The 52127-nt window shown below is 36.9% G+C and overlaps 1 protein-coding gene across 1 annotated transcript; it reads right to left on the bottom strand.

The window, feature by feature from the left end:
- Window positions 1–3156: 3156 nt before the first annotated feature.
- Window positions 3157–51886, bottom strand: LOC113964699 (probable ATP-dependent RNA helicase DDX10). The gene is made up of 13 exons (XM_027677263.1): window positions 51667–51886; window positions 45227–45287; window positions 44849–44979; window positions 43018–43176; window positions 42448–42568; window positions 41121–41310; window positions 38913–39039; window positions 37516–37678; window positions 35976–36060; window positions 22769–22870; window positions 17442–17529; window positions 11589–11677; window positions 3157–3679 (listed from the first exon to the last, which is right to left on the bottom strand). The coding sequence occupies exons 1-13, from the start codon at window positions 51847–51849 to the stop codon at window positions 3172–3174; spliced, it is 2007 nt and encodes a 668-aa protein (XP_027533064.1). The 5' UTR covers window positions 51850–51886; the 3' UTR covers window positions 3157–3171.
- Window positions 51887–52127: the final 241 nt, after the last annotated feature.

The raw sequence follows: 52127 nt of genomic DNA on the forward strand, positions 1-52127 counted from the left end.
CATTATACTTCTAAATAAGTCCCATGAGTTATATCACCAGCTAAAAATCCTGACATATCTAAGTAAAATTCATAAATTGAGCAGCCAATGAGTACCTCTTAAAAAATGAAGCTCAGAAGCTCATAACAAAATTGCAACATCTGCCAAGGTCTTTCACCTTATCCAAGGCTTCTCCTTTTATACAGCAATGCAGAGAACAGACTTTTCTTTTTTATCTGTTGTCACAAAATGATGGAGACAGAGTACACATGCGGCCAAGGGCCACAAAAAAGAAAGGGAAACAGTGGAATTGAGCCGAAAGTCACACTGTTAGAAGGGTTAACACTGGATGTGTCCCACTTCACATCATGATCTACCTTTCACTGTTAGGTTGGGTACCACGTACATACAACAACAACAACAAAATGTTCTATGAAAATCCCACAAATCCCCTTCTACTCCATCATCAGTTTAAATAACCCCTGCTCCTTCTGACTAGTTCCTTTCCCTTGTTACAAAGATGGATAAGCCAACTCCACCTTGTAATCAAAGGTCCGGGCACTACAACACCACAGAGAATACTCGGAGCCAGCCTAACACCTCCTCTTGCTCCTTCTTCCATTGGAGGGACTAGGGTAGACACAAGAATGAGAAACCAATGGCATCTTTAACAACAGCTACTCAAAACTTAAAACTGAACATAATGTTTCCATTTACAAAACATATCCTGAAGCTCAGTGATCACAGCAAGTCGGACTATTTTGCTGTCAAAAGAAGCCTAACACAAGAATAGTGAAACTGCAAAATCAATCACACATATTAAAAGTATAAAGGCAAATTGAATTCAATCTTTGTGGGCATACTCATAATCCTCCAGTTAGATGACCACATACCAATGTTTGCACAGGACTCCTACCTTACTTAATATGTAGAATAAATTTTTCAAAAAACCCCTCTAACCAATGTAGCAGAATATACACTGTATATTCATACTTAAAAGCTTCTATCCAGAAAATATACAAATGGGAAAAAAAAAAAGTGTTGCATATTACCAATTTGGTTTCAAGATCCACAAAATAAGGTGTTGAGATATACATGTGAAATAAAAAATGCTAAATGCCTGAGTTTTTCTATGTAATTTCTACTATGTGCATTTGTATAACAAAACATTAAAAGTTAATATGGTTAGTGATAGAAACCTATATTCTCTTATTCCTACTAAAAATAGAATCCTTACATTTAAAGCATTCCACAATTTATCAACAATTTTCACAGTAACTATGGTAATAAACCCCACACTACTGTATGCATTGATCAAGACTATTTCCTACAGTTATGCAGAGCATGCTCTGCATTTCTACTTTCTAAAAATTACATATTTCACTACCACAAGCATTTCTGCAAGAGATGATTTAAATATAATTTAAGTTCTTAATGATACAGATCTTGAAACTTTTCATTTTTTTGGTCAGAGCTGCTTAGAAGAGTAAGTAAATATTTCATTATTATGCCCCCAAGTACAGGATGCTTCAGGTGATACAAGGTCTTCCACACTTGCACACCAAGTCAAACCACTAAGACTCACTGCAGTTTATAAACACTGAATCACAAAAAATAATGTCTGACTTGCCTGAAATAAACTAACCTATAAATGTTTAATGCTTGAAAACTGTTAAAAGGTTATCCAGTGAGCCTACAAATTACTTTCTAAATCACTTGTATTTTTCATAAAATTTCTTTTGTTTATTCCTTTACTTCAAAGTTTCACCTTCTACCATTTCCTGAACAAAACTCTGCAACATACAAAAACAGCATGAAATTGTCTGTATATTTCAGCATGCAAAATTGTAGATGCAATAACAAAGCTGTGGGAACACCATTCTTTAAATAAGGCAGAAATCTTTTACTTCACTTTGTTTTTAAAATAGCAATTTCTTTTCTACATGAAACTGAAATTTATTAATAAATATAAGCTACTGCCAGGCAGTGATTGTGCCTGGGCAGAACCACTCAGGCTTAGAATAACAGGAACAGAAAGTTCATTCCAGGACCATCCCTGTTTCCATAGTTCTCAGACAAGATGGCAACCTGCAGCAGTCTCCTCACAGTAGAGAAGAGAGTGCAAGCAGTGGTCAGATTACTGCGCAACTGCTCATCTTTCACAAAGACAGTTGATAAAACTAGTTCATACACTTCGCTACATACTAAAGGAAAGATGCTGCTTATAAATGCAGCTAGTGGGCTGATTAGCATTAAGGTCATGACAAGTGCCTTGTGCTGTTAAGTAACAGCACACCAAAAAAAAAACTTAAAATACCAGTTGGAAAAATAAATACTTTGCTTAACAGGAGGCTCCCCTTGCATGCATATAAGTTCAGAAAAACATCTTGCTGAATCAGATGACTATTTCACTTGTATCTTTTTACTACAGAAATACAGCTGTGAGATAGCAAAGGATACACCAAAAGAAAAAAAATCACAATATGCAAATACCAAATCTGCTCTACAGAAATAATAATATTAAAAAAAAAAAACACACAAAACCACCCTTGCTCTAACACTGTATTTAAAGACTAAATGAAAGCAACATTTCTCAGAACATCAAGGACAGAAATATCCGAACTATAAAGCTACTCTCCAGGGAAATGAACAATTTACATGAATACTTTCAATAAGCCTTTATAACCATGCTTTGCACTCTCTCTGATACTGGCTCAATTCTTAATTGCAAAAGTCCTTTTGAAAGTAAAAATGTTTGAAAGTTACCTTTTTTTAAAGATCATTTTGTTATGATTTCTATCGAGAAGTGGCTCATTATGTATTGCAATTCTGTTCCCAGTGCTATAAACTGCAGTTCAGCATCAAAATTATGACTGAAAGTGGCAGCTACTTAGAGGTACAAGCAAATTAGTAAGTGATAAGAATTATAACTGCCAAAATTTCCCAGGTATTCAACTTCTATTATTCATAAACTAAAGCAAGTACAAGGATATTCAGTATAGCAAATAAAATTACTTTATGCTAACTAACTGCATAAAATGATAAAAGCTTAAGTAACACCACTTATCTTTTTGGGAGTATTCATGACCCCTGATACACATACACAACACATCTGACTTCAAGTGAGTATTCTACTAAGGGCAGAATTTTCACTTTCTCCTCCTTCCTTGGAGCATGTCCTATATAAAATCATTATGATCCATGAGCCTTACTGTAAAGTGCACTTACCGGTGCTGGATTATCTTTATTTTCCACACCAAAAACATCCCGTTGTTTCACTGTCAGCAAATCAAGACCTTTAGTATCATCATCATCGTCATCATCATCATCTTCAAAGAACTGCACGGAGCCTGAGTTTGGTACCCCGCTTGGTACAGGTCCTTCTTTTTCTGCCTCTTCCTCCTCAGATAGTTCTTTCAATTCATCCTCAGACTCACCACTCTCCTCAGCACCTTCACTGGAAGAACATTCCTCTATTTCTTTCCTTCTCTCATTTTCCTTTGTTTTGTTAACAGATGTTTTTCCATTGAAATTAGTTCCACGTTTCTCCACTCCTTCCTCATTTCTTGAGGAGAGGGTATTTTCATTTTGCTCTGTCTCATCTGAGTAATCTGTCACATTGGCTGCCTCATTTGCACATAGCTGTTTCCGAACTCTTTGAAGAAACCTCACACGAGGTGCCATTGCAAGACCAAGTGACCTAAAGCATGGAATTAAACAAATAAATTAATTTAAAAGGTAGATACACAAAATTTGACTAAATTAGAATCCGTCATTGATGGCTCAAGTAATTAAATTTCAATTACGATAATTCATTTTGATCAACACATTCACAAAAATCCAGCTTGAAAAATGCAAGTGAATATTGGGAGAGGAAGGAATATGAAGTAACTGAGAACTATCAAGAGCAGTTAAAAATCTCCCAGGAAGAAAAGCAAACTAAGAAGCTGCAAATTGTAGATATGACCCAATTATCTATGATTCACAGTAAAATGTGGTGGAAGAAACACCAATGTAATTTGGTATTGAAGATACACGGATAGCATACCAAGGACTGAGCTAGCACTGATCTGTCAATGTGCTTCACTGCTGGAAGTGCACCCAGAACATTATCCCCACCATCTCACAGTGACTGAGAGATTAGAAGAACAAACACAGTATGGGTAAAAGACTAACTGCAGAAAAAGTTGAGGGAGAGACATTTCTCACTTAAAGGCAATTTCACCTGCTTGCACCACTCTACTGCAAGGTCTTACCTTCATGGCATGTGTAACGAGTAGTGCCAACAAAACTATTCTTTTATCCAGTTGGTTATGACAATTCAAAGTTACACAAATATTCATTAGATGAAGGGACAAAAATTGGGCGAAAAACAGAAATCCTGTCTATCAGCCATACTGGAGAGTATTGCATGGGAACAGATTCCCTGTCTCCAACAGCCCATTTGACTTCAGTAAACTTTGTAATTGCCCACTATTATTACACCTGACTCTGTCAAATCTAAATTGAGAAAAAGCAATACTTAAAGTCTCTTTCAGAATTCATGAGCTGTCATATTAGGTGAATAAAAAAATGTGAGGGGACACCGGTACTGTTCAAGGAACACACAGAGACCACAGCTACATTTAAAAACACATGATACAGAACAGATAGCATTAGTATTACCTGGGGCTTGTACATACACTTAACAAAGGAATAAAGGATTTAACCAGCTACATTGGCTACATATATACAGATACACACATATAAAAGACTAGCCTCTTTCTATTCAGAATATGCACAGCTATACACCACCTCTCCTCACAATGCTGCTTGCTTCAAGTAGATAGCATTATTTCTTCTTTTTACCATACAGCTCTGAATAAAGAAACCTGAGTTATAGCATAGGAGAAAAATCAAATCTATACTCCCTAGCAGAGGAGTCATTATAATCAGTCCATGAAGCATCAAAAAGGTACTGCAGAGCAGTAAGAGTGGACTGTAGGCCCTGGAGAGCCTTGAACTGTTAATGATGGCCAATGGGACAGAGTAGTCAAACAAAGAGGCTTAAGTAACAAACAAAAAAAAATCCCAAATGCAACCACGGTTGTGGTTAAACAGTGCACTTTTGGTACCAGCCACAGGTTAAAACACTGAAAAGTGGGCATGCACACAAAAAGCAACCCACACTGTTAGGATAAGGAACAAGTCTTTCAACAAATAAAGTTTATTTTTAATGTAAAAATTTTGGTTTAGTATTTCTGATACCTCAGCACTCTTATTCCACATGCAATTAACAGCAGTAACACAGAAAACAGAGTTTTATAAAAAAAAAAATCAAAGGAAGTTTTTATGCAGTGTATTTTGCACATTTACTAACAGTGCACTGCTGAGAGCTTTGGGAACTGAAATTGGAGAAACAATCTTCAACTTGTTTTAGTGTTTGACAGCAAACACTACCTACCTTTGCAATGAAAGGATGTGTTAAAGTTTGGTCTATTGACTAAGTGTAATGGAAATAACCAAACAAAGCAGATGTAATGCCTCACTGCAGCAGCTGGAGCCGTTCAAACACGGAATTGGGCCTTAACACCAGGCACAGTAAAACACACATCAAGAGATCGCTGCATTCAATCTCTTCAGCAAGGGGATCAAAGTTGCAAGAGGCAAATCCTTTGCAAGAGAAATGCTTTTTTGCTCTTCCAGATTTCACAATCAGTGTTCGCTTCTCTTTCTCCTGCAGAGAGGCACAATGTACACAGAGCTGAAAACTCCAATTCTCACAGAGCTTTTCTTCTACGCCTCCAGAGCTGCATCAAAGATCAGGGTTTGACAAGGTGAAGAAACTATTCTCTCCACAGCAAAAGTTACAAAACAGACAGGAAGAGCAGCCCATGATGTGGATGAGACTTCACCACAGTTTTTTTTTCATTCAAATATGAAATTCCATTTGCCATACTGCTGTACTGCACTGATGTCTTACTTAATAACTAAATAAAATTAATTATCAGTTAGTGTTGGCAAATTTTTCTACGCTGCTTAGCAACCCTACCAAAAAAGACCAGTGCAATCAGAATTCAAATTACTTCTGAACCAAAAGAATACAGACCTCAAAGATAAGGGAGACAGAAGGCGTTAAGGTCAATTTTTTTTGGTACAAAAGTAATAGTAGATAAGCTCAAAGTGCGTGCAATAATCCCCAAATACTTTTAATTACATAGCTTCTCAAAGAAATGTCAGCATTTTGGCTCATTACTGCCTCTTTTTCACAGTATTTTCCAAGTGGAGAAAAACCTGGGACAAACACGTTCTACTACTGCTAAAAGCTTCCTCAGAAGCTTTTTGTAAGATTTGATGGTTTCTTTAGAAATTATTTCTTAATCATTTGCCAAATCTAAAGCTCATTCATACTAAAAAAACTCAATACATGAACCAGCTTTTCTTTTCATAAACTAGAAAGGGCAATATTAGTTTACAATAATTCATTAGATGCCACTCAGACCACAATACTACTTTAACTGAAGTTACAGCTATTTTTTGATTTTAGCGCTAGCGTTTCACACACCCATCTGGAATAAGAAGGGTGCATGGTTTTCTGATAAATATAGACAAAAACTGGGTAGGTTGTTTAGTGAGATTTCATAAATCCTAACAGACAACACTAAAAACATGCTAACACAACAATGTAGTCCTCAGACTATGGCAGCTTTTAAATGGCAACACAAATTCAGCTGACAAACCAAGTGACAATTCTGTTTTACATTGTGGTGTGAAATGCAATGACTTCTTGAGAGCAAGCTCTTCCAGAAAGACATTTTAAATCAGCTTCTAAAAGCAATACTGAAACCAATGGATTATTTTGCTACTATAAACCACATTTCAACTCATCAACTGAAACTGAGGTGGCCAGACATCAGCATTCTCTAACATTAATTAGGGAATGAATAGATGCAGCTAAACAAATGGCATACAATGCTCAAGTACCTCTGTTAAGTACCCAAGTAAGTAAGTAAGTTCACAGGGATTTCAGGAAATATGTTAAAAGAGTAAAATTGCAAAGAAATAAGCCTGTATGGCTTTAAGGAGAATACTACTTTTGTTTCCATTGAATAAGGAGGATCAAACATTAATAAACATTTTTTTTAATTAATTTAAATAAATAGTGTAACAGACTTAAAATACTTCCTTTTCTATGGTTTTTCAATTGTGCTTATCAAAGACCTTGAGTGTGTTTACATTAACATGGTAAGTTCACTATGTCTCTATTTGGATGAGAAAAAAGCTGGCCATCTCTCTCAACTCCCTAAAGATTGAATCTTAAGACACTCAAAGCAAAATCTGTCCTTGCACAAAACAAATTAAACCAGAAATGTAAGACCAGTCCAATCTTTAAAGATTTAAGTGTCACAAATGTTCCTAATCTGCACCTAGAAGATTGATAGTCCTTTTTGAAATATGACCCAGCTGTAAAGAATCTGAGGTCACTTCTGCTGAACTGCTGCACAACAGTTTTAGACAAGTTAGTGATTCACTCTAATATTAAGCTACTACATTTACTAAATATAAGACATATTCCATTAGTGAACTTCTTCAGAATTATTTGAATACAAAAAAACACAGCCTAGTGATTACTTTTACTGTAGAACAGGTTCAGACAAAGATTTAAAATAGCTTGAAAAAGGTTAAATACTCCCAGAAGCTATTTCAACAGAAGAAATATGTATTACTTGCCTTGCAATATATGCTACATCTACATTTAACATTTAAAATGTTTTCAGAAGACAAGATGAGCAACCATTTGAAAACAGGAGAAATCGCATCAACTGAAGTGACACAAATGTGAACTAACAGGCTTTCCAGATGGTCTGATTAATAACCAAAATGAACAGAGAAATTGCCTTTGCTGTGCTGTTTACTTACCAGCCAGCTTTATTCCTCTACATTAAGGAGCTCTAATGTCTATTCAAGAGCTTATGGGTCAGGCCCAAACAGAAGTTGAACAAAGAGGATGTTATGGTTTCAATCTAATCACTTAAAAGACAAAGATGTAGTCTTCCTGAGAGAAGCAAAAGGAACCTCAACACTGCAGTTGCAAGCCCTGGTGTTTTCAGTACCTGAGCCACCCTGACACCTGCTCAAAGGGCAAAACAGCACAGCACAAGTAACAAGGCTTTCTAGAGTGTATTAAAAATCCTTTCTCCAAGTTAGCTGGCTTAGTCAACTCTGAGAGGCACTCTACTGGAACTGCTACTCATGCATATGCAAATACATTTACTTCTAAGGTGAGTGAAGGTTAATAGCAAGTTTGGCTGCAGAATGAAAAAAGGTAGCTCAAGATCCTAGAAGAAATTAGGAAGATGACTAAGAGAATAATGACCCTGGACATTGAAAGAGAAGACTGCAGCTTGTTCAGAGAGCTGTATAGCAGAAGCTTACAGAAGTAGTTACAAAAGCTCAGGAAGGGACAGCTAGATCTCCAGGTGGTTGAGGGGGAGTGGAGTGAGAAATGCCCAAACTCTACAAATGACTGCAGGGAATGCTGCGGTCCGTATGAGTAATACTGTATGAGGCTGAGATTAACCAGGTAACAGCATAAGAAGTAAAGATGGATCGTGTATTCTGATATCATCCATTTCAGTGCAGCTTTGTAAAACTGATATGCAAGCAACACTTGCAAAACTATCTGGGTACCAAGTTGGGTATATCAGGCATTTTTCCCAGTAACTTGGCTTCAACCTGCTTTATTTATTCTCTATGTACCAATACAGGGATAAACAGAGAAAAATATGCTGCATTCCTCCTGGAAGACATGATGAAATTCACAGAGGAAATTACCTTCCTTGGCAATCCCCTTAGAGCTGTGACTAACCCGTCCATCCAGCACACTGTTAAGATTTGCCCATGGAGAATGGTGTGTATATATGTTAGCACTTAATAAAACAAAGTGCCTGAGAAGTAAAATATTTCACAACACTGCCTCCTCTTTACCTTGTCTCTTATCCAGGAGGCCAGACTAAGTAATTACTCCTCTTCGCCCTGCTGTTTGTTTACATTTTCTTATGTTTTCAAAGGTGTCCTTTGAAGTAAAAAAGACAAATTTCTCCTTTATGAGTTTTTAGAGTTTCTCCTTCACCAAACTTAAAGGCTGCTTATGTTAACACGAGGCCTGTGCAAGTCTTCCTGCAAATTATTCTTGATAGCAATTTCTAATGAGAGGATACTGGAGAGAATAATAATGTAGCATAGCTTAAAGGTGCTCGATCACTAGTACACATATGTCTGTATATGTCTATATGCACATACAGACATGCACGCACATTTTATTTTTTATACAAATTGGTTTTTTTATGTATATATATATGTAAAACATATAAAAGTGAAAAAGACTATTGCTTTTCTGCAGACTCAATCAACAGAGATTAAGAGAATCTTAGTGCACAGACAAGCCAGGTAAGAGAGCAATGGGGAAAGTGGAAAACAGCCTGAAATGCAAACCTGACAGGGGTATTAAGCAGCCTATTTTCTCTGCAGGATTTTTAGTGGAGTAACACCTATCAAGCTAGCAGTAAATCTAGACAGAAAGGATGAAATACTTTTTGGAAAATCCAAAAGGAATGTAAAAGGAAGAAAGGATTATCATTCCAGGTTTTGCCATAAGTTTGTTTTGCAGAATGTAAACCAAGATTGCTTCTAAATGCAAATTCAAACATACCAGACTTTGAGGGACTTTCATATAAATTAAGCTGACTAATCTATGTATCAGTGGATGTGCACTGAATTGAAAGCCAGGGAACTGCAGGGTGTATTTAGGCTGACTAACAGTCTGGAGAGAAGGGAAGAAAAGTGCCAAGAAACTAAAACAGAATCTCAGAATTACCTCCCAGATTTATCTTCTGACCTTTTGATTACACTTCCATATATTTCATAACCTTGACTAAACCTCTCCTACTCTCTCCAAACAGCTAATTGGTTTCCTGCATTTTAATATAGGAATGACTTATTAGTAGCTTTGCAAAGCTGGGACTAGAAATCATTTTGTTGAAGGACCAAATCCTGGCACAGAGACCCCAGAAGAACAGAACTGTAGACTACTCTGTCTACATCAGTATCAGATACTAGATGCCATGCCATGCTGAAATCCAAAAGGAATGCGCTGGGATTCTGAAAATTCAGCATTACTACCATCTGCCAGATGGTTTCTTACACTGGTTAAATTTGTGTGGTCATCCCCCTCAGCCCTAATCTTCTACCACTATCCCTTACATTCAGCACAGTAAGACCTATAGGAAGATTTTAAAGATGCTGACAAATGACACGGGTGAAGAAGGGGCAGGCAATGCATAGTGAAATCTTTCAAGTTTATGCTAGTTCTTTTTCAAAATTTCTCAGCCCGTAAAGTTAAAAATCATCTTTTATAATAGGCTTATGTATCTTAAAAAACATAATCATGTTAATGGTAGCATAGCACAGGAAGACCAGGTGTTCCTCAGTCTAGCAATTTGTCACATTTTAGTTCATTATGCCATGTACTGACAAGTTTGAAAACTTTAGCCTTCTCTGTATGAAATTCCACAGACATCAAATTAATTTACCATGTACCTTTGAACACCTTACTGCTCCCTTATGACTACCCTATGTCCCATGAGATTTCAAAAACTTCGCATCTTAAAACAATTTCAGGTGGCTGTCATCTGGAAGGTCAACCTGTCAAGACTAATTTCCCTCCCATACAAAATGTGGAATGATTCGCATATATGCACAAAAATAGACACAGCAAAATAGATGCTATTCAGTCTAGTGCAGATGTTTAATCTTTACTAAACACACTGAATCTTCTGAAAAGTAATTTATGGCCAAGGAGCAATGTCTCAATCACAACCAAAATGAGACTGCAATATATCTTCGGATACTCCAATTTCTTTTTAAATAATACACTTCACAGGTTGGCATTTAGCTATGAGGTTGAAGGGCAAATCTCAGGGGAAAAAACCAAAACATGGTTCTCTATCCTTGTACTTCAAAAGTACTCCTGCCTCCTTTTCACCCCTCCCTCCTGTGGGTGGTTGGAGAGGAGAATTGGAGGCACAAAACGTAAAGATCACGGGTTGAGGTAAAACCAATTTACTGGAAACAGCAATGAGACAAGAAAACGAACAGAAACAGCAACAACATTAATAACAGAAGTGTACAAAAGAGAGAGAAACTGACATGCAGAAATGCTCACTGCAGAGCCAGCAATAAGTTACAAAACTGGACAGCTCCCCGCACGTACACCCAGAATGAATCCCTTCTCCATGCAACAGAGTCCCTTCACCCCACCCCCAGCAATGACCTGAGGTGGTACCAGAAAACCTCCCTGTCCTGGCCATGTCCTCTCCAGGCTACTACAAAAAATTAACCCTGTCCTGGCCAGAAACAGGACCATTATTTCTCTCTATAGCGATACATTGTTTTTACACATAAAATCTATTTAGAATGTCCTTTGAAAGGACAGCATAAATGTGAAAAAAATATATCACAAGACTGTTCAATTCTGTGTGCTAACACAGTCAAAACAGGTATTTAAAGCTATCATATACTGCAAAACGTTTCACTACACACTTTTCATATTCCAAGTTGGCCATACTTACAGGGCATATTCTGCTAGAGGCAATTTGAAAACATCGAATACTTCCTTGTTCTTCATTAAATAAACTGAACGCAAGTAGGACACAAAACACTGAAAGAAAAATAAAATTATTCAACAAAAAAAGAAACCAGTCAATTACCAATACAAGAAAGAAACATTATACTGTTGCTCTAAACACAAAATGGAATTTCACTATTAGGTGGTCTAACATCGATTTCAGACCAAAATTCTTTTACACAATATCCACCAGCCAAAATTTATCACTACTCCAGAAGTGATGCAACTTCAAAAACTCAAATTTCATTATATGCACATTAATTGGCTGAATTTCCCAAAAGTATGTCATGTTATCTATCCTTAGAAAGAAAATACAACAAATTAGTCAGAAGGAAATATCACTGATTCAATTTTATTTTTTCCCTCAGTTTTTCTGGGAGAAAGAATAGACTGTGTCGCTATCAGTCTGAAGTGTCCTGACTTAATCTTAGAAAGAAAGAAACTGATTCAACTCAATATAACTGCCTTTCACTGTGGCCTAAGATGATTCATATTACCTTGCATTTACCATCAGCTCATCACATGCACACAGTCAATTAATGCAACTCAGCTGACCAACATAAATTCACTATACAACATCTACTAAGACCAGTCCAAGGTTGAAGTTTCAATTAATCCCAGACTTTCACCAAGAAAACTGGAACCACTGCATACCAGAATAACTTAATCTTGTATTGCATTTCCCCCTCCATCCTTCCCAAAAGGAAAGATTCTTATTCTTCTCATGTTTCTTTTACATAGTCTATTTCTACCTATCATCAGCAGCATAAATACTGGAATATTTTAAGTATCAGAAAAGGTTCCTGGATTTCTCTTGTTCATAACCTAATTTCTAACACATGACAAAACTCCTACCATGATGCTTAAAGCATCAAACACTCATAATAACAACAAGTTAAACTCAGAAGGTTGTATTAAAGCATACTATAATCACATCCTTGTTCTGCTATGTACAGGCACCTGTTAGAGAAAATTAATGTATTAATAATTCATGCAGAATTAAAAAAAAAAAATCTATTTCTTATTCCTCTCAGATAGTGGAGGAAAGACCCAACAGTCAGCAGCATTGATTTCCTATGGGGACTCTCTAAATGGTTCTAAGAGAAAAAAAAACACTTCCAAAGGTGAAAATATGAGTCAGTAAATTAAGCAATGTAATAAATTCATTATTTTCTCCTCAGTAAACTGAAATAAAAACTATTAATTTTAAGATATGCAGAGCTAAGATGTACTTTTCAAGCTGCCCAATACTTCAATACAGAACTAAATTTTCATTTGCTTATTTTTCCAAGTGCTAAGTTTTCTGGGTAAAGTTTCCTTCCTGATTATGTCTTTCAATTAATTTTAGCTATGGAAAGTGTGAGCTCAGTCCATTACACTGCTACCAAGACTGAAGTGCGGAATAAAGCACTTTGCTCACATTAAATTATTAATAATTTTTACAAAGATAACTAGAATGTTTAGAAAAAGGGTTCCAATTTGACAGATCTCATTTTTCTTTTGTTGTCTAGCAAGTGACAAAAATCAGTGAAAGTCTTTTTTCTCTGCAGTGACAGATGGAAAAGAGCAGATTAAACAAGAAATATCCTTCCTGTGAATCTGAGATTTGCAGATCTGAAGACCTACATGAGTCACTTCTTGCCACTGCTTTCATGAGGGTTGAAATCTCATCGTCTGTTGGATAACCCATAAAGCCATCCTGCTTACTTTACTAATATATATTTGGTATACATGGTCTAGAAATTAACCAGTGATAAAGGGCAGAAAGAACACAACTTTTGCACATGTATCAAGTTCTATAACTGAGAATGAACTACCAAACAAATGCATAGAAGAGTTGTTCTACTTTACAAGAAGAGAAATTAAGTGATTTTCTTTGATTTTTTTTGTTTGATTTCAGTATGTTCACTTCAACCTCTGTCTAAAATACTGTCATCTCACTTGGATTTTATTCAGTTCTCCTAAGACTTGGTCAGTCTATGCACACACATTGGAGCTGAAGGAGAAAAAGTTTAGTCAGTCTGAACTAGTTTCCTGCTCTTTTATCAATTGCTGTTGTCCCCTGCTATATTTGCTCTTTTGATATCACTTTCAAGGCTTTTTTTAAACAACTGAACATTGCAAAAAGGTTACATGCATTACCTTATAGTATTATGGAAAATGTTACAGTTGGGCATCAGGAACATACTACAGCTTTATTAGAATAGGAGCTACAGGTCCCCAAAACCACCAAAGATTATTGTACAAGTACTAGAAATACGTAAGCAAAAAGTACAATGCTCTATGAATTTACCACATTTAAATTTTGATTTATTGATCTATTTCTTGGATAAGTATTAAAATGTATACAATTCAACTGATGTGCTGTTTTGACAAAATTCAAAAGTAACAAAGTGTGACTGGAATCTCAGGCTGTAAGACCCTGCATGTCCTCTGGGTGTGACGAAGAATTTAATGGACAGATATCTCTTCAGTGCCACAATAACATTCAAACTAGCAAGAAAAACAGATTCTCTTTTTAAACTGTTTTTCAAAACGGACTGAACTGATATATTAAATACTAAAATTACAAGAAATGCCAAAAGGCAGCATCAGTCCATGAGAATAACTGCAAAGGTTTCAAAAAAGCCCTAATATGATTCATGCTGCCTTCCCAAGCAAGAGCAGAAGAACCATGTCCTACCACATGAAACATGATGTCTGTTGAAGCAATTAGTAATCAAGAATTTTGGTTTTTCCTCTTTTTAAAAAAAAAAAAAAAGTAAAAGCACCTTGAAGTAAATCAGTAAGCTTAGAGGACACAACGACTTAGACCACACAGTAGACTACATCCTATCTGAACTTCTGTGCATAACTGTGCTCTTTCACTGCTATCAGATCCATTCCAGTAGGACATTTATTTCTTACATTACAAATGTTAAGAATTTGGCAGCTTGCAACAGACAGGTTAGAAAGCAGAAGACCCATGCCTCTGAGAAATCCAGCATTCCAGATAAGGATCCAAGGTCAGGATTTCATTTGCATTAATTTTATTGGGTTTTTCACATTCATATGTCAGACTACTGGGGCACATTTTCACAGTATGTCTGAACATTCATACTTAAACTTTATTAAGGAGGGACACTTCTGTGATAAACCACTTGTCCATACTTCAAGCTTTAAAAAAAAACAAACCTGAATGCATATACAGTTTCTTTGCAAGAATGACACTACTCTGCTATCCATAAATTAAAACAGCAACAAAAATGACTTGAAAGGGTAATTATATGGCAATTAAAATTTTTTTAATTAATTTTTTATCTGTAATACTAACAGTCAAATACTAACTTTAAAAAGTCAAAGTCAGAAACAGAGGTTTGTTATTGTTTTCATTCCAAGTAAGATGATGCTAGCTTCCTCCTACTCTCATCCTCCCCCATGCAGCTGCTCTGTCACTTCCAATACAAACTGGTGTAACTGCAACTTCCCGTGGCAGTTGAACATAATCATGATAAGTCACCAGTATCTCTGGTTTATGCAGTGCTCAGATGAGGCTTACACCAACATTCCACATTGCTATACGTAATTCTTTGTGCACTACAAAAACCTGGGATACCTAAACAATAAAAACAGTTTTTAAAAGCAGTCCCTTGAACATTGAACATTTTATTCACAGAGCTCCCAAGTGACTTCCTCAGGCACTTTGATTTAAAACTCCTTGTTTAGGAAAGTAAGAATGACATTCCTCTGTCCCACTAAGTCTCCCTACTGCAGGTGTCCAAGCTAGGTCACATCACACAGGCTACCTCTGCAGTGCAAAGAAACCATCATTCATCCATCCCAAAGGGTTTTTAAGGCATCTATGTCAGGAGGCATCATAGAAGTGCTTATTCCTCTCTACCAGCTATAAATGAATGCTCAGGCAGACTAACCTACAGAGGACATCTAAAGCTAGGCGAAATGAATCTCAAGAGTTTTAAATATTTCGACTTGACTCATTTTACATCCCAGTTCAACAGAAAAGTTGAAATACTTACTTTCTCTTTAAGCATTCAAGATCCACTTTTCATTTTACCCTACCACTCAGCTTTACCAGAATACCTTCAGGTGTCATCAGTCTCCGCACTAGCTGATACAAATAAAAAGTTACTAACACTAATCCAGAATCTCTGCAATCTTTTATTTCTCAGGCTTTGGCATTTCTATATTTCTCACCACTTGGCCTTTGATAGTGCTCTTTCAATTTGACCTACATATATAAAAAAAAGTCACGAAAGGTTTTCCTATTATTCTTCCAATCATGTTTCCCCAAATCTCAATTTGAACTGGTTTTGTATCGTTTGGAAAAGACTTGGTACAACTACAGAATTCATAGGGTCAACATATACACATTTCAAAAAAAGGAACCAACAAACCAACCAATCTCAGAAAACCAACATGTTGCAGTGCTTCAATAAAACAAGTAGGAAGCTCTTTCCCAAAAAGTTTGTGGCTTAAAAATGTTATAAAACCAGGGACAGATCAGCAAACACATTTAGCAAGAGGTAGCACAATGTCCAGAAATGTTTCACAGGCCATCTTCTGGGGAAAATGTCTTTTACAACAAGCTCCTTCTAGTCCAGAAGCCTACTTAGTTATTTGAAGTTTTCCTACCTTGCCAAAACCTGATAAAAATCTTGGTGACATTCACATATTGTCCATGGAGTCTCCCAACATTAATTAGCAGAGCAAAGAAATCCCATTCACAGCCCCATTCACACACTTCTCCATCTTACCTGGAAGAGCTATTCTAAGCTATTTTGCTTGTTTAAATCCTAAACAAAGTTAAAATGCTTTATTCGATGCATTGGAATTTACCACTGAGAAAGAACAAATTGTCAAACATATTCAGGAGATATGACAGTAAAAACTGACCAAGAAGGTGGGCATGTGAGGCCTATATGGATTTGTGCTTTTAACATTGGAGTCAAGTAATGAGATCTCCTACTTTTCAGTAACCTCTTATTATTATTATTATTTTGAAATGTTCTATACCAGCTTCCTGAGAGAAGTCCTCTCGGAGTAGCTGTAAGTTGAGAGGAACCTCTGAAGAGTATCTAGTCCAAACCCCTGCTCAAACCAAGGTTAGCTACAGGAAGCTGCTCAAGAAGGAATCCAGCTTTTGATACCCAACATTTGGAGACTGCACAGTCTTGCTGTGCAACCTGTTCTAGTGTTCTACCACTCTCACAACAAATGGTTTTCCCCTGGGTTTAAATGGAGCTTTTTGTAAACAAATTTGTGCCCATTGCTTTCTCTCCTGTCACTGGGCATCACTCAAAAGACACTGGTTCCATCTAATATATGCTTCTCTCCTAACACAGGAGATACTGTGAGGAGTGCTCAATCACCTCTGGTGGTTCTTCATTGGTCTTGTCTCTGGTATGTCCATGTCTTTCTTGTACTGGAACAAAACAGCTGAGAAGCAGTGACTACTAAATCAGAAATTACTTTCATATCCAAGGCTCTCAAATAAGTATGTACTCAAAAATGCCTTAACTTTGGCACAACAGCAATATGTCATGTGGCTCTTCACATGTTACCATCATGAGCCCACACTGACCCCATCTCAACTCACACAGTCTATACAGGCATACTTTCCACCAATTCCTTAATACATGATTATTGTTTCTACTGACATTGTGTTATAAAGCTTAACAATCAGAATAATGCAGCAGTTCCAAACACTGCTTCTAAGGCACATATGAGGTGGTCAGTCATTCAAACGGTTCAATTCAACTAGCTTGCTCCAAGAACTAGAGTGCAGTAGATGACTTACCCTTTGAGCTTTGTCTTTTAACTCCTGATCTTGAGCTAAGAAAGCTTGCATCCTCTTTTGGATGTCTGTAAGTTTTTCAGGATTAATTCTAATTTTTTTTAAAAAAAGAAAGAATAAAAAGTTAGCTTTAATTATTAGAACATGCCAAAATAAGCACCTATCAAGTTCTCAGGAGTATCTTCATAATTTTTGCATTGCTTTAAAATGCAGGAAGTTATTACCGCTCTTAAACAGCAGAGAATGGAACCATATTAAAGATGAAGCATACACTCATCAAACAGATAATACAGAAAAGACAAATGGCAACTCGGACTTTTTATTCAGACACAGTTTCACTGAAGGTGGTCAATCTTCCAAAGCAAAGCAGAAATCAGCAAAGAACTTGCTGATTTTATAAAAACACTGAAAAAATACAGAAGCAGCATAATGAACTATAGTACTACTTTAAACCTACATCAAAATCTTCATAAGGAAATCGTCAGCATTTTCAAAAGCTTAAGTAAGATCTACTGTGCTGGGAATACTTAAATTTAAGCATTCTTAGAAAGAACAGCCAGGTGAGCAATAATAAAGAACATTGAGATTAAACAGATTTAGGAGCTTCTCAAGATTTTAATCAAGTAAATAAAGAACAGTGACTGTACTACAGAAAATGCCATTAAACCAAGTAAAAAGATATGCAGGTCTTCTTCCAGATTCTACATTTTTACACTTATTGCAGTGATACCTTCATTATTGCAGTTTTATTTGCCCAGATCTTTTCTCATCTACTTCTGGTTTTGATCTGCTAGTGCCATGCAAGTGTATCATATGACCTACCAAACATGGCAGGAGGTTACCCCTCTACCTCAAATACAGGTCAAAGATGCACAACTACCACATTTCTTAATCTGACTCTGGCTGCTGTGTGCCATGTCATGCCATGCTGTATACCAAAACATAACCTCTGCTGAAAGAAGTCACAGGGGGGAAAAAAAAAAAACCCAAACCAAAATCATACCTCTTCACATAGCAGTAGGTTGGTCTAAAAAATATGACTGATGAAAATAATATGCAAGGAACATTTTATAGTCTTTTTATAACATGATTATGGTCGTCTATTATTCTTACTAAATAGGAAAAGCATAGATATCAAACTTGATTCCCTCATGATTTTAATTTCTTAACTCTGTTCAGATACATCCAAGGGAAAACTGCAGTGTACACAAGCTCTATTTAGCTTCAGTTCTAAAGAAAGATCAAAAAAATAAGTTCCAGTTTCCAGCCAGCCTGTAATTGCCTCTAAAAATGTAAAGACATAAGAAAAGAAGAGGCATGAAAAACTGAGTGGGGGACAAACTGACCAACAAATCTTTGAAATATAATGATACAAAAAGTAAAGAAGGGATAATATTAGTAACAAAATAAAAATTATTGTGAACATCAGTAGTAAGACAGTCCAGAGAGGTGCTGGATTGCTGCTAAGTTACGGGAAAGCTATTAAGATATGACCTCAAGGCCCTTAAATTAGCCAGTGTCTTTTTTCCCTTGTCTTCACTCAAAGTGGCAGCAGCAATCAGACAGCTAACAACAACTGTAGCACAGTTCAAGCTCACACCAGAATCACAAATCACAGGATAACAGGTACTCAGAGAAATCAGCTGGGTCACAAGAAATTTGCTCCATAGCAACTAGAGAAAGTAAAAGCACTTGGACTCATAGTTGTATGTATTCTTAAGAATTCATCGGAGACAGATTAAAAAAAGTCCTATGAGACAGGTCAGGTAAATATAGTGCTCATATTCAAAGAGGGGGAAAAAAGAGAAGAAGTTAAACGATTACCTTTTCCTTGATACCAAAAAAAAACCCCAATTTGTTATGATAATCCCTCAGGAAGCAGTTCTTGTCTTACTGCCCAACAAAATTGGATGTGACAAAGTAACCTCCAGGTATCACCAAAAATAATTTCAGTTTACAGCTTGCACGTAAATCTTTGAAATTACAGATTCCTTAAAAAAGGTGTATACTATTTAATACTTTCAGAGTATCTTTTTGCCACATTTGAATGCTCTAAAATACAGTATTTATTACTGCATATTCTTCATTTTCTCTTTCTCTTTTTGAATAACAAAAAACTTACATATTGTTAAAAGCAGTAACTGTAAATTGGCAGCTCATGCTGGCTAGAAAGGATTGGTGTACTAACAACCTCTACAGGGAGCTTATATTTAAAACTGAAAATTAAGAGGTTAACCCCCAATCTTTTGTATAGGTATTCAGGAAAATGAAGTTCTTCCTATTTCTCTCTTCAAATTATGCAACTGTTTTAAAAGCTCTCTCCAAATGAAATAAAGAAACACTCAGAGTTGTTTGCAAATCAAAAAATATAAAACAAGGAAAGTAACACAGTTCTTGCAACCACTACACCAGACAAGAGCTTAACAAGAACAGCAAAACAAACACTTCAATTGACAAGGATGTTTTAGAAACAAGCTTTTCAGAAAAAAGCTTCTAGAGTGAATTTCAGAAACTTGAAGAGTTAAACTCTATTGGCAGTAAGCAATGCTCTTTATCTTCTAACTCCCAAATCAGAATTCTTGAGAATCTATAATTAAATGAATAAGCACAAACAACATCAGAAGACCTCAACAGAAGACCTGGACCGTGATCCAAGGATTGATGTAACTTCTTCAACAATTTATAAACTGATAAAACACACCAGGGTTATATTAACTGCAAAACTGGCTAGAAGTGAAGGACCTGAAAAAATCTGTAGTTAAAAACTTCAGAATTAAATTGGTTTGCAATCCACAAGTAATTACACATATATTTTTTAAGGATTTTAGTTAGCCTCTTCCAAGTATGATGCTAAACCTTTTAAATCTTAACCACACTAGGCAGACAATTCCACGTAAAAGCATTTCCCTTCATTATGATGTTACAAATACTATAAAGGTTTGCTTTGCAGATTGAAAAACTGCATCTTGGAGGGGGCTGTTAAAATATATTATCAATCAAAAGCCCTGACTTTTCTAATAACTATGTTCCAATTAAGAATGTTGCTTAAAGGTATTTATTATATATATGCCCTTGTGGCTTGGTACAAGAATGAATTTTTGGGGTGGTGTTAAAAAAAAGCAGTGTTTTCCACTGAAGTCACATCAGATTAGCAAGAATATGTTAAGAGATGCAGCCACAAATGTCTCTCCAGAAAGACATCTAACTTGAATTATAAATAGAATACGCATTTAAAGGAGGGGGAAATTAAATATTTGCCCTATTAAAATTGGATTATTATCCTGGTACAAAAATACCTATTTCTATTTACATGGATAAATACAGGCTAAAGAGGTTTTTTTAGCTTTTCCTATGATAAGCTATTCAAACAATTAACAGCATTACTTAAGAAGTTAAAAGCTTAGCTGACAAAGAAAAGGGAAATATTTATTCTATGCATAAGATCAGACATTAATTTACTGAATATAAAAATAAGATAAATTATTTGAATAACTATCATTTTAACAAGGAAAAAGATGAAGTTTGGAAAAAGAGACAATTTGCTGCAGTGGTTATACAATAGATCCTTTTAAAGCACTATGATGCTTAAGGGAAAAGAAAATATCAGACTTCAATTCAGTTTCTTTACTGATATTTTCCACATTCAGTTGGTGGGGTTTGGTTTGGTTTTGTTGGTGCTGTACGGTAGGTATTTTTTTAAACACCAATGTAAACGAAAGCTTTAAGTACACTTAGACTTTTGGTAGTTGTTTAACTGCTTAAATAGTCCTTATTTTGCTGGTTTAGCAAAAGTTGTCTTATTTTTGAAGTTCATGCATGTTCTACATGGATTCAATACATGTGTTTGACCAGAAAAGGTGGATTTTCTTCACTGGCTGCTGTGTACTCAGTTTGTTACATAGAAACAGTATTCACAAGGGCAGTTTAGAAGTGCCTCTGAAATGGGACATCCTATACATCAAAACTGCTTTAAAAAAATAAAACTAAACCTTAAATCTGGCAAGTGTTATATGCATTGTTTCTATTCTCTGCAGAAATGTTTTTAGCAGATCTGAAGATTTAAGAAATGAGGTGTAATAACCACCTAAAATTTCACCCTAATTTGAATTCTTCTCAAATACAATTGTTCTACGGACACTTTCTTAATTATCTTCTTTGCTTAGATAGCTGTATCTTCACATTAAAACCACAGCTTTTCGAAGTAAAACAGTCATAGTTTTGCTCATACCCATTTGTACAGAAACTTACCTTTCTACCTCATCATCCTTCTCTGATTTCTTCTATCTCTATGATTTTTGGCACGGTGTGACCTGAACTAGGTAAGTATTCAAAATGGAGTCAAGCTCATACATCACTTTCTGGTTTGTTTTCAACTCTTCTTCCATGTTTTCTTCACATTATCTCTTCTCTTTCAATTTAACATTAGACTGACAGGCTAAAGAACTCCTTCAAACCTTACAGCTGCTAAATAAGAAACTACCATTGATTCTTTTAGTGGTTGTCTTTTTTTCTAATATTTTTAGTTAGGGATTTTGTCTTTCATACATGTCTATTTCTCTGCATTTAATATAAAATGGAAATATGCTTTTTTATTTTTACATGGTATCGTTATATGCATCTGCAACTCCTTCAAAGTCAGTTCTATTTGTATAGAGAGCATAGATCACTAGTTTTTCATTGGAATGCTCTCTCTAGTATGTAAAATGACCATTTCGCCACATATTTTATTTCCTGTCCTTCGACCAGCTGATTTAGAAAGGTCATGACAAATTGGAGAAATAGTCTAGAATTAAACAAAAGACAGATAGAGATACAAAAATGATAGCAAGTATAAAAAACATAGAGGGACAGATTAAAGACATAATTGTTTAATCTGGAAAAGAAAAGAAGAGAGAGAGAGCATGATAATATTCAATTACATAAAAAGTAGCTGCAAAGAGTAAGAGAATTCATCATTTTCCATATATTCTTGGCACAGGACAAAAGAAATACTTCACTTAATATACTTAAAAAGCTTATCAGACACCAGAAGAAAAACTGTTAGTGGTAGGAACTGTTGAGTATAAACAAGACCTCTTTGGGAAATTGTGAATATATTAATTGGCATCTGATAAGAATAATTTGTGCAGCTCATCCTGCCTTTGGGAACAGCAATGGAACAGGAAACCTCTCAGGGTCTTTTCCTCCTACGGCACTACCAAAACTAACTGATTTCCCCGGTTTGTCCAGCTCCAGGCAATTCAAGCACTTTATCAAAATTGTCATAGACTCATCACACATTATTCTTGTAGAAAGAAGGCTGAATAACAGACAGGCCATTAGTCACTTACTTGATTTCACTGATAGGTACTTTCCTCTGTGCCAGCTGTTCCACCATGCCTTTTTCTTCTGAGGGCAGCAATACTAACAAAGCTTCACCACCTTCTTTGTATCTAATCAGAAGAGGGGGAGGGGGGGGAAAAGAGAACTCAAGCAAACATGCAAAAATTACATTTTTTTTCTTGATGTTTTCAATAACCAGTGAGAATTTACATTTGCTTTCTTACAAGCAGTCCAAAGAACAGACAAAAATCCTCACTTAACAAAAGGAAAAGAAGATGCAAATCAGTTAAGTGACTTGCCACTATCTCTACTTGAGCTGATTTCAAAACTACTCCTAGAGTCCTAAACATGTGGGGCTATGACATGGATTCAAACCAGTCATCTTCCCTCAATTTGAAATATTAGTGGCAACCAAATGGCACTTGATCAAAGCTTACTGTACTAGAAGATCCAGCTACTTGCACTTTACTAACAGGCAAGGCTTAACATTGGTAAAAATTGATTCTCCTTTTCATATACTGCAAGTCAAAGAAGGGAAAAGAACAACTCCTTGCATGTTCAATAAAAGCTACTCTTCTAACAGGTCACAGAGGCAGCACTGAAAGAAAAGCATACAAACAGGAGCTCTTTCATTTACAGAAGCAGTTTCCAGGTGCAAAAGAAAAGATACAATCAGACTGATCAGATAAGAACATATCTAGAATTCATTCTTCAGTGCACTTAACAGCTGTATCAAATGTAAATGAGCTGGTAATTACTCAAGATACATGGTTGGCAAAGACATAAAAATTCTGCTACTTTATTCTCAAAGCATCTTCTTGTTCACTTTCTTCTTGTGTAAGAAAATTTCAGTTCCTTCTTTTGGCAAATTTAGTGACTTAAGGACGCTCATGTAGAAAAAAATACCCAATAGCATTAGTAAACAAACAACACAACAGTTATAAGTTCTGCTGAAGAAGCAGTAATGATGAGCTTGCATGCATTATCACAGCCTATATCTAACACATACACTGTTTCTTCATTTATATTTACATATTTATGTTTCTTCATTTATTATAAGGGTACAGATTGATAGGACAACATTACATAAAGTCCTTCACTAAGAAAAAAAAATCCAACTAAATTTCAGAAATATGCCAAAATTGGACAGAATCTGACGGATGGGAGCAATATGTAGGACAAAGCAAAACAAGATTGGTAAGTTACCACGTAGAGCAGCTTTAAACTCCCTTTTCTAAAGAGGCCTGAGAGCACAGAAGGATGTTCTCAGGCCCACCAAACAAGAATCATACCATTAACTGACAAAAATCATTTCAGGTTGAATATAGGGAGCCCGCATTTCTCCAAGCATAAACAGTTGGCAAAAAGAGTACCGCAGAATTGTTTGAAAACTATAAACACTATCTGTCACAGCACAGTAAGCAATGCAAGCAGCAACAAAATCTGCAGTTAAAACAGTCTGACAGCTTTTATTACAGCTTTCTGCTTTCATTTGATGAATTTGAAAAATCACAACAAAATGCTCTTGGATGCCTGGGATTCTTTTCCCCCAGTGTTCTCTCTGTACATGATGGGTTTGGAAACTGACTTTTAAAGATAATTTACAAATGTTTAGTAGATGTTTTCATCATGGAATTTTAACCCTTACATTCTAGATTTTGAAATTTTACAAGGAAATAAAACTGATACCAGAGGACAGTCTCTGTCACATACCAACATCATGTAAATTTGCTGGTTATACATGTATTGGTAAGAGTACTTTGGTACCATACAAAAACTGTACTGACTTGATCCATTTCATCAGTAGACCTAAAATGTTCCTAATGCAGAAATATCAGCGCATAAAATCTTTCTAAAAAAAGGGTTCTAAAGCAACACATATGCTTGGTTTAAGGCAATTCATTACCTTTTTCAACAGCACAAGAGGATGTAAGTCACTGCTGACCAAATAACCTGTGAATGTTTATGCCCTTTATACAATAATATGTTGGTTGGTTGGGAATGACTTGCTTACACAGACCAAGTACACCTTTTAAGAAAGCTCTATATATTTCAACCCAATCAAATTTCACATGATATATCCACAAGGTGGGTGCCTGTCAGACACAGTCACTACCGGAATAAGCAATGAAATCCTGGAAAGCCACTGAACCTTAGACAACTCTGCATTTCATTGTAAAAACTGATGATCATAATACTAAGAGAGCTAATTATTCATCTAAAGAACCTTAGCTCTCAAAGCACCGTTAGAAAGAAGGATGAAAATATTCTCTTTTATCTACCAGACAGGAACACAGAGATAATACTGCTGCCATACCAGTCTCACTGCTTTAGAGTACAGAATAACACACAGTTCTGCTCTTCTCCTCAAAGCAGATGATATGAAAGGAAAGGATTCCAACAAAAGCTTTGTGAATGATCTGATATCTGGAAAGAATGTCTGTTTAGTCTCTCAACAATCTTCACCATTTGTCAAGAAGAAAAGTCTTGACTGTACTATATAAACCTCTGCGAAGGATGATTTATTCAGATTCCTTGAAGTTAGCCAAACACATGAAGTGATTTGTGTAGTTTTGTTGCTTGTGGCATTTCTTATCCCGGAGTTTCTGACTTGGCATTCTTTAATTGTTTCATTTTCATATCTCTTTGATTCAGTGTGAAACACACTGTGAAGGGCCTGTGTCATACAAATCACAGAAGAAATACTTATCGAGGGTCAGAGTGCGCAGATATCCTCTCTACAAGCCACAAACCTGAACTCTGGAATGATACATACAGGAAATATCATTCTACATTTGTTTTGCTTTTATAGCTTTCCTGCAGTATCCACAAGGGCATCTGAAAACAGGATGCAGGATCACATACACCTTCATTCTGAACTTTAAAAGGTGGCCTTATGTTATTAGTGCTAAACTCACTATATGCTAAGTCAGTTATCTTTTCAGAAAGTACAAATCCTAAAGGCACATCTCATAGATAATTCACAAAAAGAAAACAAGCATTATATCTGGTATATATGGACAACAACTATTTCAATGTTTACATTAAAACTTGCAAAGCCTTTACATAGAGAAAATAGTACGGTAGCTAAGTAAAGACACGATCACATGGAAACAGATAAAAACATGACAGGTTTTCAAACACCTACTAAGAAAGAAAAAAAAAAAAACAACAAAAAACCAAACCAACATAGAAAAATTTCTCAGAGCTATGCCTTCAGAAATTCCAAGGGACTGAAAGACATCTGGTAACTATTGATGCTGTGAAATCCTTTTCCTTAGATATTTTGGAAACATTCTCCTTCAAATGCCAATAGTTTAAATGTATTTGAAGGAATAGTCTTTGCCCATTTTTATCCTAAGTGTGTGATTTAAAACAGTTTAATAATAACACTGTTCTTCAGAGCTAAAAATGAAAATTAATACATTACAGAATTAGCAAAGCTAAAAGCAAAACAAACTTAAGTATCATCTGGGAAGGTTTGTATCTGTTCATTATCCCCAATGGACATTTAGGTAAAGAAAGCAAAATGCAGCCTATAAAAAAGCAGTTGTAGTTCGGCAGAGTATTATCTTATTTCTCAAAAAAGAAAATAACAAACTTGTAATGTGCTAATCAGAAAATTATGGTGTTAAAGATAATCTTGAAAAGGGAGGCTCTGGTGGAAAATTTAAGTTTTCGAAAATGCTCTCTCAGTGTCTCTCATACTCAAAGCTTCTATTTTGGCAAGTTTAGGAAAGCACAAGCTACTAAAAACTGGCATAAACAATGACAAAAACTTAGATTTGCTCAAAATTTCTTTTCATCACAATGTCTAAATCATAGAAGAAAAGAACATTCTTCAATATCCTACAGGAATAAAATTCTCCACTAAAGCAAACAAAAGAACATTTCCATAATTATTTTCAGCAGAGAGATAAAACCTTTAAACTTTTATAGATAATAAAGCAGCAAAAAATTAATCTCAGCTACTGTAATTCTTCAGCAGGACTACTCCTTCTGCAGATGAGTAGACATTAGGAGAAGTTCCCTCCATTCTTGCCAACTGCATCCTTCAAGCTAAAATTATCACCATCATGACCAAAACCAAACATCTGTCCTAAAATGCTAATTCACTCTGGTGATTTATTATTCACTAAGTATGCACTTTGACTCTGTTGAAGAAAAACAAATTAAAAACTTTAAAGTAATCAAACTTTCTTGGACTGTTTAGTAATTGATAATATTACTTATCTTGTCATCTCCTCAAGGTGACCAAGAAACAAGAGCAGGGACTCATCTTTGCACTATGATTTTAACAGTCTCAAGGATACAAGACACAATTCATTCCAGTTCTATGGAAAATTGCATCTTACTTGAAGAAAGTCTTTGGGGGCAAAAAAATTCACATACTTCTAGTTCATATCTGTCTTATTTTCTATCATCTTCTGGCTTCAACACTTACGAAAAAGGCAAGTAACTTTTCTGCAACTCAATCTTTACTTACAAGTGAGGAAGCTTAGCACTATAAAGTAAAGGGTAGGAATGTTATATTTACACTGACTGCAGATGAGAAAAAGAAAGATGCTTACAATCAAGGGCAAGCACCAAAGGCAGGACAAGAAGGAAGTGGGATAAACTATTTAGGACAATGTAGTACTAGCTAATTAGAAGTAGAGAAAAACAGTTTAAAAATGTTAAGAACACCATTTCCATAGCAAAGAAACAGAAAGTGTTGCCAAATAGTTTCATTTCACATCAAAAAAATCAAATAAAGCACTAAAATCAAGAGGACAGTTTACTCACCATGACAGAATCTATCTTAAACTTCTGCTAAAAACTAGTGAGCCAACAGCTGGTATCAAGCATGAAGAAGTATCATGGCAACAATCCAGTGAAGACAGGATGAGAAAAAAAATGTTTTTCATACAGGCCGAATAGACACTCAATTGTTGCCTAATCTAACCTATCTTAATCCACCCTTGATCAGATCTAGTCAACAGCTGCATATACCCCTGCAATACTATTAAAGCAAACAATATTACCATTATCCCAAAGGAAACAGATAAAATAGATAAATAATAGATAAAAATGTACTGTGGTTATTAATCAATCTCCCCTTGCCAGGCAGCTACAGTTGAGCTTGTTCTAGCTACACTCAGAGTAATTCTACATCCTTGCCATGACCATTGTAACGTATAGATCAGACAAATGCACCACATTTTAGCTGTCAGTGACATACGAGTTGCAGTGATACCAGAATAAAATAGGAATGGGAACCAACTGATTGATGGTCATCGGGCACCAGTGTTCTGCTCTAACGCAGACATCCAGTAAGAAAAAAGGCATGGAGGGGGAACCATAAGGATAACCTGCACGGGTATACAGACCTTACAGGAAATGTTATACAGGTTGTCTTGAACAGATGTGTTACAACATGTTTCCCTAGCATCTGTATTTCACAAGACATAAATTGATGCCAAATTTCAACAGTTAAAGGCAATATTTCTGCTTTGTTTGGCAACAAAAAATAATCTATTTTAAAAACTGGCAAAGGAGAAAAGTGAGATGATGAGATAATCATAAAATTTGGCGGAGGAGGGTTGCAGAGATAAAGATACTTACATAACAGTTTCCTGAATTGGAATACTTCCCATTACAAGAAACGCAATATAAATGAAGTGATAATGTTTCTGAAGATATTTACCACACACAAACATGCAGGAAACCTTAAGTATAAAATTTTTTATACTTTGGAGGTCACACATCTACCACCATACTCAAAAAAAAAAGTATTTTTGGGGTTTTTTTAATCTGTAACTTAAATGGGACTTTACCAAATTGACTTGATTAAAGATCTAATTTTAGCCCAACTGGGCCAGTATGGATAGCATCAACATATGCTGTCATCTCATTTGTCAAAAGACATAGAAGGAAGTAAGGCATCCCTGCAAAACTTGTAAGCTCAAATCAAAGCTCATTCCTAAAAAGTCTTGCATTCCAAGCAAACGAGCTACCTTCAGATACTTTAGCATTGCAGAAACTCTCCACAGTAGATCCATTCAGAGAGAGGAAACTGGGCACAAAGGAAGCCAGATCAACTTCTCAACTGTCTCTTTCTCACCCAGATCAAAACTGGAGATTTACCAAAGCAAGCAAGAGACTGCTATCCTTAAAACATTAAGGTTAGTAAGTCGAGCATTTGGAATAGCATGAAAAACAATGTGCATTGTAATACACTCTAATTATGTATTTTCTCTCTTCTTCCGATGGACCCTTTGTTCATCATATATGGTTGCCAAGCAATTAATACAAAACTATTTAATAGTTACGTCGACTGTAAAGCCAAGTTATTCATCATAAAACACGATCATTTGTCCACTATACACCATTCATACTCTTCTCCAAACAGAAATATTCTGGACCACTTGATTTTGCAACAATAATGTTCTTTCAGACTCTGAATATCATTTTAGTTTCCATAAAGAATCCAGAAGAAGACAATTCCATCATGTGGAAAAATTGACGAGCAAAATACAAAAAAAGCAGCACAGACTCTGGCTTCTAGGGCAAAGATTTACCTTTGCAAAGATGAAAAAACATGGCAGTGAATTGTTAGCTAATAACCTAGCAATCATATCTAATGTATGATGGATTAGAAAAAAAAGTTTGAGTCAAGTCCTATTATTTCTAGCATGTAATTTATATTTAATTTTTAAATTAATTTCATTTTTTTAAAAAATAGTGAAGGAAACATTTCATTGATGCAGGCATTTGTATTGTACTCTCTTAATGTAAAGGAACAATATGAGACATCTATAAAAATATATCCAAAACATATCAAAATGGACAGTTTTATTCTGAATAGATCTATTTCAATCTGATACACATACAAATAAATTTGTTCACCCACACACTCTCCTTCAACAAAGAGAAACTAATATCCATATGTACCCCTAAGGTCTTCCACAGAAACACAATAATTCAAATTTTGTTTTAAAATTCAACTATTAAATCTGACTAGGTAAGCTACCATTTCTAAATATATTTCTTTAAAAAACCACATTTTAGGTCTCCCATAGCAGGCTCAATTCAGACAAAACTTTGTTTCCAATTATATTACCTTCTGGGTCTTCTGACATGAGTAGGACTGGTGAAATCTAAGCTTCAAACCAAGAAAACATTATTTTTCCAAGCCAAGGAGCAAGAAAAGTTTTATCTACCGTTTATCATACCTTCTACACTGCCATGTTTCTTTCATATTATGAGAAATAAAGGAATCTGGTTTTATTATAAGTAAATTGATTTAAGTGGGAAGCAGGGGGTGTTGGGATTTTTTCTTCTCTTTCATTTAATTTCAGGAATTTTAGGCGCCTCGTGAAGATTTTAAGGTGAAAGGCCCCGTCAGGGCTTGACACCACAGGAATGTCGCGGTTGAGGTAGGATAAAATATATAAAAAATGGAAAATATACTCTGGCCACATGGCAAGTCTTTGTGTGCAGGACCCCCCTGTGCATGTACGGGGGGGTATGTCACCAATCAATCAGGAGGGAGGGTGACACCCCCTCCCGAATTCAAAAAATTACCTTTTAAGGTAAAATACCTGTTACCTGTTGAATATTCAACATCTTAGGTGGCCAAGGGTACAAAGGGAGCGTGTTTTTCAAACCATGCGTGCTTTTTCCAGGAGTGTGGCTTGGGACTGCACCCAGCGCTGCAATAAAGGATTTCTTGCTGCAAGTTTCCTTGTCCTGCAAGTATTTTTTTTGCCGTTTCATAAATCGAAAGGAGAGATTTTTCTCACAATATTAATGTGGTATTCTATTTTTTTAAATTAAAAATGAGCACAAAAAATAAGTGCATATTGGAATTTCTATCTCATCTACAGGATCAATTGCCTCTTTTTGTAATAGATATTTTTCTTTAAAACAACTAACTTTTAACAAGATATCTGTATGCACTGTGAACTGAAACAGTGCTGTACCATCTACAGCAAGTCCTACCAAAGTAGACCAATAAAAAGACCAGAAAGTGTGTTTGCTGTTCACAGCTGAGCAAACACAGCTGACAGTCCACATTCACTGCTGGGTCCTTGATTCAGCCAGGGAGAAGAGCTCTTTCCCATGCATGGGTTGTGAACAGTCTGACGTCCCACAGAGTATTTAAAACAAACAACAAAACGTGAATTGGCTTTCGTTTCTGTTTTTGCTTTAGGTCACTTCTAATGGTTTGTTCACTTCTGTTTCTCCATTGCATAAACCTTAATTCAGTATCTCCAAAAAATTATCAGTAAATACTGCTACTAAGTCAGAGATTGCTTCATAGTTTATTTTTTCTTCTCCTCTGATCACTTAATATCCTTTTCCTTCTGCTGTCCAGACAGTAGCCCACTTATACCTATTGTCAAGTTCTGAGAACCAACTGGGTTTTATTTTTACCACAAAACGACCATCCCCTTCATTCAGTCATACAAGGTCAGTGTCCCTGTTTGCTAGTCACAAGAAATAATGGACAAGAACAGGCAGTTGCTCACCAATCTTGTCATGCTAATCTTAGAATAAACTGAATTCAAAAAGGCCTTGGAAGGTTGTTGGATCCTCCAGCCTAGACAGGAAGCAATCTGTTTTCCACTGCAGCTGTGTCCACTCTACTGAGTTAAAATACATGTGCTTATTAATTTTTTATCACAGCTACGGTATTGCAGCTTCATGTCAGCAGGTAATAACTTTAGCCACTTAATTGTTCAGTGTAAAGGAACATTCATACTATTCCACTATTAAAAGAATTCTAACAGATAACACAGGGCCAGTCAGTATAACTGCAGCGTCACAGGCCACTGTCAAGAATGTAGCTAGGATACAGTGTTTAATTTTAGAGAATTTAATAATGTGAATTGCGAGTTAAATGTGGTGTCAACAATTTCTTATGACCTCCACTACCAGCTATTTTTAACCTAACTTGAGTTAGGAAGATGACTTGACTGCAATATAATATGAGATGGTCTTAATACTGCATTTATTTTTAAAGAAACAACGGTAAAAGTGCTTCGGTGGGTCTTAAAATTAAAAAGAAAAGAAATACAGTCAAATAAAGAGCTGTCATCTTGGCTATGCTGTTTATTCAGGACACGCATCCCTGGGATATTTTTCCCAAATAAAAAAAAATAAATCAAGTTTCCACCATTGAAAAAGGTACCATTAAGTCACTCACACTTTTAAATGCTTTACTGACACATTATTCTAAAGGCTTATTAGTCTCACTTTCACACATATAATGTGCAATTACTTAAGTAGAGCCCCAATGAGCACTAATAAGCTTCAAAGCATTATACTCCATGACAGAATAAGATCATTCTATGACCTGCTCCTTTAACCTTTCCATAATTTGACATGTGCGTGTGTTCTCTTCTACTCCCAAGGCATCAAAAAACCCATAGATCTTATAAGCCTTTACTCATACCTCTTTGGCTCTAATCATCATACCAGCCAGTACAAAGATGGCAGATAACAGAGTATACTGCTTTGAGAAGATGGACTTTTATTATTCCATTTGTTTTCAGAGCATAATTTACTAAAAGGAAAAAAAGCATAGCAGAGCTAGACAGAACTTGCATGCCTGTGTGCACACTATGTTTAACAACAACAACAAAATTACAATTACTTTCCTAAATCAGTTTAAGCACCTAAGAAACCTAACCAACTAGCCTGGATTAAATTCCATCAGAAGTCTGTGCCAGTCAGACCTAAACCTTATATATAACTCTGGACACACCACAGATAAAAATGACAGAGTGAAGAGATTTATTCTGTTTAACATTCCACTGTCGGTGTATTTAAAAAAGATTCCTGACAGAAAAATCACTCAACTCAAGTAACAGTTTTTAATAGTCTCGTCTGAAGGAAAAAAAAATTAAGTGGAAGGAGGAACACAATGCTAGGAAAAAAAGAAATTAATTACTGATACGTGCCAGGATTTAGGTACATCCAAAGTAAAAGATATACACACATGAATAAAAAGACAAAATAGACTTTTTGGTATCTTGTCTCATCAGTGCAATCATGTCTGAAAGCAATATATCCCTATATGTTTTCCTCATGCCATAGAATTATGATTGAAAAAACAGTTAGGGAAAAAAGTGAGCATCAATGTGCTTCAAAAATTATTATCTTCTGCTGTCCCCTAGTGGCACTGTAACTTGTTTCATAAAATTGACCAACTATAGGCTTCATAGGTTACAGAATAGAAAGCATTAATAGAAATTAAGAAATGGAAGAAATTAGTTTTGCAGGCTATTGCTACAAGCAGCTTTTGTTTAGAATTTTTGAAACTAAAACCAACAGGAAAACACTTTGATCTAGTATTTTAAATCACAGATTTTTCAAAGAGAATGTGTGGTAAAAATATAGTCAGAAATATTTATGGCACTGCCAATGATATTGTCAATATTTTAGAATTTTACTGAACCAGTAAGGACTTTAAATAAATACTTTAAAAGCAGTTGGAAGAAACAGCTTCCAATCACTCCAATTCTAGCATACATTTCAACTTTACAAGAAAAAAAAAACAAACAACCAAACCACTCAATATATGTCAACTCTACTACAAAGTAAAAGCGTTACTGGACAACACCCAGATTTTCCTGATCTTACTTTACAATAAATCAAAAATGCAGGAGTTGCAATTTATGTTCTTCAACAGGATAAAATACAAGTGAAATGCTACTTAGGGAACACAGAGGTCTGATCCACTTAAAAATAATCTTTCATCTTAGATTAAGCTTTGCAAAACTGTAAAACAGATCTGGAAACATATCCATGATCGCTAGTCAAAGGTTTTTCAGCCCCATCCCCAACACAGTTTCTCTCCTGACTTTCATATTTACCTTTGTATCAAAAAATAAGTTTATTTCAAAAGTAAACAGTATGTGGCATCTCAGTTTTAATTATAGTTTAACACAGCCTCTAATTTAGCTGAGATATTTAATTTAGCTTTCATTCCATGCAATTATACACTGTCATAACCCATGAAAATTTGCAATGATCTCTAACCTCATTAACAAGGACTACTAAACTGCAGTTCAGTTCATTTTTATCAAGTTTCTAGAAGAAACATAAGCTTCTCATACTAACTGCAGCTATTGAAAACAAGTGAAGCTTCCTACTCAACACTCAGATTTCACTGAGAAGTACATTCTCAACTATCCACATCTAAAACTGCATTAGCATATTTACTTAGTATACAGTATTCACTTAAAATTATTAGACATCTGCCTTGTTTTATTTTCAAAGATTTATTTCATGCCATTAAGTTTCCTGAACGAATTTCTTTCCTCTTTCCAGGACTGCTTTACCTTAAAGATGGAGAAAGTCTGTATGTTTCTTCAAAATTAATACTCAGCATAGGTAGAACCTGCCTTGATGTTTGTATCACATTAAGAAACAGGAAATACCCATGAAGCTCTTCCTACAAAAGGAATTTGTTTCACTATTAGTCACTATCCTGCCAGCTCAAACAACTTGCTTTGATGCACTCCCAATTTCTATAAGGTCTGCCTACTGAAAAATTCACGTAAAAGGAAATGTAAACTACAGCCCGGTGAGGCATCCAGCACAGCCCTCGGCCCACGAGACAGAATCTCTGCCCCAATTTTCTGTCTAAATCTGTTCCTTGAGGAATCATAGAGGATTGTATTTAAGAGGCCACTGAAGACAGGCCCTTAAGGTTGCCATGCTAACATCCTCCTCAGAGTGACACTTGAATAAAAGCGTTATGAAAAAGGGGAGATAGTTGTCTTTGTAGCTCTTCAGAGCTGTTTCCCTGCGCTAAACTACTTACAATCGCTCTTCTCAGCTCCTAATGAGAATTGGGAAAAAGCCTGAGGATTACAACTCAAGAGGTGTTTTAGCTCAGTGACACGGCTCAGGAAGAGCTCAACAAGGCTCCTAGAAGCTGGCAATTAAACAGTGCCAAATATATTGTTTTCTTTCATATGATGACAATATGCCATAAAGACAAAATTACCAGCCTTCTGCGGAAACCACTCAGGAATTAAAAAAAAAAAAAAAAGGGGAAGAAATAAAAAACACCACAGAATTTTAACTAAGGCTATATGCTTTTCTCTCAATTGGTGTGCATAAGATTACATCTAAATTTTAGTTTAGCAAAATAGGTAGGTGGTTTATCTAATTATATGTAACATTCACTGTTTTTTTTCATTGATAGCTTTTTTTTCAAAAGCATTTGAAAACTTATTGTTCCCTTCTACTACAGCAGGTAGATCAGAAAATGGAAAGCACATGACAGAATGGGGCAGAAATGTTACCAAGTACAATGAAACACAGAACTTCCACATTTTGAAAGAGATGGTCACGAAAATTTATAGCCTTCTGATCCACGAACACAGATCTCAAATTTCTATAATGTTGAAGTCCTACTCTAAGCAACTGTTCTGTCATTAGGTTTGACAACTGCCAATACTGCAAACCCTACTACAAACGAATTAAATTATAAACAAGATATAATGCCAGGTCTTGCATTTCATCTTTCAGATAATTGTTTAAAGTTTTTGATTCACTGAATTATATGCAGTGACAGCTCCTGTTTCTGTTAAAAATCTACTTCAGAGATCAAGGACCTGGTTTTCAATAGTGTAGCTGGGTAACTCCCTTCCATCATAAAGACTTAGTCACAAATATTTAAACTAAAGCTATGCCTAAGAATGTAATTCTACAAAAGACTTAGAAAATTAAAAATTTAACCTGTAATTAACATTATTTGATTCCTTCCTCCCCAAATTAAAATAAGGAAGAAATATTTCCATTCTTTTGAAGAGTCTTCAATGACACTAAGGAATTAGATCCACAGCCTAAAACCTTATTTAACTATAAGTGTCAGTGGCAAAACAAGCTTTTCCACTCACAAATATGCTCAACTCAGCCTTTGAGGTAATCCTGCCAAGTACAAAAGATTTTCTGTTTCCTCACTATTAATCTTCCCTGATCGGATGAAAGAACCAGAGATGTTTTTTGTCTGCTGTAGCAAGTCTCTGAAGCTAAGAAATCATTAAGTTAAATCATTGTTCTTAACTAATCAAATGGGGTTTTTAGTGATAACAGCCTTTTTCTCTGTTTCCAATTTATATCTTGATTTTTTTCGAGTGAATCTTTAGCCAATTATGTCTCCCTACAATGATCTAGTTTTAAACATTAAAATACTAATGAAAAGGGAAAACAAACCTGGCTGTTCTTCCCACTCTGTGGATGTATGTGTTTGCATCTTCTGGACAATCAAACTGGATGACCCAGTTCACTGCTGGAAAATCTGTATAAAGAAAAAAAATATGTCAATATTTAAGCTCAGTGTACTGAAAAACCTCCTATTCAAGAGCGACATATTATTTTGAAGCATTAATTCCTGTAAGAAGCATCATTTGGACCCCATTTACAGTCATTGGGTTCAACCTCTGAAATAAAAATAAAATTAATTGCATGTATTAGCATACATAAACAATCATTCTCTTCAACAAAAAAAGTTAAAATTAATTGTGTCTTCATTTCCTAAACTATGACAGTACAATGAATGGAGCGTCATTTCACACTTGACAAGAACAGACATGCTTTGGGTCACACAGATGATAAAACACCACTATATGTAACAACTAAATAACAATATCTAACCCACTTTTCACTCAGACTATTAATATCCTACACCACTGGGATTTGAAGTCAGCTGTGGTGAGACAGCACTTCAGCTGTCACATACAGAAATACCACAGTTCCTCTCAAAGATGCAGGAGTCAAGGGGGGTGTGTGACCAAGACTGACAAAGAAGTCAACACTGACTGCGGATGATATTATTAATAAGCATTTTCTAACTGCTGTACTTCATGAAGCAGCAGCATGCTTTGCCCGGGACTAAGTTTGAATTACTTCCTGACCAAGTCTGTAGCTATGCTGTATTCCACATTTATACCCACGCTCTAAAACCAACCAACCACACGCAAATTAGATCCTCACTGGTGACATTTCAGCAGTATAGAAGTTTTGATAAAGTTTTCATTTCTGCCTTCATCTTTTAGAGCACCTTCTCTTCTTTTGTAGCATAATGACAAAACCTCACATTTTTGGACAACGGAGTTTGCTATCTGAAACAATGAGTGAACTCCTGAAAAGTCTTGTGTCATACCCAAATGCCTCCAAGTACTAAGAAAAAAAAAAGAAAAGAAAAAAGAAGTCCAAAGAAGTAAATCATAATTCAGCAGGTAATGCCCAGAGGTAAGAAACTCTTGGCTCAAAATAAATCCTATAAATATATTTGCTTTTACCCCCATCTATTTTTTTATCTCTTTACACAACACAGTCCTATATAAAGCCATTCATAATTCAGATGTTAAAAGTTCTTTCCACATACTGGTAGGTTAGTAATTTTTCATATCCTTTGGAATAACCCACAGGATACAGGCATATCACTAATACTAAAAACTGCTAAAATCTTGCCTTATGGCATGCAGTAAGCAAATACATCATCATTTTCATCCAACAAAAGTTCTTCTGGGAAAAAAAGAAAAAATAAGCACAGATTAAGTGGGCCTCTTCAGTAAAGAAACAGCAGAACTCTAAGATGCATCTCTCTTTTTTGAGTTACCCTAGTGAGCTCCTAAGCAGACTACAGCTTCATTTTTCACAAATCAAGCTGGTCTTCAGAGTATAAAGTCTGATAAAGCCTCAACAGGGTTAGGTCATCACTTTGTGAATAACTGCTTCTGTGGGTACATACCCAGACCACGAGCTGCAATATCTGTAGCGAAAAGTACCGCTGCCTTTTTCCGAACAAAGCAAGTGTAGATTTCCATTCTCTTCATCTGCTGCTGCTTGCCATGGAGTGCCAGTACAGGAAGACCAGGCTGAAGCTTACAGAAAACTCTGAACAGATATTGGACCTATCCAACAAATCGGGAGAGGGGGGAAATTACCATGCAATGTTAAACTTGCAAAGATCATATACAGTATACAGGAACTGATTTAGTACGTCAAAATAAATAAACTTTTCTCCATATCATTGACAAGAGATGCTATTTTGAGACTTTGTCAACACACCCAGGTACTAAAGAATATAAAAGAAGAAACCAGCTGTGGAAGAAGATTGGCATGCCTTTTGATGACATTTCCTAAAAGAAACCAGAGTAGCTAACAGCAAGAATGACTTGGGACGTGACTAGTTAGGCTGTATGCAAGGGACCAAAGTACGAGAAGTCCACCAAGAAGCACTGCTTTGAGACAATACTGGAGGGGTGTTGTGTTCTATACTGCAACTCAAAGCAGTCTACAGTCTCAGTTTACTATTTCAAGCTTCAACAGTTTCTCTTACAAAATCAGCCTGTTTACTCTTACATACAGTACCTATGATGCAACATCATTTTAGAGCAGGGTGCTATGTAATATTATTTTAAGAAAATAGTTACAGAAACTGTGTCTATTGCAGGAACAGCTGCAGCTCAGAGAACCTCCGTACAACTAAACCTACTGCTTCACTCTGCAGAACAACAAAAATATTGTAACCTCTTACACAAGTGGAAGAACGGCAATGAATATTTACTATACCATTGTATGTTGTAAAATACTTGATACGTGGAGTAGTTATAAATACCTGCGCCACATAAACACATACAAGTAGCTTCAACAGAATGGTCCCAGGATATTTATACGAGGATTTGAAGGATTACTTCCTATGTAAGAAAAACCTATTGCTGTACTATTTCACAATCATAATTTCTCAAATAGGCAGGCTTAAAAGCTTGTAAAGAAACCAGGTACACCTCCTGAAGTACTGTGTAAGCACACTACAAAATGTGTCATGAGACAAAACTAACTGACCAACTGACAATAATTTTAGCATTCATTTTTAACAGCAGAGCATAAAAATGGCTGAGTCTCCAGAACCTTTTTCCATTGAGCCTGGGTCGCCGAACATCCAGAAGCCAGGCCCTGCATGACACGTCTACAGGAGTAGGTGTTGTTTTGTTCCTCCAATTTCCTATTGCAAACTAGTCCAGAATCTCACCTCTCTGGTGCCTTGAAATCTTCATTGTATTAATATTTTATTAATATTTTATTAATATCTTCATTTTATTAGCTTTAAAATGCTATGGGGGGAGGGGGGGGAAAAAGCCATACCTCTTTACAGCTTGCAAAAAACACAATGCTCTTCTTTTTCAAATGAGTTCTCAGGAAAGAGTATAACATGTTTACTTTTTGCTGAAGCTCACAGACAACATAATTCTGATCCAAAGTTGCTGGGGTACTAAAAAAAAAAGAAAAACAAAACCAAAGCAAAACCACACCAAAAAAGTATATTTAGATACATTTACGGAGATGCTTGACCTTTCTTTTAAGTCAAGAGTGTCTTATAGATACTCAGAAAAGAGGAGAAAAGAAAAGGAGTCAGGCTGGAAAGTTCCCCCACTTTGAGGAAAAAGTCTTAGCAGCTCCACTTGAAAGCTACTCTTGAAAGATGAATCAATTTCCTTACTAAAAGCCAGTGAGGAGGCACAGATGACTTTTGACATTACTTCTAAATTCATTTACTACTAGCAAGGCAAACTCTTTCCATGTCTAAGCAGCGACATTCAAATTGCCTTGACTTAAATGCAATTTTTTCTATTAGTCCTATTAAGGCATCATTTGTGCTTAAAGCAATGTCAAAGCAGAGTCTAATCATGCATGAAAAAATAGCACTGATGTACTTCTACTGATTACCCTGATACGCAAGGTAACTTTCTAAAGCTCTGAATTGTCATCTTTACTCACATTTCTGCTCTTAATAAAACAACAAAAAGTTCTTTGGCAAATTTGCCCTTGAAACACACCTAAATGCTCATCTCTTACAGTCCCTCTGCTTCACTCTAAACACACCAAAGGTATTCAAAATTACTTTTCTAAAGGTGGTCACTTGGGAGGATGAAATTACAGGAGACTCCTCCAGTTTTTATTCTGCTATTCAAGTTCAATTATGCCATAGCACTTTTCACTTTTAAAGTCTTTCACAGGAAATTTTCATAAGGCAATAACCTTTCACTACTAAGGCAGTAAATTTTAAAACAAATTAATACTTTCCTTTTTTCTGTTTCAGTTTGTTACCTAATTGCATTCTCCCAAATATTTAAAAAAATTAAATGTACTTAAAAACAGACTTCACAAAACATGTGAGATCCGTGAAACAGATGTAGAGTCAGCCCTCAAAATGAAGAATACACATTAGGCTTATATATCCTCTTCTGCTAAGAAGATATTAATCACAGATTTTTTTCTGGCAATCATGATTATTTCAGATGCCTTTGACAGTACTGCTGATTAAAAAAAGGTATTTGCAGTACAATACAGAGATAATCAAATCAAATAGTTAAAACTCCCGCAAGATTCAATGTGGTTCTGCTGTGCATTTTCCTGATGATTTCTTGTTTGCTCTTGGAAAAGCCATTTTTAACACAATGCTTCACCTTTCCCCTGCATTTTATATATGGAAATATATGCATATTTCACAGAAGAGCAGAAAAATAATCATCCATGTTCATAAGCAATTTGACATTCAGATGATCGAGCCCACAGAAATGCAAAGTAAATAACATGCTTCATTTCAATTTCAAAAGAAAATAATGTGCCAAAAAGCAACGTGTATATTTTTTCATTTAGTGATACCACATACTTCATTCCTAGCAAGGGCCTCCCATCCTGCTCCAAACTGTAAGGTATGACAAATTTATTTTGTGTGCAAAGGGCAGAGTCTTAAACACGCACAGAACATGCAGCACATCAGGAAGCCACAAGACTTACTGCACATGCACTACCACCACATGCTTTCTTATGGGCATCTAATACTGAACACACAAACAGGACTGCTGCCATTCTGCATTTTCCCACTAGCACTGCATTTCCTTGGAAAGCCAGATTTATAAACGGCACACAGACAAACCGTGTTTGTGCAACAGATGTGGTGGTTCTGCATAGCAAGTATGCACATGCAGGAGGCAAGAAAGCCAAACAACAAAAAAGGAGCAATTCAGAACTGAGTGCTGCTAGGACACTACTCCATTCAGGCTATAATCCACTCTGGTGCTTCCTCGCAAGGAAAAAAATGTCCAGTTTGAGAAGCTGCCTGAGGAGACACGAGACAAGCACAGGTTCAGCCTCCCTGTAATGATTCCGTCAGAACTAGTCCCCTCTTATCTGGAAACTTCTTGCTTTCAGGGAAACACACAGTAGACACTGCAGAAAGGAGGAGGATGCAAAAAAACCCTTTTGATTCAGGAAACTGACAGTCAGAGAAGCAGTTAAGTAGAACCACTATCTGTTTAACCCCTCAGAAAAAAAAATAGCCCAACATACCTGAATTTGGCCTTCTCATGAACCCAAACATATTCTGGATCTTTCAGACTCAGACGTGCAAGATCCTTCACTGATTTTGTTTGTGTTGCAGAAAAAAGCAAGGTCTGGCGTTTCTTAGGTAGATTTTCTATGATTGCATTCATTGTATCAGCAAACCCCATGTCTAGAATTCTATCAGCTTCATCAAGAACTTGATTGAGGGATAAAGTTGAGAAAATCTGGTTTTAGATTTAATTATTAAAAAAACCCCTACATTAAATCTATATAGTACAAAATTCCATCTGTACTTATACTGCAGAGATTAACTTAATTACTGTATATAACAGGATTCTCTTTAGATATTCATGTATTTCATAAAATGTTTTAAAACAACCTGCAATAGAAATCACAGCATTTCCCATAATCTATGCACTACAGCCCTCAGTTTCACACACTGAAGCAAAAAGTTCAGCATTTCAAATAAACAGTTCAGCAATTTGTAAACAGACTCCCTTTCCTATTACTGAAATAGGAGCACAGAACATAAAACAGTGCTGTACTATTCATGACAGAGCAAAAAAACTCTCCTTTACCTAAGTTAAATTTACCATTGAAATACAAGATATAAACCGAGTAGAACAGAGACAAAGTCTTAAGAAAAGAGCCTACATTTAATGCAATTTTTGTCTGCCATGAATTGTACTAAGTGTAGCAAGCATAATTCCACATTTTATCAGCTTCGTTAGCTTCTTAATTGCTTCTACATTCCTGAAGCTATGCTAATGATTATGCAGTTCTTAGTGGCAGGCAAACTTTTTCATTACACTGAAAATTTTTGTTCAGGTTGGAAGGATGTAAATGAACAATGTTAACAATGCTAACAAAATATTAAAAGGAGCAGAAATCTGTCTTAAAATACAAAGAAAAATGTTTTATAGAACTGGTCCAAAATACACACACTGCAATGAATATTCATTATAGATAGTTAACGATCATGTCAGGAAAAACACAAGAGCTATAGCCAGAAAGGAAAGTTTGGCTATATAAAGGATATAAAGATATAAAGGATTATATGAGACACTACATTTGTGCTTGATTTCCTTACTAACTCACCTACTTGTTCTTATCACCCTAAGGAAAGCATGCTCAGCAACAGCTTCAGAGAAAGTACAAAGAAGAAAGTGGCTTTGCTGTTTTCTAATTTAATTTGGACATGTGTGAGCTTAAATGCCATTCCATTTACATACCATGCAAAGATAAACTTTTTACCCAAGAAAGTGCTCCATACAGTGCTCCATGAACTGTTACAAAATATTCCCAAATACTTGCAAGTACTTAAAAAACTTACTCAACATTTGCAGATCAGATGCATAGAAATATGAAGTTTCATCCATGTGTTGTAGAAGCCGTCCTGGAGTGCAAATTAGCATATTTATGTGGTGTATTCTTTCAGACTCTTCTTTCAGATCCTGAAAAGGAGTTAAACCAGCTTAGCTCTACTTGTTCAAACTAGAAGCCCAGTACCAGACATGGTCAAGTCAGCTTAACCTACTGGTAATTTTTAGAAGGAACAGTTAAGGAGCAACCTCTCCTCTTTCCACAGATACATCGCCATTTCTTCAGCATGCTCACACTTACGGCCTAAGCAAAATGTTATTTCAGAATAATCTAAATTCACAAGACAGTCCTGGAAGGCTTGGCAGGAAGGTCCACTCAGTCATGGAACCTGGGAAGATTGTAAATATGCAAAAGCTTCAAAAGATACAGAGTACACACAAGAAAACAAGTGGATCGCTGATATATTCCCATTAACTGTTCTCTTCCCTGAGTTTTTGATCCCAGGGTTTCCTTTCTAAACTAGTACTTAACATACTACTCAATTATGATTCCACATAGCAAACTCCAAGAGAGGACACACCTTTCCTCCAATGACAAGACCAGCTGAGAACTCATGATTCTTTCCCACTTTACGCAGAACCTTGAAGGTTTGATATGCCAGTTCCCGGGTCGGCGATATTATCAGAACTCCCAGTCCATCAGCGGAAGTCCACTGTTGGCGATATAGGAGTTCCAAAGCCTGAAAACAATTAACATATTAACACTATAAAAATCTCAGAAGGAAAGTGTGTAACAACAAGTTTGTAACAAAAAGTATCATTAAAAAAAAGACAAAGCCACATTAACTAAAGTAATGACATGAAGAAACATCAGTGTCCACTTCACATAGGTTGATTATATATAAATTTTAACTAATGGTAATGATACCTGCAGTAGCAAAGTTCTCCAGTACCAACCTATGACAGACAGTAATGGGTGGTAAATCATAAATACTTTACTGCACAATTAATCCTACCCTGCTAAATTGTGGAAACTAGGCCTTAACATCTACATGATAATTGAAATTAGTGTGGAAAAATATGAGAAATTTCCCTGCTCGTAAGGTTTTGTGGGAACCAGAAACAGGATGATCAACTGCAAGAACATTAGTTATTGAAGCTTTAATTCTGGCTGTAGGTTTGAAGCAGTACTATCCATGTTACATACAGAGCACTCCAATTAAAGTTGCAGCTCAGACAAGGATTATTCCTTCTCTTAGGAATTGACACTGCAGAAACACTGTCTTAGTCATCTAATCCTAACACAAAGACTTTACAAGTATGAATATCTGAAACCTTCTGGAATACTGAAAGCCATTACACATCCTTGTACAGTTAATTTTTTTTCCATTTTTCATCTCTTCAGCTCCTCTCTTAGCACTCTTCTCTAAAATTGTTTTAAAATAAGGTTTGTAAAACAAAGTACTTCTACCCTTAGATTAAGTAACTGAGCAATCTCACTTCTGTTTCTCAAATTCACAAGACTATCTTTTGAATCCTCCTACGTTTTTTATTCTTCACTAGTAAAAAATACTTTTTTAAAAGACAGCATAAAGCATAAATCTTCTCAACTACAGCGAGTATTCAAAGAACTTTCTACTGTTCTCATAGTTAGCGATAAAATAGGCTCCAAAGAAATTTATGCTTAGAAAAATGCAAGTAACATTTAAAACAAAGTAACTCCATAATCATAACATTTTTTTCCCTTCATATAAAAATAACATGATGGGATTTGTATCCACTTATATGTGCACTTTTAGCACACGTCTCAATTACATTTTCAGCACAAAGAAATGAAATGTATTTCATGATGTATTGAGTAAAACTGTCAAACATATATATCCATGACAAGGGTTTTCATCCAGTTTTTCCACTTGCACCCATAAGCGATTTCAAAGCAGTTCACAAAAGACAAGGAAATGGAAGTCCACAATCACTAAGGTTAAGTTTGCTATATAAGGTCCAAATTCCTACATTTTAAAGGAGTGAAAATCATTCATCTAAAAAAAATTTTAAGGAACTGAAGAAAATTTACCATTCTACTTCATACATTTAGTTTTCAGAACTGAACAACTAGAGTTGCACCAGGAAACATTTCTGAGAGGAAAACAAAGCACTTGCAAAATCACACAGGGTCTACTCATGTGAGGACTAAAATGAAACTTCTAAGTCTCAGAATATTCCTAGTGCCAGAAACACGCTTCTTTCAGAACCTCAAGCAGCTTTATTAAATTAGTATCTTGGCTTTCTTAGAACACTTAGATCAGCTGAATTGTAACTTTTCTCTCAGAATCTATTAACCTAAGCTGTCTGACATCAATACTTCATGGATAACTTGGTTTGAGTACAAATGGAAGGATATAAATTACTTACTGGAACAATAAAAGCCAAGGTTTTGCCTGATCCAGTCTTTGCAGCTCCGAGTACATCTTTACCTTGTAAAGCCAAACCTATGGTTTGCCTCTGTATCTCTGTTACCACACGATACTGAGCTTCCTGCAGTCCTAGTATGTGCAGTGTGGGAAGAGAAGAGAGAGTGTGTGGGAGGGGAAGAGGAATAAAAAAAAAGAAAGAAAAAAACTTCATTTAGTTTTGTCTGACCCAAGACTCTATTCCTCTGTTTAGAAAATGCTGTACATAGCAACACTTATCTAAAACTTAATTTAAAGCAAAAAAAACCCATTCAGATGCAGATAAAGAATACATTCTTTTTTACTTACATTATTTTCTAAACAAAACTTCCATACTCACCTTTTAGGGTTTTTTTTGACAACGGAAAATCTGAAAATCTTTGGATTTCACTTGCATTTATCTGAAAAAAAAATAATTTTGATCAGTGCTTACAATCTAACCATCTAACCATCTAAAGCAATCTTTAAGTTGGTGTTTACATAAATATGTAGTAGTTCAGTATGACCTGATCCAAGTTAGCTAGTCAGGCAATCTATACTAGTTTGACCTAAGCCAAACCACTTCTACCAAAAGCCGTTCAGTAAGTAATAAGATATACTTGAATAACACAAGTTAATAGCACAATTTAAAGCTCAGATCATCATGAAATCACAGAACAATTAAGAGTGAAGAGAACCTCAGGAGGTTTCTCATCTCAACCTTATTAGAGTTCAGCTGTCCTTTTCGCATCTATACTTTCAGATCTCTAGAAGCAATGAGGATGAAGTGTATTCCAGTTGCTGTATGAGACTGGACATCACTAAAGCAGGTAAGTGTTCTGCAGGGTAAAGGCCTGGTAAACAAACACTTCAGGAATTAGCTCCAGATAAGAAAGATACCTCTCTACCACTCCAGTTCTCCATTTTGACTCTGTGGTGCTAGTGTCTTTTGCATATGTTTAGTATTAGGTTATGTGATTAAAGATTAACAATTGTGAACTCAAAGACTTTGTAAGAACCAGTGGAACAGTGATGGGAAGGTGCCTCACTGACATTATCACTGCATACAGAGTTACAGTACCCTGACTCAGGTGTTCCCTGGGACCACTGGAGGAGAGGGGTCAGCTCACGGTTCCTCGGTGAACTCCACCAAGGCACTAGTGGGGCTACCCCCTCGCCAGAAGGCCCTGCAGAATGGCAGGGATCAGTGCCTGCAGGTGCACAAGGCTCAGAGGGAGCAGGGCGGGGGGGGGGGGAAGCATTTGAGGACACTGGACAACCTCGTACGGGGTGTTTTAAGGGGGCTGTAGGAATGTGTAAGACTTGTTGTGGGATGTGTAGGGTAAGGATCAAAGACAGGGAAAAGAAGGGATCAAGGTGGACTGGGGAGGAACCCACATGAGAAAATAGAGGCAAAAGGGGATAAAAAGGTGCTGGTCTGAGTGACAGCTGGCTGGTCAGCACACACTTCCCTAACTGAGCCCTGTACCTCATCACTACAGCCTGCCCTACAGTCTTACTAAATACTTTTACATAATATAATTTATTTTATTAACAGTAATAACAATAAAAATAATTACTCTTACATTCTTTCCATTGACTTTCTTTGTGGGCACACTGTCTGTTCTAAGCCTGCGTGAGAGACCACCAGCAACCTTCAAGTGGGATGAGTGGACAGCAGCACTTGAGCCCAGAGCCGGTAACTGGAATGGTACCACAAACCTCAGAGGCTGGAGGGTGCCAGTGCCGGCACCTGGGAAAACCACGGCCTGAGGCCAGCTCTGGGGCTGAGTAGATAATGCCAGTTGTGAGTACATATTTCACTAGTGGATGTTAATCCCCATCAGACAGAGAGGAACAGCACCTGCCGCCCATATTTATTGTGTGCAAGCACTCTGTGTGCGTGCCAATAAAGGCACTGCTCTGTCTGTGTTCAGCTGTGGCTGGACATGTGTGTACACAGGCACAACTACTGGGAAGATACACTCACCCTCGCTGCAGGGCAGATATGGGCACCCAGAACTGCAGCAATATTGCATCAACCTGACTGAGACAGGAGAGGCACAAGCTTCAGTATCCTGAAGCTCACCAGATTCACTAACCTCTAGCACTTGGTGTACTTACTTTTTAGAGCTGTCCTACAAAGTAAAAAAAACCCCAGATACTAAAAAAGTAGTTCATTGTGCTAATTTACTTCTCTGTATGCATCCACACTTGAGAGCTGTTAATTACACACACATGTGTAATTACATATTGCAAGAAATGTGGGTAGAGCCCTTCCCAAATCTTCGTTCGTGAAGCCTAGCCATGATGATGATGTAATTACATAGCATGTGTTTCAGTCCATGAGTTGGCTCAATGATTTAAAAAGATGTTGAGATGTCAAGTAGAGATCTTGAGAAAAATATAATATTTGCAACTGTTCTAGCAGTTAGGTGGTAATTAAAAAATGTGAACAGCTTTGATTGGCAAACTTCACAACTAATAGCAGCAGGGCTGAACAAAACCACAGAACTCAAGGGAAAAAAAATAGACTACTGAGTTTATAAAGCCTGAGCTGAAAAAGAGGAAGGTAGACTACACAGCTTTGAATGTATACTGACTAGAATCCATAAACTGAGATTTCCAAATGTCAAACTCAAAGCTTACACACTTCCTGCATTTCTAACTGGCATCACTTCATTCTAACAGACTGCTGAACAGAAATCTCCCAACACAGGAACCAAGCAAAACAGTCCTCGGCTCTTCTTGACATCTTGTGATAACAATTTCAAAGAAGGCCCCAGATGAAGGGCTACCGAGCTGTCAGATCAGCTTTATATCTACTTGAAGCACCAAGCCTTCTACAGGCTCTGCCTATTATAGAAAACTGAGAGGTTATAACTGTTTAAAGCATCTAAATCATGACACCACTCTTTTCAGGCTAGTTCCCTCTAGTAAAATCAAGATAAGTAATTTAATATGTGAATTCAATCCCTATAATAAAAGATAAAAATAGATAAAAGGTAATAACACCCTTACTAAAACCTAGTTTCAACATATTTCAATACATAGATCTTGCAAGACAAATTTCAAGCTTTCACTGTACCATAGCAGAGCAATTAAACTTTTGGAAATGTTATTTGGGAGGAGGGAAAAACTCCTCTCAGAAATCACCATTTTAAAAGTCTTTTTGACTTGCACAAATTGGAAACTTCAAAAAGTATTTCCAAACTCAACTGATAATTTTGAAGACACTATATATCACATGAAATATTTGGCTAATGCCCAGTCTCACATGCTAAATAATCACAACTCAGTGATGTATACAGCTTTGGTTTAATTTCAACCAAGAAACTGTGAATAGGAAAAGAGTATGCCTACAGGAGGGAAAAGTATCTTATCAACATCAAAAAAGAATTCACACAATTGATTATGTGCAACTGAAGGGATAGATTTTAGTAGGTTTGTAAAATATGAAACAGGCTATTACACCAATGTGAAATTGTTCTAAATAATTAAGGACACCTAAAGTATTTCAGTACTCAACTTCTTTTTAACTCTAGATGACTCAGTAAGAACAGATATATTAATCAAAACAAACAAATATTGTTCTGCTCCTCCAAGTTAAACTTCTCTAAAATAATTTAAAAATCATTACATGCATAAGCCTAGCTCTTTTAAAGATGTCCAAGGAAAAGAAGTGAGAACACTATTAAAAGAGCGAGGAATGTTAGGAGAGGCCGTGTCACAAAGCTTCCTTTATTATTTCTCTGCCCTACAGACTCCTAGGAGCAGAAGAAGGATATGCAGTAGTACCCTTAAACTCCAAAAATACTGGTTTATTTTTAAGTCAAGTCGAAATGGCAGGCATAAGAAGACCTGGTGTTAGAGGCAGATTTTCTGATAGCTCTATTTTATATCTACATGCACCAGTGGAAAACACCACCAACTTCTACTTAGCTTGTTTCCCTGCTAGAAGTTACTACCTCAGCTAATCTAGCTGGGAATCTACACTTGTGAGAGCAGCCAGCTCACTTCAAATACTTCAAATGACATTCTGATCTAACTCAACTAATCTGACATAAAGCACACTAGAAAGAATTTTTCACGAACAGCTCACCAGCACATCAGTTAGGCGCTCAATACTTTTCATGAGCACAACTGGATGGAAAGGACCATGTCCATCAATGGCCTGACGATTAGGCAATGAAGTCGCTGGATTAACAGACAACAGACAACCTACGAACACATAACACAGAAAACGGTCCCATGACTGGGACCTATTGGAACTAAATTTCACATTTTGCATCTATGCTGCCACACATTTGCTGTCACGTCAACAAATTACAAAAAAATCCAGTAACAAAGTATATTGGTTACCTCTTCATTATTAATTTTGTGTTGTTTACCCCCTGCAGACATTCTCACACAGGAAATTATAGACAGGAGGGCAAGGCGAATCTTCGTGCATCCATCAGCCATGCTACCCCAATTCCATGCCACATTCATGAGAAAAGCACATACTTAACCCACCCACAGCCTGCGTGACAGAGACCCCAGCCAGTGCACTTCATAGAGAGGAGCTTACCAAAGAGCTTTCTAGGTCCCTTGTCCCTGAAAAGGGATCTACCTCATGCAGAACTCACTGGAGACCCCTTTAGATCCAAGCACATGGTTCTTCCTCCCAATCCCCACTCCCACTTTAACCAAATCCAGGGTAATACAGAAGAAACACTGGAGACGAAGTGGAAAACCATGCTAGGGACCAGAAAAGAAGATCTGAAGGATAGAAGATAAAAAGCTTGGCAGGCATCCACCTGAATGTTCACAGACAGGAGACTCCTGGAGCTAGAGGACAGCAAAACCTCAGAAGGGTTGACACCAGGAGCCCCCAGCACCATCCTAATACTAACACAGGTTTACCTTGTCTTAATTCTAGTGGACATATGCCTGACCACTACCAGCCTCTTTTCTTCAGCCTCTAAAAACACAGACAAACACAACCTCCCACTACCCAATTCTTACCTATGCTGCCCCAAGGTCCACAGAGACACAGAATTATTACCCATGCCCAGAAACAGGCGCATGTGCAGTCACAATAGTGACACAGAAGCATCTCTACACATTCACATAGCCATATATATAGCAAATAAATGCAAGTATCCAGGGAAGCAACTGACAGAGGTGACCATAAAGCCAGTATAAACACAAATCTATGTAGAATGAGTGGAAATTGAATGCAATACACAGAAATACAAAGCAATCTATGGTATATATACTGCAATTTGGTATATAAACAATAGGTCCACCACCAGGGAGCTGTGTAGAGAGTTTACAAACTCTATAAACAGCCTTTGCCAAGTTGCTTTAACTCAGTTTCTCCCTCTTGCTCAGACATGGACCCTCCAGAGACCATGCAGAGGCAACCACCTCAAGTCTAGGTTACAGAAACAGTCCAACAGTACTGTAGTAATGCAGGATGTTTGTCATTCCATAAAGACACTCACCTACCAGTGGTCATCCCACTCGGAAAAATACAAGCTTCTAACAATTCCAGCTGTGACTGTGAAAGCTGACTATTTCTATAGTGAGTAGAAAGATATTGCCAAAACAAGTTAACTCAAAATTTATGCACAACAGAATGTACTAATCATTTACATAGTTACAATCTTTAATTTTTATCAAAAAAACGAAAAGCCAATGAATTACAAGACCTTTTTTTTCCCCTGAGAAATAATCTGTAATTCAAAACAGTAATATGACTATCTTTGGAAGCATACCATTTGCTTTCAAACAGTAAAGCAAGTTCAACTTAAGAATACTAACTTGCTGAATCTTAACCAAAGGAGCTAACGTGACCTCTTCACAGTAACATATGCGTTTCTTCTATGGCTCTCTTCATTACTTTGTGCTCGATCAAACTACAATCGCCAAAAGTGATTACCACCAGCTATGCCGAGCACTGCGTAACCAAGCAGAACTGCCCTGCTCCTCCTCAGCAGCAGCTACAAACTCAGCAAAAGTTTGGCAGAAGGTAGAGCAGCATCACAGGCAGAGCACATCTAACCCGTTATCCACAATTACAGTACTTTCCACATATCGGTACCATTCAAAAGCCGACTATCTCCCACAGGAATTCAAGGAAATCTGGGCAACAAAACCAACAGCGCTGCCTTCAGCTCTGGTATTCAAAAACCTATTTCCTGACTTGAGGTTAAACAACACACTCCTCTAGCGCGATGTTTGCTTGTCGGGCACCTTCTTTGGAGACAAACGTGACCCACCTCCAACACGGAGACAGGCACGCCGCCTGGTTAGAAGGACCAAATGCCACTGCACGCAAACCGTTTCCACCACCTGCTTCAGCCTCCTCGTCCTCCTTGCTGCCCTCCCAACCACTCACTCTCCCACGAGGGTCCCACTCCGCCCGGCTCCACAGCCAGTCACCTCCACCAGAACCACTGCCCTCTCCTCCTCTGCCTGGGTAAAAAAGGGAAAAGAATCATCCCTATATCATCCCTGCCTCGTGGAGGTAAAAAGCCATCCTGCCTGCCACACAGCAGTATCACCCGACACACCTGTGACCTACAGGCGCCGCCGACAACCAGAGGACCAGCCTGCCCACCACTGGGGCTTCCCCACGCCCACCCAAGACCCGCACACAGATACCATCCCTCCTCCTCCCAGCCCTACCCCGAAACACGCCACAGGAGGAGGGGAGCCGCTTTTCCGCCGCTTTTCCGCAGGACCGCCGTGCCCGCCCGCCCACCCACGCCCCGCACACAGAGCCCCTTGCTCCCCGGACCGGACCGGCCGTACCTCGGGGTAGCGCTGCACCAGGCGGGCGATGTTCTCCCGCTCTACCTGCCACTCGGGCCGCTTCCTTTCCTTGCGCTGCAGCCGCAGCCTCTTCGTCCGCCGGGTGTATTTCTTCTTCCAGCGCTCGAAGCTGCGCACCGCGTCCATCGCCGCCGCCCCGCCGCTCCCGCCGGCCCGGCCCATGCTGCCGCCACGCGCAGCACTCGCGCGGCCGCGGGGCGGGGCTGGCGCAGACACAGCGCGTCACCCGCGCGCGCCGCCGGGGGTGGGGCCGAAGGTTCCCCGGCAGTGTGTGAGGGTGAGAGGGGCGCGCAAGAGTGGAAGAAAAATTACGGTTCGTGTGATACAACCCGAAAAATGAGCTGTTGGTTGCTCTCGCTCTTTTTTATAAGACGTCATGGACTCGTAGAATGGTTTGGCTTGGAAGGGACCTTAAAGATCGTCTAGTCCAACCCCCCTGC

This window comes from Neopelma chrysocephalum, unplaced genomic scaffold (assembly GCF_003984885.1).
Source record: "Neopelma chrysocephalum unplaced genomic scaffold, ASM398488v2 Primary Assembly neopelma1_43, whole genome shotgun sequence".
In the NCBI taxonomy this organism is placed as follows: Eukaryota; Metazoa; Chordata; class Aves; order Passeriformes; family Pipridae; genus Neopelma; species Neopelma chrysocephalum.

Bases quoted from the DNA above. Each gene is read 5' to 3' on its own strand.
- LOC113964699 (XM_027677263.1), bottom strand. From the start codon at position 51,849: ATGGGCCGGGCCGGCGGGAGCGGCGGGGCGGCGGCGATGGACGCGGTG. The intron at 44,980-45,226 runs GTGAGTATGGAA...TGCACATACTAG, and splicing joins GTCAAAAAAAACCCTAAAAG to GACTGCAGGAAGCTCAGTAT. The intron at 41,311-42,447 runs GTAAGTTTTTTA...CCCTCAATCAAG, and splicing joins ATCTGATCTGCAAATGTTGA to TTCTTGATGAAGCTGATAGA.